Source organism: Canis lupus, chromosome 27 (genome assembly GCF_003254725.2).
Source record: "Canis lupus dingo isolate Sandy chromosome 27, ASM325472v2, whole genome shotgun sequence".
In the NCBI taxonomy this organism is placed as follows: Eukaryota; Metazoa; Chordata; class Mammalia; order Carnivora; family Canidae; genus Canis; species Canis lupus.
In genome coordinates, this window is record NC_064269.1 from 5,976,174 (window position 1) to 6,048,262 (window position 72,089).

The 72,089-nt window shown below is 40.2% G+C and overlaps 5 protein-coding genes and 2 pseudogenes across 5 annotated transcripts; 1 reads left to right on the forward strand and 6 right to left on the reverse strand.

The window, feature by feature from the left end:
• Window positions 1-4,076: 4,076 nt before the first annotated feature.
• Window positions 4,077-29,853, reverse strand: LOC112678175 (26S proteasome regulatory subunit 4-like; annotated as a pseudogene).
• On the reverse strand, window positions 19,018-19,941 carry LOC112678176 (olfactory receptor 8S1-like). Its single transcript, XM_025477268.1, has one exon. The coding sequence runs from the start codon at window positions 19,939-19,941 to the stop codon at window positions 19,018-19,020; it is 924 nt and encodes a 307-aa protein (XP_025333053.1).
• A 5,132-nt stretch (window positions 29,854-34,985) lies between the features above and the next one.
• On the reverse strand, window positions 34,986-35,909 carry LOC112678174 (olfactory receptor 8S1-like). The gene has a single exon (XM_025477267.1). It carries the CDS (start codon window positions 35,907-35,909, stop codon window positions 34,986-34,988), a length of 924 nt encoding a protein of 307 aa, XP_025333052.1.
• Window positions 35,910-44,454: 8,545 nt separating this feature from the next.
• LOC112678173 (olfactory receptor 8S1-like) lies at window positions 44,455-45,390 on the reverse strand. Its single transcript, XM_025477266.1, has one exon. It carries the CDS (start codon window positions 45,388-45,390, stop codon window positions 44,455-44,457), a length of 936 nt encoding a protein of 311 aa, XP_025333051.1.
• Window positions 45,391-57,156: 11,766 nt separating this feature from the next.
• Window positions 57,157-58,104, reverse strand: LOC112678149 (olfactory receptor 8S1-like). Its single transcript, XM_025477254.1, has one exon. It carries the CDS (start codon window positions 58,102-58,104, stop codon window positions 57,157-57,159), a length of 948 nt encoding a protein of 315 aa, XP_025333039.1.
• An 8,725-nt stretch (window positions 58,105-66,829) lies between these two features.
• On the forward strand, window positions 66,830-67,887 carry LOC112678172 (glyceraldehyde-3-phosphate dehydrogenase-like; annotated as a pseudogene).
• A 1,766-nt stretch (window positions 67,888-69,653) lies between these two features.
• LOC112678148 (olfactory receptor 8S1-like) lies at window positions 69,654-70,610 on the reverse strand. Its single transcript, XM_025477253.1, has one exon. The coding sequence runs from the start codon at window positions 70,608-70,610 to the stop codon at window positions 69,654-69,656; it is 957 nt and encodes a 318-aa protein (XP_025333038.1).
• Window positions 70,611-72,089: the final 1,479 nt, after the last annotated feature.

A 72,089-nucleotide genomic window follows, 5' to 3' on the forward strand; every position in this document is an offset into this window, starting at 1 on the left:
CTCATGGGGGACACCTATCTGGGTCCCCCCCCACCCCCGATGTGAGCTCCATGAGAACAAGGCCACAATTCAACAAGTAGTCACAAACCAGCATATCTCGGGCTCTGTCCCACCCATTAGCTTCTGATTACCTCTCCAATCTCTGTCCAATTGAGGCATCTCCTGTGTTCCTCAGAGACCTCTTGACCATGCTCAGCACAATCTCATCCCTTCCTCCATGGGCCCCACAGCACTGGCGCCTGGAGGCACACGGTAGACATGGCTGTCTTCCACTGTTGCCTGACACCCCACTCACAAAGATTGGAGGCCAAGCTGCTCAAATTCAAGGTTGTTATCATAAGCACAGAGCTCATCAGGTCATGCTGCTGCTATCCTCTCTCCCCTGCTCTCATACTGATAGAATCCAAGGGCTCTGTGGCCAGCATTGCAAGAGTATGCTTGTGTTCTTATTGTGGACATGTTATTCCTCTATGGCCCCCCTCTAGGGTCAGATGCAAATTTTCTTTTAAACAAAGTTTTTTGGATCCCTTTCTCTAGATTTCAGCTGTGTAACCAGGAGGAGCAGATGGTGAGCCATTTAGTAAAATGAGGATACTAAGATTCATTTTGACCCCTAACTTCTTGGACTATGTAGGGAGTCACTGTCCTATGAGAAGATTCCTTCCTCACTTGGACATTTAAAGCTAACTGATCAGTATTCTTTTTTGTCTGTCAATCCACAGTCTGATCCCACAGTAGGCTTCTGTCCTCATAGAACTATTTATCACACTGACCCAGCGAACCCTGCTTCTGACCCTTTGGGCTTTGATAGCAATGTATGACTAGGTGCTAAGTTATATTAAGGAAAGCCTAACTTCTGATTCAATTAACAAATACACTAGTCCCACCTCAGTCCATCTTAGCCCTGAGTCTAGGTTACCTGTGTGCCAGGACAGATAGTGAGATGTTCACTCTTATGTGCCTGCAGGATATTAGCTTTGTTCCAGTGATGGTGAAGCATAACTGGTTGGAGAAGTTACTTTTGAGGATCCTGCATGGATAAAATTGCAGATACTGCTGAGAGCAAACTCTGGGTGAATCTATGCAATCCACACAAAATGATATGATAAATGGAAGCCATTCTTTTCAAAGACTCATGTATTTCAAAATATTTATGGATATGTCTACCTTGAAAATCACTTCCTTTCTTCCACTGACACTCACAAAGGGTACCGGGCTACAGTACCCACAGGGGGTTCAAGTTGTCATCTGAAGAACACTGTAGTAGTTGTGTAGAATCCTTTTCTGTCCTGATGTAGGTTGTATTATGTATAAACAAAGACACCAGTTACTTCTCTCATGTGATTTTCAGGTTGCTCACAGAATGGAATCTTCCTCCCCATTACCAATTTTGAACAATACTTCATTTTGATGTCTGGGATTTCTTTAGTGAACAGGGACTATTCTTAGTATTTACATCCTGGGTCTATTAAGCTTTAAAATAAAACACTTGCAGTCACCCTTCTGAAGGGAAGATATTGGCTTCATTTAATCCTGAGCTATACCAGACCAATGCCAGATGCAGAACATAGATCATGAGCAAGAGAGGATTGAGGGAAAGTAGGGAGACTGGTGATGGAGGGTTGGGAGTTGTTAAAGGAGGGGATTTTAGCAGTGTCTTCGATGAACACCTGCGTCATTATTTTGCCACCTGGGACACTTCACATTCATCGGACACCTGGATATTTGATCAATTTCTCTTGCAAAGCTATATGGCAGGATATCGGGTATGTATATGATTTTGTGGCTTTCAGGAGGTTAACTAAGATCAGCATCTTCTCCAATGGAGCTGCTAATATAGCAAATCACAGATTTATTTTTCAGACTTAAGGATGAAGCCCAAAGTTGAGAACAACTCTGCTGGAGCTATGATCACAAAATCTTGCCCACAGAGGAAGCCTTTGACAGCCAGTTTCCGTTAAGAGAGAGTGTTTGGCGTGTGGAAAACTTACTTGCATACTGGCTGCTTAAAGCTGTCTTTGGAATGAAGAAATGCCTGAAGGTTGTGTGCAGAAGGTCAGGCTAGACAAGGTGGTTCTAGGAATCCTGTGAGCTGGTCTGTGGCATGCAGACCCTCGGTGCTAGGTGCATGGGATGAAATCTGTTTCTGGGAGAAGCGTATCAGCACTGGAAGCAGGTGGGAATTGAGACAAACTTGATCCACTTGAAGTGATTCTCAGAGCTGTTTTCTGCTCTCCTCTCTCACACTATTCACAGTGTCTCACGGTGACTAGTTCTCAGGTGACTTGAATATCAAGGAAAGGAAGTCTACTGTGCTTCTACTGTTGTACTGAGCAGGCAGGAAAACAGGTGGCTCCAACAGTGTGAGCCCTATCTCTGATACCCTCTTTTCATCCAGCTGTCAGCCTTTTTCAATGCTTTGGGATCCTGAAGCATGAGAGGATTGATGCCTAGACTTTAAGGTGTCACTGTCTTCAGGTGAGGTAGGGATGGAGAGAATGTGTCCAGGCAGCTGGTACAAAAGCACCGTTTGGACAGAGAGAGATATAGAGTCCCACCCGGGGAGATGGTCTGCCAAGGAGTGAGGTGTTCCCACCTGTAGCTTAGGGACAAGGAATGTGTGGAGCAGGAGCCTGAGGCTTTAGGACCAATGGAAGGGATCCTGAGGTGGAGATGGAGGAGAAAAACCCCCCAGCAGAATTGAAACATTCAGAGAGCATCCCAGGCAGAAAAATAGGAGGACCACCAGAGACACAGAGAAGATATTACCATCTCCTGGCTTTTCTTGGAGGAGGCAACTCCACGTGTTCCATCCTTGCCATCAGGACCAGACACTTGGTAGGTAATCCCAATAAGAGAAGCCCTGTCACAAGCACCTCTTTACAGAGCACATAGCCTGTTCCCTTGGCTGTCAGTGAGTGAAGGAAGTTAGAATAGGGGAAGCTCTGGAAGCACTGGATCTATCAGAGCATCAGGATTATTTTCCAGAACCCCTAAATAGAGGGGTGTCATTCTGCAATGGAGGCCACTCTATGGAAGGACAGGGACAACATTTCCAAACAGCTCATATTCTGAACAACAGACACACATTTCATGAATACCTTCTCTCCTGATCTCAGGGGCAGTAGTGTGCTAGGTCTTGCTTTATGCTCGCTGTGCTTCTGAATGCTCTTCTCAGAGTGTCACTTAAGGAAGGAAGAATTGACCCGAACCAATCAAAAGGCTGCCTGTACTTCAGAAGCCATGGGGTGGTGTGGGCCCCCTGGGGAAGCGGGGCTGCTGCCCTGTAATCCCTGAAGTCCCAGCCTGAAGCTGAGCTCTGGACTCAGTAACCACAGCTTGCACTTAACTAGAAAGGTACATGTAGTCTGAGGTACAGGAGTTGTCTCCAGGGTGATATTTCAATTTTCTGAATTAAGGCAATTATTTAAAGTCTAGGAGAGGACAGCGGGAGGCCAGAACACCTGTGCCTTCTTGCCTGTAGCCTTTTGTTTCTCTTGGGCCCTGTAAATGTCATTCCTTGAGTAAGGTTACATCAGACCTGAAATCCTGATTGCTTAATATGTGACAGCGCCTCAGCTAATGAAAATCTCACTTCTAGGAAGCTAGCAGGACTCCTTGTAATAAAGGCCATTTTAGTGTGATTTTTGGTATTTGGATGCTTTGATCCTTGGCTGGCACTGCATCTGTAAAATATGAGTGTAAGTAAGGTAAGAGGCAGTTTGGGACTTGACATGAATAGGTGAGCAGTGGAATAGCTGCTGGAGCCCTAGAGCACTTTGGCTCAGCCTGGAAGGGACAGGAAAAGGGTCTTATGTGGTGGAGGACATCTTTTGAGCCCCCAGAGAACATGGAGGAGGTCCTCTTTTATATATATATTTTATTGTGAATGATTATGCTTTATTGGAGAGACCTGCCCAACAAATGACGGCAGCCCAGTGGGCATCTTACACTTCCTACTTTGGCTAAGAAAGATCAACTGGAACCCAGGTTCCTCTGGGCAACTTTATATTCTCATCCCTCAAAAGGGTGGTGGGGGAAACTTCCAACCATTTCCTTCAGGCACTTCTAGTCTGTTAGAGATCAAGCCCCTCAGATGTAACTTTTTGTTTTCCATAAAGAACATTTCTTTACATTTTTTTGAGGTCTTCATTTGTTACTTGCATTCTAAGTTCTTTCAAGGCCATCAGACCAGCTTCTGTATGGATTGCCTGATGTCAGCCCCACAGAGGTCATCTTTAGCCATGATCAAGTCATCCAGGGTTACATCGTCAGCCAACATCACCCTGCTTGTGGAATCTGACAGATGTACTTCTAGTCCTTTTCGGGGCAAGGATAGTTCAATTATCCTGTCCATGAGACCTGGTCTGACAAGCACTGGATCCAAAGTTTCTGTTTGGTTTGTGACCGTGACATTTTCTTTCTCTCTCTCTCTCTTTTTTTTTTTTTTTGTAAAATAAATTTATTTTTTATTGGTGTTCAATTTGCCAACATATAGAATAATACCTAGTGCTCATCCCGTCAAGTGCCCACCTCAGTGCCTGTCAGTCACCCAGTCACCCCCACCCTCTGTCCACCTCCCCTTCCACCACCCCTAGTTCGTTTTCCAGAGTTAGGAGTCTCTCATGTTCTGTCTCCCTTTCTGATATTTCCCACTCATTTTTTCTCCTTTCCCCTTTATTCCCTTCCACCACTTTTTATATTCCCCAAATGAATGAGACCATATAATGTTTGTCCTTCTCCGATTGACTTATTTCACTCAGCATAATACCCTCCAGTTCCATCCCCGTCGAAGCAAATGGTGGGTATTTGTCGTTTCTAATGGCTGAGTAATATTCCATTGCATACACAAACCACATCTTCTTTATCCATTCATCTTTCGATGGACACCGAGGCTCCTTCCACAGTTTGGCTATTGTGGACATTGCTGCTAGAAACATCGGGGTGCAGGTGTCCTGGTATTTCATTGCATCTGTATCTTTGGGGTAAATCCCCAGCAGTGCAATTGCTGGGTCATAGGGCAGGTCTATTTTTAACTCTGAGGAACCTCCACACAGTTTTCCAGAGTGGCTGCAACAGTTCACATTCCCACCAACAGTGCAGGAGGGTTCCCCTTTCTCCACCTCCTCTCCAACATTTGTGGTTTCCTGCCTTGTTAATTTTCCCCATTCTCACTGGTGTGACGTGCTATCTCATTGTGGTTTTGTTTTGTATTTCCCTGATGGCAAGTGATGCAGAGCATTTTCTCATGTGCGTGTTGGCCATGTCTATGTCTTCCTCTGTGAGATTTCTGTTCATGTCTTTTGCCCATTTCATGATTGGATTGTTTGTTTCTTTGCTGTTGAGTTTAATAAGTTCTTTATAGATCTTGGAAACTAGCCCTTTATCTGATATGTCATTTGCAAATATCTTCTCCCATTCTGTAGGTTGTCTTTTAGTTTTGTGGACTGTATCCTTTGCTGTGCAAAAGCTTCGTATCTTGATGAAGTCCCAATAGTTCATTTTTGCTTTTGTTTCTCTTGCCTTCGTGGATGTATCTTGCAAGAAGTTACCTTGGCCGAGTTCAAAAAGGGTGTTGCCTGTGTTCTCCTCTAGGATTTTGATGGAATCTTGTCTCACATTTAGATCTTTCATCCATTTTGAGTTTATCCTTGTGTATGGTGAAAGAGAGTGGTCTAGTTTCATTCTTCTGCATGTGGATGTCCAATTTTCCCAGCACCATTTATTGAAGAGACTGTCTTTCTTCCAGTGGATAGTCTTTCCTCTTTTATTGAATATTAGTTGACCATAAATTTGAGGGTCCACTTCTGGGTTCTCTATTCTGTTCCATTGATCTATGTGTCTGTTTTTGTGCCAGTACCACACTGTCTTGATGACCACCGCCTTGTAGTACAACCTGAAATCTGGCATTGTGATGCCCACAGCTATAGTTTTCTTTTTTAAAATTCCCCTGGAAAAAAAATAAAATTCCCCTGGCTATTCAAGGTCTTTTCTGATTCCACACAAATCTTAAAATAATTTGTTCCAAATCTCTGAAGAGAGTCCATGGTATTTTGATAGGGATTGCATTAAATGTGTAAATTGCCCTAGGTAGCATAGATATTTTCACAATATTAATTCTTCCAATCCGTGAGCATGGAATATTTTTCCATTTCTTTGTGTCTTCCTCAATCTTTCAGAAGTGTTCTATAGTTTTTAGGGTATAGATCCTTTACCTCTTTGGCTAGGTTTATTCCTAGGTATCTTATGCTTTTGGGTGCAATTGTAAATGGGATTGACTCCTTAATTTCTCTTTCTTCAGTCTCATTGTTAGTGTATAGTAATGCCACTGACTTCTGGGCATTGATTTTGTATCCTGCCACCCTGCCGAATTGCTGTATGAGTTCTAGCATTCTTGGGGTTGAGTCTTTTGGGTTTTCTATGTAAAGTATAATGTCATTGGCGAAGAGGGAGAGTTTAACTTCTTCTTTGCCAATTTGAATGCATTTTATTTCTTTTTATTGTCTGATTGCTGAGGCTAGGACTGACAGTGACATTTTCATGTCACCTCTCAGATCAAATCTATCCAACTGGTTCAAGAGTTCCAACACTGTTCATTGAATTTCTCTCTTACCACTGGCTCCTGAGTCACATATTTTTGTTCCAATAGTGCCAATTTCATCAATAAAGATGATGGATGATGCATGTTCTTCCATATATGGAAAAAATTCCCGAATGAGATTGGGCTGCTCCTCTAGGTACTTCTTTATAACTCCAGAGCCAGCCACTCTCAGGAAAGTGTCTGAAGTTTTGGTTTGCTACTGCTTTAGTTAATAAGGTTTTGCCTGTGCCAGTTGGACTATAGAGAATGACCCTCTTTGGGGACTTTATACCTACCTCTTCATAATACTCAGAATGAGTAAGATGAAGCTCCACAGATGCCCTAATGTCCTCGATTTGGTTGTCCAACTCCCTAATATCAGCATAGGTTTCCTGGGAGTCTTTTTCTACCTTCATCACGGTGACCAAGTCCTTTTCTACCTTCTTCATTATGAGCTCCCATGTGAGAGCATGCACCTTGTGGTTGAGCAGGGTAGAGCATCCTGGTTCCAGCAGATCCTTATCTACATGGCAAAGAATGCTGTGTAGTATTCCAAAATGGAATATCTATAGGAATATGTTTTTACCTGTAAGTATTGTTTATGCCTAGAGAGCAGAAGAAGTTCAGAATGTAGAGTGAAATGGTAAACAATTATGACTGAGGGTCCAGGGAAAGGTGGTCAAAGATCACACAACCCAAACACACACATGTAAGTCCAGGTTCAGAAGTTATCCTTATAGAGTATTTCACGGGAACTAAGAAAAGCATTAAAGTCAAGTCATGTGCATAATTAGAAAGAGTTTTGGGCATGGAAGAAAGGATTAAGTGATTCTCTGTCAAGTGTAAAGGAAGTTCATGGACTACAATCTTCTTGTTAGGTTTAAGGAGAAAGGAGACTTTAGTTGTGAGGGGTCAAGCTATGTTTGAAGCATAAACTAAATTTCTTGGAGGTTAATGTCCTGGGTACAGAAATGGAGAGAGTAGGGAGGGCTTGTGAGTACAATGAAAGAACAAATGACAAGTCTCTGAGGGTGCAGACATGTGAGCTGCTAAAATCAATGCACAGAAATAAATCAAGTGAAGCTTCCGGGGGATTGATGGTGATGGACAGAAGGAAGGGATGGACTGAAGAATTTAGAATTTCTAGAAAGCCATAGCGCAGGTGAAAAATGAAGAGTTAGGAGGATAGAAGATTACCATCAGAGGTTAGAGACAATAGTGGTGGAATCATTCAGATAAGATGAATGTTTGGGTCTCAAGGGTCACCTTGTGAGTACAGGGCTGAAATCAAGTTGAGCAATGGGGGCTTAGGTTAGATCTTACAGGAATTTGAGATCAGGGTATTGGATGACTTACCAACATTAATGCTGAAGTTGGTGGTTAAGACATTGGGAGTGGGATTTACAAAACTCTGTGAACCCAACACCAAAGTGCAGTAGCAGTTGGAGGAGGCTGAGGACAGTGGGTACATCAAAACAATGGGGGCAAACAGAGGGTGTGTTTTAGAGCTGACCTCTCAACCTCTGGGCTTTGCTACACCTGGAGTGTGGTAGCCCAACCTCTGTTCTCTGATAGCCCTGTAACCTGCGTGTAGACCTTCATAATGCTCAAGTCTACCTTGGTCCTGGGTGATTAGTCTAGGAGGGGGGAATGGACTTCATCAGCCTAATACAAAGTGCTTCCTTGGCTCTCACCACCTTTAAGTACAGTCATGTCTTTTTCTCCTTGTTAAAAAACCTTCAAGGACCACATCCCTTCTCGTGACTTTTCTCTTTGATTCTCTAAATCGAAACACCTTAAGAGTGTGGTGTGAAGTAACTGCCTTCTTTTTGTGTTCTTTTACTCAACATATTGAAGTCTGGCTTCCACTGACAACCACTGCCACTGGTACCGATTTTACATGTTTAGGGAAGAGATTATTTCAGAGCACCAATTCTACATTGGGTGTAGAATGCCCAGGTTTAAATTGGTCCAAACCAGTTTTGGATGCTAATCACTAAAAAGCCCATGTATATAAATGTGCACTGGCCTGAAATCTCTACTAACATTTTTCCCTTTTAGCATTTTCAGAGTTTAAGACCCAACACGGCTTTACGTGTTAGATCAGCAAACACTGTAGATTCTTAAAAGCAGCAAGATCAGGGAAATAGACAATTGTCATGCAAAGAGACTCCTTAAGGACATGCTAATAGACAATTGTAAGTAGCAAAGCTAAAGGTGAATTCATCTAGAGAACATTGCTTTGTAAGGTGAGAGACAAAAATGACAGGTCATTTGTAAATATCTTCTCCCATTCTGTAGCTGTGCAGAAGCTTCTTATCTGATGAAGTCACAATAATTCATTTTTGCTTTTGTTTTCTTGCCTTCATGGATGTATCTTGCAAGAAGTTGCTGTGGCCAAGTTCAAAAAGGGTATTGCCTGTGTTCTCCTCTAGGATTTTGATGGAATCTTGTCTCACATTTAGATCTTTCATTCATTTTGAGTTTATCTTTGTGTATGGTCTAAGAGAATGGTCTAGTTTCATTCTTCTGCATGTGGATGTCCAATGTTCCCAGCACTCCTTACTTGTTCTTTTGCCTGAGATGATGAGAGTAAAAAGCAAACACAAGGTAAAGGAGATTGAAGGTTACCATCTCCTCATCAAGACTTGGGAGACTGAGTTTTTAGAGTTTTAGCATTTTCAAATGGTTTCATTTATGTAAAGCTCAAGAACAGGCTAAAGTACCGGTATTTCTTCTATTAGCTTTGGTTTGTGTTTTATAAGACTATGATCCCTAGGAGGAAGCCACCTGGAGAAGTGTTTTGTGCCAGTGTTAGCCTATGGATAGTTCAGCTGTGGGTTGGACATGCCTTGGCCCCATAAACTACCCAGTATTCCTTTCCAAACCAACTTTTTTCCTGGTTGTATGCTTATGGTTTCTTTTATATTTGGAGATGCCCTTCAGTGACAATCATCATGAACTGAAAAAAATAAAAATATTTTTAAAAAAGTTTTTAAAATTTATTCATGATAGACAGGAAGAGAGAGAGCGAGAGAGAGAGAGAGAGAGAGAGAAAGGGAGAGAGAGAGGCAAAGATATAGGCAGAGGGAGGAGTTGGCTCCCCACAAAGAGCCCTATGTGGGACTTGATCCTGGACCCTGGGACAACACCCTGAGCTGAAGGCAGACGTTCAACCACTGATAAACCCAGGCATCCCTGAAAAAACAAAGATTTATTACTTACAAGACCTGGAAATTTCATAGATCACTAGGCCCACCTGGTGAAGTCTTTGGGGGAAGGGAGAGAAGAAAAGAATGCCTCGTTTTCCTTTTATTTGGATCAAGGTTGGGGACCTGGGGTTTCCTGGGCTCCCTTTCTGTTGGTGAATTTTAACACAAGAGTGGGAATTTAAAGTTCGGGAAGACTCCCAGTGCTTCCCCATTGAGAATGATATTTGCTGTGGGCTTTTCATAGATGGCTTTTAAGATGATGAGGAATGTTCCCTCTATCCTTACACTCTGAAGAGTTTTGAGCAGGAATGGATGCTGTATTTTGTCAAATGCTTTCTCTGCATCTATTGAGAGGATCATATGGTTCTTGTTTTTTCTCTTGCTGATATGATGAATCACATTGATTGTTTTACGAGTGTTGAACCAGCCTTGTATCCTGGGGATAAATCCTACTTGGTCATGGTGAATAACCTTCTTAATGTACTGTTGTATCCTATTGGTTAGTATCTTCTTGAGAATTTTTGCATCCAAGTTCATCAGGGATATTGGTCCCTAATTTTCCTTTTTGGTGGGGTCTTTGTCTGGTTTTGGAATTAAGGTGATGCTGGCCTCATAGAACGAGTTTGGAAGTACTCCATCTCTTTCTATCTTTCCGAACAGCTTTAATAGAATCGGTATGGTTTCTTCTTTAAACGTTTGATAGAATTCTCCAGGGAAGCCATCTGGCCCTGGACTTTTGTGTCTTGGGAGACTTTTGTGTCTGTTCCTAAGAACAGGAACAAGACAGGGATGTCCACTCTCACCACTGCTATTCAACATAGTACTAGAAGTCCTAGCCTCAGCAATCAGACAACTAAAAGAAATAAAAGGCATTCAAATTGGCAAAGAAGAAGTTAAACTCTCCCTCTTCACCAATGACATGATACTTTACATAGAAAACCCAAAAGACTCAACCCCAAGATTGCTAGAACTCATACAGCAATTCGGCAGGGTGGCAGGATACAAAATCAATGCCCAGAAACCAGTGGCATTTCTATACACTAACAATGAGACTGAAGAAAGAGAAATTAAGGAGTCAATCCCATTTACAATTGCACCCAAAAGCATAAGATACCTAGGAATAAACCTAACCAAAGAGGTAAAGGATCTATACCCTAAAAACTACAGAACACTTCTGAAAGAAATTGAGGAAGACACAAAGAAATGGAAAAATATGCTATGCTCATGGATTGGAAGAATTAATATTGTGAAAATGTCAATGTTACCCAGGGCAATTTTCCCATTTAATGCAATCCCTATCAAAATACCATGGAATCTCTTCAGAGAGTTGGAACAAATTATTTTAAGATTTGTGTGGAATCAGAAAAGACTCTGAATAGCCAGGGGAATTTTAAAAAAGAAAACTATAGCTGTGGGCATCACAATGCCAGATTTCAGGTTGTACTACAAGGCGGTGGTCATCAAGACAGTGTGGTACTGGCACAAAAACAGACACATAGATCAATGGAACAGAATAGAGAACCCAGAAGTGGACCCTCAAATTTATGGTCAACTAATATTCAATAAAAGAGGAAAGACTATTCACTGGAAGAAAGACAGTCTCTTCAATAAATGGTGCTGGGAAAATTGGACATCCACATGCAGAAGAATGAAACTAGACCACTCTCTTGCACCATACACAAGGATAAACTCAAAATGGATGAAAGATCTAAATGTGAGACAAGATTCCATCAAAATCCTAGAGGAGAACACAGGCAACACCCTTTTTGAACTTGGCCACAGTAACTTCTTGCAAGATACATCCATGAAGGCAAGAGAAACAAAAGCAAAAATGAACTATTGGGACTTCATCAAGATACGAAGCTTTTGCACAGCAAAGGATACAGTCCACAAAACTAAAAGACAACCTACAGAATGGGAGAAGATATTTGCAAATGACGTATCAGATAAAGGGCTAGTTTCCAAGATCTATAAAGAACTTATTAAACTCAACAGCAAAGAAACAAACAATCCAATCATGAAATGGGCAAAAGACATGAAGAGAAATCTCACAGAGGAAGACATAGACATGGCCAACACGCACATGAGAAAATGCTCTGCATCACTTGCCATCAGGGAAATACAAATCAAACGTAATGAGATACCACCTCACACCAGTAAGAATGGGGAAAATTAACAAGGCAGGAAACCACAAATGTTGGAGAGGATATGGAGAAAAGGGAACCCTCTTACACTGTTGGTGGGAATGTGAACTGGTGCAGCCACTCTGGAAAACTGTGTGGAGGTTCCTCAAAGAGTAAAAATAGATCTGCCCTCTGACCCAGCAATTACACTGCTGGGGATTTACCCCAAAGATACAGATGCAATGAAATGCTGGGACACCTGCACCCCAATGTTTCTAGCAGCAATGTCCACAATAGCCAAACTGTGGAAGGAGCCTCGGTGTCCATCGAAAGATGAATGGATAAAGAAGATGTGGTTTGTGTATACAATGGAATATTCCTCAGCCATTAGAAATGACAAATACCCACCATTTGCTTTGACGTGAATGGAACTGGAGGGTATTATGCTGAGTGAAATAAGTCAATCGGAGAAGGACAAACATTATATGGTCTCATTCATTTGGGGAATATAAAAAGTGGTGGAGGGAATAGAGGGGAAAGGAGAAAAAATGAGCGGGAAATATCAGAAAGGGAGACAGAACATGAAAGACTCTTAACTCTGGGAAACGAACTAGGGGTGGTGGAAGGGGAGGTGGGCAGGTGGTGGGGGTGACTTGGTGGTGGGCATTTGACGGGATGAGCACTGGATGTATTCTGTATGCTGACAAATTGAACACCAATAAAAAATAAATTTATTAAAAATAGTAAAGTTCCAGAAGAGAAAAAAATAAAACAAAACAAAACAATATGTAGTTGAAATAGTCAGCTGTGGAAAACAACCAATATCTCTGTATCTGGTGGATTCCACTCCTGGCAGTGGGTTTATTCAAGATGCCTAAGCAACCAAAGCGTAAGTCAGGCCTTTGCATTACAAGAGAGAATACAGCTCTCAAGGCTTACCCTACAGCAAGGAGGAGGATGAAATCTAATGCATGAAGATGGCACAGGAGATGGATGGGAAAAAGCCACTTCATTGATGATTTGATTGAGTTACTCAACTAACTGGAGCTATGTATCTCCAGACCTATTGCTAGTTCAATGATAAATCTTAAGTTTCTGTTATTGTTAATCACATTTTGGTCACTTGAAGATGCCTAATGAATACATACTCTGCTGAGTCAAGCACGTCTTGTGTCATTTTTGTTCAGTTTTGTTGCTTTGGTCTGCTCGTTTGATCTCTGTGTGCTTATGAAGTTTACTCCTGATGTTTTTATATTGATCTTGCTATAGCAAATGGAGTTTTGTATGATATATCTTTTTGGTTCACAATTGCTATCGACTAATAGAAAAACTACTGATTGTAAGAATATTGAACAATTGTTTTCCCTTTCTGAATTCTCCTGGAATGCTAATAAATTCTCATTTCTGATCGAGATTTCTTAGATTTCTGGGTAGATAATCATGATGAACTCTGATATTTGTAGATCCCACTCTTGCAATTGTAAATGTCATCTTCTCATCTTGTCTCACTGCTTTGGAGGGAAATTGCATCATCTTCTCAAGTAATATGAGTAGCAGTGTTGTTTTATTACAGTGTAATTACTTCAGTCTGGTATTATCTGTTATCATGAAGCATGTGGTTGAATATTATTGAATGTTACATATTTTCTATTTGAAGAGTGAATCATCAGAATTTTTTTGTTAAATATTTGAGGTCACAATGTTGAATTTTATATTTATGCCTATTAAGATCCTATAGGGTGGTCATAGTATTCTCATTTAACCTATTGATTTGAGAATTCAAACCCTAATAAAGTTTGTTTGGTCATGGATTACTATTTAGGTAGGTGTTATTCTTCCAGTATACTTTCAGGTTCAGTGGATTAATATATCATTTAGAATTGTTGTCTATAATAACCACCATTTGCTTCAACGTGGATGGTACTGGAGGGTATTATGCTGAGTGAAGTAAGTCAATTGGAGAAGGACAAACATTATATGGTCTCATTCATTTGGGGAATATAAATAATAGTGAAAGGGAATATAAGGGAAGGGAGAAGAAATGTGTGGGAAATGTCAGAAAGGGAGACAGAACATAAAGACTCCTAACTCTGGGAACCGAACTAGGGGTGGTGGAAGGGGAGGAGGGCGGGGGGGGGGTGGGGGTGAATGGGTGACGGGCACTGTGGGGGGGCACTTGACAGGATGAGCACTGGGTGTTATTCTGAATGTTGGTAAATTGAACACCAATAAAAAATAAATTTATTTTTTAAAAAAAGAATTGTTGTCTATATATTCATTAGAGATAAATGGTTTTTTCAGGTTTTGAAACAGAAAAAGCTATGGTTTTACCATAGTTCTGAAAATGCATTGATAGTTTTCCCTATGATTCTGTACTCCAAACAATACATATAACATAGAAGTTTGAACTTACCTGAAAAACTGTCTGTGCTTGTTGCCCTTTTGAGCTACTTCTTTTTTAAGAAAAATTATTTTAGGGGCACCTAGGTGGCTCAGGGGTTGAGTGTCTGCCTTCTGCTTAGGGCATGATCCTGGTCCCAGAATCGAGTTCCACATTGGGCTTCTTGCATGGAGTCTGTTTCTCTCTCTGTCTGTGTCTCTGCCTCTGTCTGTGTCTTTCATGAATAAATAGATAAAATATTAAAAAAAGAAAAATTAACTTAATTTAATTTATTTTCAATTAATTAACACATAGTGTAGTATTAGTTTCAGAGGTAGATTTCACTGATTCGTCATTTGTATGTAACACCCAGTGCTCATTACATATCATGCCCTCCTTAATGTCTATCACCCAGTTACCCCATCCCCCTGCTTTCCTACCCTTAGCAACTGTCATTTGTTTCTTATAGTTAAAAGTCATTTATGGTTTGTCTCCCTTTATGATTTTGTCTTCTTTATTTTTTCCTCCCTTTCCTTATGATCCTCTGTTTTGCTTCTTAATTTCCAGCTCTGTTTTGTTCTTTATTTCCACATATGAGTGAAATCATATGATAATTGTCTTCCTCTGATTGACTTACCCTCCAGGTCCATCCATCTCATTGCCAATGGTAAGATTTCATTTTTTTTTGATGACTGAGTAATAGTCCTCTGTATATATGTACCACATCTTCTTTATCCATTCATTTGCCAATGGACATCTGGGCTCTTTCCATATTTGACCATGTGGACATTGGTGCTATAAACATTGGGGTGCAGTTGCCCCCTTGGATCATTATCTTTGTATCTTTTGGGTAAATACCTAGTAGTGTAATTGCTGGGTTGTGGGTAGCTCTATTTTTAACTTTTTGAGGAACTTCTGCTGCAAGAGAGCTTAGTTCTTGTCTCAGGGAGTGGGAAAATGAATCTCGTGGACAAAGGAGAGTGAGAAAAGATGATAGAAGCTTATTATGCAAGGATACAGAAAATGCTAATATATATATATATATATAATGTGGTATATATATACCACGTCTTCTTTGTCCATTCATCAGTCAATTTCCTCTGGTGCTCTTTCTATAATTTGGCTATTATTGATGCTGCTGCTATAAACATCAGGATGTGTGTGTCCCTTTAAATTGTTATTAAAGGAGTGAGGGGGTTCCCGACAGAGTTGCCATTGAGGGCTTTTTTGGCTGGCCTTTTATTGAGAGCCTAATCAGGCAACTTATGGCCTTGAGATTTCTTGCGCTGTCTTGAGTGAATGACATAAGGCTGTCTTTTAGTCTGGTGAGTCTTTGTGATTACTTTGTAGCTGTCAAGGAAAGATAACATTTTGGAGCCAGGGGGCCAGGGGTACTTCCTTTTCTCTGTTTTTGTTGCTTTATCTCTGTTTTCTTGGGATTTATAGGAGTGTCACTCTGGAGCTTCTCGGTATACTTTCTGTATGAGTGAAACCATATGATGATTGTCCTTCTCTGATTGACTTACTTCACTCAGCATAATACCCTCCAGTTCCATCCACGTCGAAGCTAATGGTGGGTATTCGTCATTTCTAATGGCTGAGTAATTGTTCAATTTTTTTTCTTGGGTTACATATTCCTCTAAATTAAACAAATATATTGAGATGAATCTTAGTATTTCCTTAAAATTTTTATTCTTTTTTTAAAGATTTTATTTATTCATTCATTCATGAGAGACACACAGAGAGAGGCAGAGACACCAGCAGAGGGAGAAGCAGGTTCCCTGCAGGGAGCCTGATGTGGGACTGGATCCTGGGTCTCTAGGATCATGTTGAGCCACCCAGGCTGCCCAATTTTTATTCTTTTATCAGAGTTGTATTATTGATTTCTTTTTCTTTTTTCTTAGATATATTTATGGAGTTATGTCAAATTTATAGATCTTTTTGAATATCTGAACTTACTTCTCAATTATATTTTTCTGTATCTGACTTAATTTGTGCTTTTGAGTTCCTTTATCCTCCTTTTCTTATGTTTGGTTTTGTTATCTTGGTAATGATTGTATTTGAGTTTTCAGAAGCATAAATTATTCTTGATTATTAGTGAATGCATATAAGATAGATAAAGATAATGGTTGCCCTCATACTTTTTTAAAACTATAGTACATAATATTTTCTTGTTCATTAAATTCTTAATATTATTTTTTTAGTTTTGACACTACTTACTACATTTACATATCACATTGTCATTTGTCAACTGGAGGCATATCCAACTTCATATAAAATATTATTACATTAAATATCAAGTAATAAATGATTAAAGAGGGGTCTTTCATAGTCATTGCTTATAGTCTGCCTTTCCTAATGTAATTTATACTCCTTGAAATTCTTTTAGATGGCTGAATAGTATTCTGTGTTTATATATATATATATATATATATATATATATATATATATATATATACCACATCTTCTTTATCCATTCATCAGTCAATTTCCTCTGGTGCTCTTTCTATAATTTGGCTATTATTGATGCTGCTACTATAAACATCAGGATGTGTGTGTCCCTTTAAATTGTTATTAAATTGTTATTTTTGTATCGTTTGGGTAAATACCTAGTAGTGCAATTGCTAAAATGTAGGGTAGTTTTATTTTTAATTTTGTTTCGGAAAATATTTATTTATTTGAGAAAGAGGGAGAGAGAGAGAGAGAGAGAGAAAGAGAGAGAGAGAGAGAGAGAGAGAGAGCATCCCAAGCAGACTACAGGTGAGTGGGGAATCTGAAGTGGATCCTTTTTTTTTAAGATTTTATTTATTTATTCATGAGAGAGAGAGACAGAGAGAGTGAGAGACAGAGAGAGATGCAGATAGAGAGAGAGAGAGAGAGGCAGAGACACAGGTAGAGGGAGAAGCAGGCTCTAGCAGGAAGCCCGATGTGGGACTCGATCCCAGGACTCCAGGATCACGCCCTGGGCTGAAGGCAGGTGCCAAACTGCTGAGCCATCCAGTGATCCCTGAAGTGGATCTTCATTGATCTCAAGACCCTGAGATCATGACCTGAGCACCTGGCTGTGCCACCCAGTGCCCATATTCTTAACTTTCAGAGGAACTACCATACTGTTTTCCAGATGGCTGTACCAGTTTATATCCCCACCAACAGTGCAAGAAGGTTCTCCTTTCTCCCCTCCTTGCCAACACCTGTTGTTTCCTGTGTTAATTTTAGCCATTCTGACAGATGTGAGGACGTATCTCACTGTGGTTTTTGACTTGTGTTGCCCTGATGATGAATGATGTTGAACAACTGTTCATGTGTCCTTTAGCTATCTGCATGTCTACTTTGGAAAAATGTCTATTCATGTCCTCTGCTCATTTCTTAACTGGATTATTCGTTTTTTTGGTATTGAGTTTGATAAGTTCATTATAGATTTTGGATACTAATTTATCAGATATAGGTCATTGCAAATATTTTCTCCCATTGTGAAGGTTGCCTTTTAGTTTGTTGATTGTTTCCCTTGCTGTGCTGAAGCTTTTTATCTTGATGACGTCCCAATAGTTCATTTTTGCTTTTGTTTCCCTTGCCTCTGGAGACATGTCTAGCAAGAAGTTGCTGTGGCCGAGGTCAGAGAGTTTGCTGCCTGTGTTTTCTTCTAGGATTTTGATGGTTTCCTGTCTCATGCTTAAGTCTTTCATAACTTTTGAATTTGTGTATGATGTAGTAAAGTGGCGCAGTTTCATTCTTCTGCATGTTACTGTCCAGTTTTCCCAACACCATTGGTTGAAGACACTGTCTTTTCCCCATAGGATATTCTTCCTGCTTTGTTGAAGATTAGTTGACCATATAGTTGTAGGTCCATTAATGGGTTTTATTCTGCTCCATTGGCCTATGTGTCTGTTTTTGTACCAGTACCAACTGTCTTATGACTACAGCTTTGAAATATAGCTTGATGTCTAGAATTGTGATGCTGCCAGCTTTGCTTTTCTTTTTCAAGATTGCTTTGGCTATGTGCGGTCTTATCTGGTTCCATACAAATTTTAGGATTGCTTGTTCTAGCTCTGTGAGAAATGCTAGGAGTGTTTGGAATGGGATTGCATTAAATGTGTAGATTGTTTTCAGTAGTATGGACATTTTGACAATATTTGTTCTTCCAATCCAAAAGTATGGGATGTTTTTCCATTTCTTTGTGTCCTCTTCAATTTCTTTCATAAGTGTTCCGTAGTTTTTAGAGTACAGATCTTTTACTTCTTTGGTTAGGTTTATTCCTAGGTATCCTATGGTATTTAGCACATCAATATAAAGTTTGGATTGTTTTGTTGACATAGGATTTTTTCTATTTACCAATTTTTTATTTAAAAACTTACAAGGAGTTGGGATTTGCAAATGTTAACTTCTGTTTAAAATGTCTCCCTCGTTTTTAGTTCTTTGTGCAACACCTCATCAGATGCTGAATCACCTGAAATGATCATCGAATCTTTTCAACCTAATTATTTTGGTGTATTATCCAAATGTTTTGTGGAAAATTGTCTCACATTCCCTTGCAAACAGTGGAGCACAGACTTTCCAAATAAGAGCCCTAGTCAAGAACTATCACCTTGGAATAATAGTCAAGCTCTATTTAGACAAGCTCAAGAATATTTCACCAAATAGTGTGTCATTGCGTGTGGGAGAAGGTGGGAACAAAAAAAGACATGCAAAGGAACCCAGGCTTTATAACTGTGTTTCTGCCACTATTTAGAAATATTTCCCCAGTGTCCTTCTCACAGCTGCCTTCACCTCTTTATTCTTTAGGCTGTAGATGAGGGGATTCAGCAAGGGTGTGACTGCACTGTACTGCAAGGACAGGAGCAAAACCAGGGAGGAATCAGTTGTGGGCATAAGGTAGCGAATCACACCAGAGCCAAAGAACAGGGTCACTGCAATGAGGTGGGAGGAGCAGGTGGAGAAAGTCTTGCTTCTGCCTGAGGTGGAGCTGATGCTCAGGATGGTGGAGACGATACGGGCATAGGAGAAGAAGATTGGGAGGAAGGTCCCAAGCCCATGTAGTAAGATGGAGCAGATCAAGATGTCAACACTGATGGAAATATCTGAGCAAGAGAGAGGGAAGAGGGAGGGCAGCTCACAGATGTAATGATGTATGGTTTGGGCCTCACAGAAGTCCAGGTTAATAGCCAAGAACACAATGACAAATGCATTGAGACAGGCCAGACCCCATGAGATCAACACCAGCTTCACACAGAACTGGGGGCTCATCACCTGGCCATAGAGCAGTGGGTGGCAGATGGCAGCATAGCGGTCATAGGCCATCACTGAGAGCAGAAAGGCTTCAGTCCCTGGTGTGATAAACACAAAGAACACCTGGGTGAGGCAGCCCTCCACTGAGATGGTTCTCTTCTCAGACAGAAGGTCCTTCAGGAGCTTGGGCACAGTGACAGAAGAGAAGCAGAGGTCTAGGAAGGACAGGTTACTCAGGAAGAAGTACATGGGAGTGTGGAGGCGGGAATCAGCCCTGATCACCAGCAGCATCATCAGGTTCCCCATCACAGTCAGGAGGTAGATCCCCAGGAAGAACACAAAGAGCAGAGCTTCGATATAGGGGTCGTCGGACAGCCCAATGAGAATGAACTCCGTGATGGTGCTGTGGTTCCTCCAGGCCATTTGTGGAGGGGGTTTCCCTGGAGTAATAGAGAAATAGTGATGAGATCCCTCTCCTTCACGTCATCACTCCTCTTACCATACATGCTTCCCTGCTTCCCTATACTCTGTGCGGACATCTCAAGGCTGCCCTCACTGTCTATCGGGAAGAATTTTTATCTTGTTTGGTTATAACTGATCTGGTTCACAGTGTTTGCATAGTTCAGAGAATATTCTTTTTCTTCCATAAGGGTTTACCTGGAAAAATGAGTCTTGCTGGTTCACCTCCATATCTCTGCATTATGATCCCCCTCCTTTTAAAAAATATTTTGTTTATTTATTCATGAGAGAAACACAGAGAGAGGCAGAGATACAGGAAGAGGGAGAAGCAGGCTCCACACAGGGAGCCCGATGTGGGACTCGATCCAGGGTTCCAGGATCCTGTCCTGTGTTGATGGCCCGGCTAGACCGCTGAGCCATCCAGGTATCCCCGTGCATTATGGTTCTATTGCATTCTTCCTAGCATTTAGAAACCTAAAATTTCTTGCATGTATCTGCAGGGATATTCTAAACTTCTCTTTAATTTCTAAATCATAATTTTTTGTTCAAAATCATCCAATGTCTCCTTACCAGAGTTGATAACCATTAGGGAAAGGAGGTGCGGATCTTAGAAGGCTAATGAAAGAAAATAAATTTTCTTTAAGATCTGAAGAAAAAATGAATACAATATAGGCTGGATTATATTTATAATGGGTGGGACAGAGCCAGAGAAATGCTTGCTTGTTATTGTGCCTCATAATTGCTTCAGTAATATAAATTTTAATAAAATTTTATTAAAAAGGGGCCTATGAAAGCAAAAGTGCCTGGGAGCCATGGAAGTCAAGTCCCTGCTCTTTACTTTGTAAACAAGTCCATACATATTAAGGCTTCATTAAAACGCTTTCTTAATGACTATCTCAATTGTTTCAAGGTAGTTCCATAAGATTGGAGAGGGAATTATTAGCCTCAGGGTAAGGAAGTTTATCCCTATTTTACCTGTGAGAAGTCTCATATTAAGGGATATTTGCAATGTCATATAACAACAAGTAGAAGAAAGAGGAAATACATGCCATTATTTTTCTAATTACAATCCAATGTCTAGGCTTAGTCCACATCATGAGAAACACTTTTCTTACCTGGACCTTAAAATTCTTCCTCATCTGCCCTCAACTTTTGGCCATTTTGGCTGCTTTTGATACCAGAAAGGTCCGTTTGTTTCTGTCTTTGCTCACCTTCTCCTCTATATGTCCTCCTCTTAATTCCAGAGATGCAGACTCTCATGGGCCTTCCAATGTCACCTATAGCCCTGCTCAATTCCTTATAGCCTGACCCCACTTCTCCCTCCTTGAACTCCCAGCTCTCTGTTCAAATCACGGGGCCACCTGCTCTCAGGTGTTTTATGTTATGGTCTGATTCTGTGTCTGGCTCATGGGGGACATCTAACTGGGTTTTCCCCTCCCGATTGTGAGCTCCATGAGAGCAGGGCCACAACTGGACAAGCACAGTCACAAACTGGCATATCTCGGGCTCTGTCCCACCCATTAGCTTCTGATGACCTCTCCAATCTCTGTCCAATTGAGGCATCTCCTGTGTTCCTCAGAGACCTCTTGACAGTGCTTAGCACCATCTCATCCCTTCCTCCATAGGCCCCACAGCACTGGCGCCTGGAGGGAGCACGATGGACATGGCTGTCTGCCCCTGTTGCCAGGCCCCCCACTTACGAAGATCGGAGGCCACAGCTGCTGAATTTAGAGGTTGTTATCATCTGCACAGAGCTCACCATCTCATGCTGCTGCCATCCTGTCTCTTCTGCTCTCATACTGGTAGACTCAAGGGCACTGTGGCCACCATTGCAAGAATCTGCTTGTGTTCTTGTTGTGGACATGTTATTCTTTTTTGCCCCCCTAGGTTCAGAGGCAAAGGGCTTATAATTTTCTTTTTTAAAAATTTTATTTATTTATTCATGAGAGACACACACACACACAGAGAGGCAGAGACACAGGCAGAGGGAGAAGCAGGCTCCCTGTAGGGAGCCTGACATGGGACTTGATCTCGTCTCCAGGATCGCGCTCTGGGCTGAAGGTGGTGCTAAACCGCTGAGCCACCCTATAGGCTGCCCTATAATTTTCTTTTAAACAACGTTCTTGGATCCTCTTTCTCCATATTTCAGCTGTGTAGTCAGGAGGAGCAGATGGTGAGCCATTTAGGTGAATGAGGATACTAAGATTCATTTTGACCCCTTACTTTTGGACTATATAGGGAGTCACTGTCCTACGAGAATATGTCTCTCTCAGTTGGACATTTAAAGCTAACTGATCAGTATTCTTTTTTGTCTGTCAGTCCACAGTCTAATCCCACAGTAGGCTTCTGTCCTCATAGAACTATTTAATCACACCAACGCAGAAAACCCTGCTTCTGACCCTTTGGGCTTTGCCAGCAATGTATGACCAGGTGCTAACTTACATTAAGGAAAGCCTAACTGCTGATCTAATAACAAATCCACTAGTCCCACCTCAGTCCATCTTAGCCCTGAGTCTAGGTTACCTGTGTGCCAGGACAGATAGTGAGATGTTCACTGTTACGTGCCTGCAGGACATTAGCTTTGGTCCAGTGATGGTGAAGCATAACTGGCTGGAGAAGTTACTTTTGAGGATCCTGCATGGATAAAATTGCAGATACTGCTGAGAGCAAACTCTGGGTGAATCTATGCAATCCACACAAAATGATATGATAAATGGAAGCTATTCTTTTCAAAGATTCATGCATTTCAAAATATTTATGGATATGTCTACCTTGAAAATGACTTCCTTTCTTCCACTGACACTCACAAGGGGTACCGGGCTACAGTGCCTACAGGGGGTTCAAGTTCTCATCTGAAGAACAGTGTAGTAGTTGTGCAGAATCCTTTTCTGTCCTGTTGGAGGTCATATTATGTACAAAGACACCAGTTACTTCTCTCATGTGAAATTCAGGTTGTCTCACAGAATGGAATCTTCCTCTCCATCACCATTTTTTTCTTTTTTATATTTTTAAATTATTTTTTTTATTGGAGTTCAATTTGCCAACATATAGCATATTACCCAGTGCTCATCCCGTTAAGTGCCCCCCTCAGTTCCCGTCACCCAGTCACCCCAACCCCCCGTCCACCTCCTCTTCCACTACCTCCTGTTCTTTTCCCAGAGTTAGGAGTCTCTCATGTTTTGTCACCCTCACTGATTTTTCCCACTCATATTCTCTCCTTTCCCCTTTATTCCCTTTCACTATTTTTTATATTCCCCAAATGAATGAGACCATATAATGTTTGTCCTTCTCCGATTGACTTACTTTACTCAGCATAATACCCTCCAGTTCCATTCACGTTGATGCAAATGGTGGGTATTTGTCATTTCTAATGGCTGAGGAATATTCCATTGTATACATAGACCACAGCTTCTTTACCCATGTCTCTTTCAATGGACACCGAGTCTCCTTCCACAGTTTGGCTATTGTCCCATCTCCATTCTTAAAGGATACTTCAAATTGATGCCTGAGATTTCTTTAGTGACCAGGAATGATTCTTTCCATTTACATCCTAGATCAATTAAGCATGAAAATAAAACACTTGCAGGCTTCATTTAATCCTGAGCTATACCAGACTGATGCCAGAGGCAGAACATGGATTGCGAGCAGGAGAGGATTGAGGAAAAGTTGGGAGACTGGTGTCGAGAAGTGGGAACTGTTAAAGGAGAGGATTTCAGTAGTATCTTAGATGAACGTTTGTGTCAGCATTTTACCAACATGGACATTTCACATCTATCAGACACCTGTACATTTGATGTATTTCTTTCTTTCTTTCTTTCTTTCTTTCTTTCTTTCTTTCTTTCTTTCTTTCTTTCTTTCTTTCTCTTTCTTTCTTTCTCTTTCTTTCTTTCTTTCTTCTTTCTTTCTTTCTTTCTTTCTTTCTTTCTTTCTTTTCTTTCTTTCTTTCTTTCTTTCTTTCTTTCTTTCTTTCTTTTTCTTTTTCTTTTTTCTTCTTTCTCTTGACTGCTACGTCAATGGTCAGCTTTATTTTCTTTCTTTTTAAAAATATTTTAGTTAAATTCAATTTGCCATCTTGATCAATTTCTCTTACAAAGAGATGTGGCAGGATAATGTGTATGTTTATGATTTGTGGCTCTCAGGAGGCTAACTAAGATCAGCATCTTTTCCAATTCAGCTGTTAACATAGCAAATCACACATTTATTTTTCGGACTTAAGGATCAAGCCCAAAGTTGAGAACAACTCTGATGGAGCTATGATCACCCAATCTTGCCCACAGAGGAAGCTATTTGACAGCAGGTATCTGTTAAATGAGAGAGTCATTAGTGTGTGTAAACTTACCTGCACACTGGCTGCCATAAAGCTGTCTTTAGAATGAAGAAACGCCTGAAGGTTGTGTGCAGAAGGTCAGACTAGACAAGGTGGCTCTAGGGATCCTGTGAGCTGGTCTGTGGCAAGCAGACCCTAGGTGCTAGGTGCATGGGGTGAAACCTGTGTGGAGGAGAAGCATATCAGCACTGGGAGCAGGTGGGACTTGAGACAAACTTGATCCACCTGAAGTGATTCTCAGAGCTGTCCTCTCCTCTCCTCTCTCACACTATTCACAGTGTCTCATGGTGACTAGTTCTCAGGTGACTTGAATCTCAAGTAATGGAAGTCTACTGTGCTTCTACTGTGTACTGGGCAAGCAGGAAAACAGGTGGCTCCAACAGTGTGAGCCCTATCTCTGATGCCCTCTTTTCATCCAGCTGTCAGCCTTTTTCAATGCTTTGGGATCCTGAAGCATGAGAGGATTGATGCCTAGACTTTAAGGTGTCACTGTCTTCAGGTGAGGCAGGGACGGAGAGAATGTGTCCAAGGCAGCTGGTACAAAAGCACCATTTGGACAGAGAGAGAGATACAGAGTCTCACCCGGGGAGATGGTCTGCCAAGGAGTGAGGTGTTCCCACCTCTAGCTTAGGGACAAGGAATGTGTGGAGCAGGAGCCTGAGGTTTTAGGACAAATGGAAGGGATCCTGAGGTGGAGATGGAGGAGGAAAAAACCCCACCAGAATTAAAACATACAGAGAACATTCCAGGCAGAAAAATAGGAGGACCACCGAAACACAGAGAAAATATTACCATTCTCCTGGCTTTTCTTGGAGGAGGCAACTGCACGTGTTCCGTCTTCACCTTCAGGACCAGACACTTGGTAGGTAATCCCAATAAGAGAAGTCCTGTCACAAGCATCTCTTTACAGAGCACATAGCCTGTTCCCTTGGCTGTCAGTGAGTGAAGGAAGTTAGAATAGGGGAAGCTCTGGAAGCACTGGATCTATCAGAGCATCAGGATTATTTTCCAGAATACCTAAAGAGAGGGGTGTCATTCTGCAATGGAGGCCACTCTATGGAAGGACAGGGACAACATTTCCAAACAGCTCATATTCTGAACAACAGACACACATTTCATGAATACCTTCTCTCCTGATCTCAGGGGCAATAGTGTGCTAGGTCTTCCTTTTTGCTCGCTGTGCTTCTGAATGCTCTTCTCAGAGTGTCACTTAAGGAAGGAAGAATTGACCCGAACCAATCAAAAGGCTGCCTGTACTTCAGCAGCCATGGGGTGGTGTGGACCCCCAGGGGAAGCTGGGCTGTTGCCCTGTAATCCCTGAAGTCCCAGCCTGAAGCTGAGCTCTGGACTCATTAACCTCAGCTTGCACTTAACTAGAAAGGTACATGTAGTAGGAGGCACAGGGGTTCTCTCCAGGGCAGTTTTTCAAGTTTATGAATTAAGGCCATTTTTTAATTTCTAGAAGAGACTATTATTTGGCTGGGGTGGAGATGGGGATGCTGAACAAGTAGAGAATAACATAGAGATTTAAGGGAAAACTTCTGGGAAATGGACATTTTCCTGATGGCATCACAGGTCTGAGAATGCCCTGAGAAATAGTGGATGGAGCACAGCTGGCATATACTATTGACCAATGTCCAAGTCATTTCGAGAAGACATTTGCGTTTTCCTTATTTCTCCAACAGGATCATCATTATACCAATGAGAGGACATGAGATAACTCATTCAGGGGAATATTACTAAGTTAGGTTTGTAGGCTTTCCATGTTAAGCATAGGAGGAATTGTAAGGAGAGTTTATTAAAGAGTAATATTTGAGGTATATAATTAATTGTTTTTAGTAAGTTGAAGAGAGGGTTTTTGAAATGAACAGTGAAAATTTTTTATTATATATATATATATATATATATATATATATATATGTAAAATTTTTGTTTATTTATTTGAGCAGGAGAGGGAGAGAGAATCTCAACCAAACTGGATGCCCAGTGTATTTTGTGAGGTGGGTTCCATCCCAGAACCCAGAGACCATGACCTGAGCTGCACCCCTACCACTCCAATATCCACGTGGCTCTCTGTCCCTCCATTCAGGTCCCTGCTCAAATGTTGCCTCCTCAGAAGGGCCTTTGTTTACCTCCTTTATCAAAGCAGGAACTCCCATCATTCCTTCCTTATCCTGTTTTTCTTCTGGTGCTTGCCATCATATCTCTTCCCGCTGTACTATGTATGTTGTGGTCACAACATATGAGGGCAGAACACAGCCCTGGGGACGAGCGACATTTTCCTCCCTCCCAGGTCAGTGAGGCATGAACAGGGGCCAGGACAGCTAGATGGTGCACATTTCCCAGGGACCCTGAAGAGGTGACCTGGGAGGCCATGTGGAGGCCTGGGGAGGGCATGGTGAAGGAGAACCCCACCCAACCTTACCTCCTGCCTCCCCACCAGAGCTCACTGGTGTAGTGAAGGCTGCCACGGAGTCCATGGTCCAAATGGAGCCGTACTCCACCTGCCAGACTATCTCTAAGGATCCCTTGCTCACCACAGTGTCCTGGGCCAGGGCAGGGCCAGGAGAGGGTTGATGGGTGATGAGGGGCCCTACTCACCCACCTGGTTTATGTCCACAGGACTCCCCTGATTGTCGGGTGGCATGACTGAATTGCTATGGAAGCATAAAGACAGGAGCAAATTAATTGGACACACTATTGCCTTGGCAAGGTTTGACTTTGAACACATTTTTCACTTCCTCATTCTTGAAGTGTCCCATTCCCTTTTCTTGTTTTCCTATAAAATCCTTGGTATTGATGTTGACATCCTGTTGATGTCCATGCAAAGTTACTAATGATCTGGCTGGCTGGTGGCAGGGCTAGTCATGAGGCTACTTTGAAGACATGATGAACATGGCTGGTCCCACCTAACCAGATTAATGTGGAAACTGCTCAGATCCTGCATTTTCCTAGAAACCCCTCAGCCTTTTACTTCAGTCAGGCTTTCAGACTTGGAGGCATTAGCCTGCTATAGCCTTCTTAGCCTGACTAAGTAATAAACTATCTTCCTTCTTTATCACCAGAGTCTGTCTTTGCATTACATATTTCTGCTCTGGAGCACAGAGGTTGGTTTTTGACTGTATGTCCTTACCATGTACAGCTCCCAGATCCCATACATGGCTTCTGCACACCTCTCTAATATAGTGGGTCCATGTGTGGGGGACAGGATAGATGGGCCATGTGGGTGGACCTAGATAGGACAGAGCAGTTGGACACTCATCTCCCTGACTCCAGGAGCTGTACTCCTGCCTAGAGTGATGCCTACAATCCTGCAATCCTAAAGCCATCACAATGAGGGCCAATTACTAGGAGGGCAGGGTTCCCTGACCACTGGGTATGTGTCCCCATATGTGTATGTGTAAGTGATTATGTTGGGTGTCTGGGGTTGGGGGGGACCTGTATATCCCTTCTGAATTCTCTGCTCCCAGCTCCAGGCTGGACAGGTGAAGCAGACATGGCTGGGGCTGGGGGCAAAATAATCTTCTCTCCCACTTGATCTGACCTCAGTAGTGCATTATTGTTAAGCCCTGGGTTTGGAGATAGATTTTTTGACCTTAGTCATGTGACTGGTTGTGTGACTTTGGGCAGGCAACCTTCCATCTCTGCCTTTCTATCCCCTACAGTGTAAATTGGGGCTTCTGGTTAGAGTGCTGTGATGACGAAGCTGCCTGGTCCACCTGGTGTTTATTGTTGTTCTGGACCATTTGCTGCATTGCAGTGATCTTCACAGTCGCTCTCCAGAGGAATGGATATGTAAGTGATGGTGCACACAGGCCTCATCTATAGTGAGGTGATAAGTATGCCTGGGCTGGTGAGTGGCAGGAATGCTCTCCCTTGGGGCCTCCATTTTTGTGATCTCCCACCCCCTTTTTAAAAACTGTCTAACCACATCTTCCAGTACCCGTTTATAGCCAACTTTGGAGGGGATCAGGGAAGGCTTCCTGGAGAAGGAGACACCTGTGCGAGGGCCTCTGAGTAGTGTCCTGGCCGTCTTGTTGCAGGGGTGGTGGAGAGCCATAAGGCTGGAGTGGGCCGAGGCATGAATGACTATTCCAATTAGTGTGCCTGGGTGGCTAGGAGGACATCCTGAGGACAGCACCCCTTAGACCATCTGCCTGTAAATGTTTATCTCTTTTAGCTCCTATAAAGCTTAATATCTGATAGTGCATCAGGAAATAATATCTCAATTCTAGGAAGCAAATGGTACTCTCTGTAATAAAGACCATCTTATTGTGATTTTTGTGGTTTTGGAAAACTTTGATCCTTGATGGTGTTGGAAAGCTTTGATCCATCTATAAAATATGAGTGTAAATAAGGCAAGAGGCAGTTTAGGACTTGACATGACTGGGTGAGCAGTGGAAAGCTGGTGGATTGGTAGTGATTTGGCTCATCCTTGTTGGGAAGTAAGGAAAAGGAGGGCATTGGTGAGTGGGGCTATATCTTCTCGAGTCCCCAGTTAATCCAGAGAAGATCTACTTTGATCCAAGGGGTGACACGAAAGTTGTCATGGCCACAAACCAAAGAGAAACTTTGGATCCAGTGCTTGTCAGACAAAGCCTCACTGATAGAGAAACTGAGCTCCCCTTGCCCCACAAAAAGACTGAGTAGCACATCTTTCAGATCCACACAAGTAGGACACCAACACTTGAGTCACAATTTTTGTCCAACAGTATCAATTTCATCAATAAAATGATGGATGGTGCATGTTCTTCCACATATGGAAACAATTCCCGAATGAGTTTGGGCTGATCCTCTAGGTACTTCTGAATAAGTTCTCAGGAAAGTGGCTGAGGTTTGGTTTGCTACTGCTTTGGTTAATAAGGTTTTCCCTGTGCCAGGTGGACCATAGAGAATGACCCTCTTTGGGGGCTTTATACCCATCTCTTCATAATACTCAGGATGAGTGAGAGGAAGCTCCACAGATACCTTAGTGTCCTGAATTTAGTTGTCCAACTCCCCAGTATCAGCATAGGTTTCCTGGGAATCCTTTTCTACCTTCATCACTGTGGCCAAGGGATCTGTGTCACTCATGAGCACCTGTGCGAGAGCATGCACCTTGTGGTTGAGCAGGGTGGAGCAGCCTGGTTTCAGCAGATCCTTGTCTACATAGGAAAGAATGCTGTGTAGTGTTCTGAACCCACTGATATAGGCGTGATGGTGTGATTTTCATCAATGATCTTTTCCATGTTTCGCACTGACATTGGGGTCCCCTCAGATCATCCACCTTTGTTCTTTCCTCCTTTTGCTTTTCTTCTAAAGGCTTTTTTTGTTCCTGATTTCTAATGAATTCTTCCTCCATGAGAAGATAGTCTTTAATTCTAACTTCAGTAATTTTAAGGGGCACTAAATGTGAGGTGTCACTATTGGTGGCTTAACGGACACCATCTGGTCCCTTTGTTTTCTTCTTTTTCCCCAGTCTAGTTGGTACAGGAGGTTCATATTTCTTTTTCTTGTCCTTGTCATTCTTCATGTCCAGAAACATGACCACCACTCTGTCTTTGACCCATCCTGCTTTGGCCACTGGAACTGCTGCTGTGGGACTAATCACTTTTATTTGTTACTGTTTCTGTGTAGGACTTAAACAATAATATAATCAAAGTAAAGGGGCAGCTGGGTCGTGCAGTCATTGAGCATCTGACTCTTGGTGTCAGCTCAGGTTGTGATCTCAGGGTCATGAGACTGAGCCCTGAGTTGGGCTCCACTGTCAGCATGGAATCTGCTTCAGATTCTTTCTCTCTCTCCCTCTGACCTGCCTGCTTGTGTGCACTCTCTCACAAATAAATAAATAAATAAATCTTTAAAAAATAATAGTATAATCAGAGTTAAAATTGAATTGAAAATGTTTGATCTGGTTTAGCTCTTTATCTAATTTTATTTTTTAAGTTTTTATTTAAATTTCAGCTAGTTAACATATAATGTAATATTAATTTCTGGTACGTAAGAGTGATTTAACACTTACATCACCCAGTGCTCTTCAGGCCAAGTGCTCTCCTTAATCCCTGTCCTCTAGTTATCCCCTCAACCATCTCCCCTCTGGTAACCATCAGTTTGTTCTCTACAGTTAAGAATCTATTTTTTTCCTTTCTCTCTCTCCCCCCACCCATGATTGTTCTGTTTCTTAAATTCAACATATGAATGAAATCATATGGTATTTATTGTTCTCTGATTTATTTCACTTAACATTCTCTCCAGCTCAATCCATGTCCTTGAAAGTGGCAAGATTTCGTCCTTTTTTATGGTACAGTAGTATTCCACTGTACTTATATACCACATCTTCCTTATCCACCCACCAGTCAATGGGCACTTGGGCTATTTCCCTATTTTGGCTATTGTAGATAATGCTGTTATAAATATTTGGGTGCATGGATCCCTTTGAATTAATATATTGGCAGTCTTTATAGCTCTTTATTTTAAATGTCTTTGTAGCTCTTTATTTTAAATGAGAAAATATACAGGTGCCTATGTGGCTCAGTTGATTAAGCATCTGACTTTTGATTTGGGCTAAGGCCATGATCTTGGAGTGATGAGATAAAGCCCCATACTGGGTGCCATTTTCAGTAGGGAGTCTGCTTGTTCATCTCCCTCTGCCCTTCCCCCTGCTTTCTCTCTCTTCTCTCTCTCTAAAAAAAAATAAGTTAAAAAATAAATCTTTTAAAAAAGTCCTCAACCTCTGCACTCCTTTTTACTTTCTTCTTTCTTATTCTAAATCTGAACACCTTGAGAGTGTTGTATGAACTTACTGCCTTCCTTTGTGTATCCTATTTACTCAACATTTTGCAGTCTGGCTTCCAACCACTACCACTGCTACTGTTACTGATTTTATACATTTATGGAAGAGAATATTTCAGGGTGTGAGAAGCCAATCAGTAGGTATATACTGCCCAGGTTTAAATCGGCCCAAACCAGTTCTCAAGTCTAATCACTGAAAAACTCATTTATATAAATGTGCATTTGCCTAAAATTTCTACTAGCAAATTAGATTTCACATATGAAGGGTAGGTTCAATTGCTCTGGGGACTGGACCCATTCTTAACACTGTTTTTATTTTTCATTTTTTTTCCTTTTAGCATTTTCAGGATTTTAAAATCTGATACCTCTAATGCAATAGACCAACAAATATTGTAGATTCTTTAAGCAGCAAGGTCATGCAAATAGATTCCTTAAGAACATGCGAATAGACAACTCTAAGTAGCAAAGCTGAAGATGAATTCATCTGGAGAACATTCTCTTCTAAGTTGGGAGACAAAAATTATAGTTTATCTTGTTTTTTTGGCTGACATAATGGGTGTAAAAAGCAAAACACAGGTGAAAGGAGATTGAAGTTTACCATCTCCTCATCAAGACTTGAAGACTACTGCCTCTAGCTTTGGTTTTCTTTTTCAACATTACTTTGGCTATTCAAGGTCTTTTCTGGTTCCATACACATTTTAGGATTATTTGTTTCAACTCTGTGAGAAATATTGATGGCATTTTGATAGGGATTGCACTGAATGTGTAAATTGCTTTGGGTAGCATAGACATTTTAGCAACATTTGTTCTTCTAATCCATGGGCATGGACTGTTTTTCCATTTCTTTGTGTCTTCCTCAATTTCTTTCATAAGTGTTCTATAGCTTTCAGACAATTACAGATTTCAAGCTGTATTACAGAGCTGTAATCAAAACAGTAGATTGCTGGCACAAAAATAGATACACAGATCAATGGAAAAGAATAGAGAACCCAGAAATGGACCCTCAACTTTATGGTCAAATGATCTTCAACAAAGCAGGAAATAATATCCAGTGAAAAATAGACAGTCTCTTCAACAAATGGTGTTGGGAAAACTGGACAGCCACATGCAGAAGAATGAAACTGAGCCACTCTCTTAAGCCGTACACAAAAAGTAAATTCAAAATGGGTGAAAGACCTAAATGCAACACAGGAATCCATCAAAATCCTAGAAGAAAAACAGGCAGCAAACTCTTTGACCTCAGCCACAGAAATTTCTTGCTAGACATGTCTCAGAGGTGAAGGAAACAAAACCAAAAATGAACTATTGGGAGTTCATCAAGAAAGCAAAGGAAATAATAACAAAACTAAAAGGCAACCTATGGAATGGGAAAGGATATTCCCAAGTGACATATCATAAAGGGCTAGTATCCAACATGTATGAAGAGTTTATCAAGCTCAACACTCAAAAAACAAAAAAAATCCAGTTAAGAAATGGGAAGAAGACATAAACAGACATTTCTCCAAAGAAAACATATAAATGGCCAACAAACACATGAAAAATGCTCAACATCACTCAGCATTAGGGAAATACAAATCAAAACCAAATGAGATACCACCTCATGCTGGTCAAAACACCCAAAATTAACAACTCAGGAAACAGCAGATGCTGGCAAGGACATGGAGAAAGGGGAACCCTTTTACCTTGTTGGTGGGAATGCAAACTGGTGTAGGCCCTTTGAAAAACAGTATGGAGGTTCTCAAAAAGTTAAAAATAGAACTATAATGTAACTCAGCAATTGCATTACTAGGTATGTAAAGAGCAATTCAAAGTGGTACATGTACACCAATGTTTATTGCAGCAATGTCCATGATAGCCAAAATATGGAAAAGAGCCCAGATGTCCACCAACAGATGAATGGATAAAGAACATCTGGTACTCTCTCTCTCTCACACACACACACACACACCCCATACGAATATAACTCAGCCATCAAAAAGAAAGAAATCTTGCCACTTGTAGTGACATGGATGGAACTAGAGGGTATTACAATAAGCAAAATAAGTCAGTCAGAGAAAGACAAATACCATATAATTTCACTCATATGTGGAGTTTAAGAAACAAAACAGATGAACATAGGGGAAGGGAAGGAAAAATAAATGAAGATAAAAACAGAAAGGGAGGCAAACCATAAAAGACTCTTAACTTTAGGACACAAACTGAGGGTTGCCAGAGGGGAGGTGGGTGGGGAGATAGGTAATTGAGTGATGGTATTAAGGAGGGCACTTGATGTAATGAGCATGGGGTATTATATGCAACTGATGAATTGCTAAATTCTATACTTGGAACTAATAATACACTATATGTTAACTAAATTGAATTAAAAAAATTAAAAGACTTGAAGATGGAATATTTTAAGTTTTTGGCATTTTGAATAACTTCATTTATGTAAAGTTCAAGAACAGGCTAAGGTAATAGTTTTCCTTCTTCTAGCTTTGTTTTTTGTTATATAAGACCATGATCCCTAGATCTGAAGGTGCTCGGACAAGTGTTTTGTGCCAGTCTCAGCCTATGGATAGTTTAAACTGTTGGCTAGAAATGTCTAGGCCCCATGAGCTTCCCACAGTCTTCCCTTTCCAAACCAATTTTATGACTGGGTGGCTCCTTGTGGTTCTTATTATGACTGGAGATGCCCTTCAGCAACAGTCATCAGGAAACTTGGGAAAAATAAAGATTTATTACTTACAGGATCTAGAAATTACATAGATCCCTGGGCCCGCATGGTGAGGTGTTAGGGGTATGGAGAGGGAGAGATTGCCTGGTTTCTCTTTTATTTTAGGGTGAAGGGTGGCAGCCTGAAGTTTCTTGGGTTCTCTCTGTGATGGTGAATTTTAACACAAGAGTGGGAATTCATAAGAGATGAATCTTTGTATTTCCTTAAAATATTTATTTATTAAAATATTTTATTTATTTATTTATTCATAAAAGACACAGAGAGAGGCAGAGACACAGGTGTAAGGAGAAGCAGGCTCCCTGTGGGGAGCCTGATGAGGGTCTTGATCCCAGGAAGGGAGGATCATGACCTGAGCCAAAGGCAGATGCTCAACCACTGAGCCACCCGGGTGCCCAAATTTTTTATTTTTTATATCAGTGTTGCATTATTGGTTTTCTTTCTTTTGAATATATTCTACAGAATTATATCATTTTTTCTAGATGTTTTTGAGTGACTACATCTTTCATTTATTTCTCAATTCTGTTTTTTTTTTTTTTTGTTTTTTTGACTTCTTAATTTGTGGTATTAGTTCCTTTATCCCTCTTTTCGTATGTTACCTTTTGTTGTCTTTCTAATGCTTGGATTTGAGCTTTTAGAAACTTAAATTTGTTTCTTGTTTACTAATGAGTAAGGAGAGATCGATTAAGATAATGGTTATACTGGCAATGTTTTGTAACTTTAGTATATAATGTTCTCATGTTTGTAATACTCTATATAGAGTTTTGAATATTTTGTTGACATGGGATTTTTTCTATTTACCAATGTTTTATTTAAAAACTTACCAGAAGTTGGGATTTGCAAAAGTTACCTTCAATTTAATAAATGCCTTTGTTTTTAGTTCTTTCCACAACTCCTCCTAGTCAGATGCTGAATCGCCTGAAATGATCATCGTATCTTTTCAACCTAATTATTTTGTTGTCTTATCCATTTGTCTTGTGGAAAATTGTCTTCACATTCCCTTCCAACCAATGGAGCACAGACTTTCCAAATAAGGAGCCCTAGTCAAGAACTAATGCCTTAGAATAATAGTCAAGCTCTATTTAGACAAGCTCTGGAATCTTTCTTCCAAATGATGTGACACGGTGTGTAGGAGAAGGTGGGAACAAAAAAAGAAATGCAAAGGAACACAGTCTTTGTAACTGTGTCTTTGTTCACTACTTAGAGATATTTCCCCAGTGTCCTTCTCACAGCCGCCTTCACCTCTTTATTCTTTAAGCTGTAGATGAGGGGATTCAGCAGGGGTGTGACTGCACTGTACTGCAAGGAGATGAGAAAATCCAGGGAGGAACCTGAGGGAGGCATGAGATAACAAAGAAAACCTGAGCCAAAGAACAAGGTCACTGCAATGAGGTGGGAGGAGCAGGTGGAGAAGGTCTTGCTTCTGCCTGAGGTGGAGCTGATGCTCAGGATGGTGGAGATGATGCGAGCATAGGAGAAGAAGATTGGGAGGAAGGTCCCAAGCCCATGCAATAAACTGGAGGACAGCAGGATATCGGTAGTGATGGAGATATCCGAACAAGACAGAGGGAAAAGGGCAGGCAGCTCACAGGTGTAGTGGTGTATGGTTTGGGCCTCACAGAAGTCCAGGTTAATAGCCAAGAGCACAATGACAAATGCATTGAGACAGGCCAGACCCCATGAGATCAACACCAGCTTCACACAGAACTGGCCGCTCATCACCTGGCCATAGAGCAGTGGGTGGCAGATGGCAGCATAGCGGTCATAGGCCATCACCGAGAGCAGACAAGCTTCAGTCCCTGAAGAGAAAAACACAAAGAACACCTGGGTGAGGCAGCCCTCCACTGAGATGGTTTTCTTCTCAGACAGAAGGTCCTTCAGGAGCTTGGGCACTGTGACAGAAGAGAAGCAGAGGTCCATGAAGGACAGGTTACTCAGGAAGAAGTACATGGGAGTGTGGAGGCGAGAATCAGCCCTGATCACTAGCAGCAGCATCAGGTTCCCCATCACAGTCAGGAGGTAGATCCCCAGGAAGAACACAAAGAGCAGAGCTTCGATGTAGGGGTCGTCGGACAGCCCAATGAGAATGAACTCCGTGATGGTGCTGTGGTTCCTCCAGGCCATTTGTGGAGGGGGTTTCCTTGGAATAAGATAGAAAAAGGAGTGATATCACTCATGATTGTTCCCACTTTTTAGGGGATAATCATGTCATCTTATATATCCCTCCCCCACTGCTTAGTCTGACCTTGTGCTCAGACCTCTCAAGGCTGCCCTCGCTGTATATCAGGAAGAGTTTTTATCCTTCCTCATTCAGTATTCATGTTCTTTAGAGAATTCTATTCCTGTTTCATAGGAATTTACCTGATAAATAACATTGCTGGCTCACTTACACATTAGTCTTATTGACTTTTCACTTCATGCTCCAAAATTCAGAAATCCTTACAATCATGTGTCCAAAACCATTATATGACATATCCACAGTGAATGTACTAAACCTTTTCTCTTCTTGTCATTCTTCTTATTCAAAATATCAAGTTACTTACTTCCTAAACAGCACTTTAAACTTTAATAGTTTTTATTAGTATATAGAGTGTTTCCAAAAATTTTATTTGTTCTTACAACAATTTTTGGTGTATTTTATGAACAGAAATTTATCCCATTTTACCCCTGAGGAATATGCTACTGAGCTCCATTGAGAACCAGTAGAAAGCCAGGAAATAAACTTTTCCAAATTCTCATCCCAGTGGCTAGGCCTGGTTCCAGGAATAAAGACCACTTTTCTTGCTTTGACATTCAGATTTTTCTCATTTGTCCTTAACCTATTTTTTAGCTTTTTTGGCCCCTTTTGATACTAGAAGGGCCTATTTATTTGTATGTCTTTGATTACATTTTTTTCTCCTTTCAGATGTTCTCCTTCTTTAATCCACTGACCCAAATTTTCATATGCTTTCTAGCTTCCTCTCAAATCCGAGTATTTCCTTGTCAAGTATAGTTAAAAGCCTGATTCTATTAATAACTCTATCATCCCGGGCTCAAGCTCATCTTAGACCCAAGTCTAGGTTACCTGTGTCCCTGTGCAAACAGTGCACTCTGTTCCTTCGGGTGACGTCAGCTAGATCCAGTGGTGGTGAAGTATAAACAGTTGGAGAATTTACTTTTGAGAATCCTGCATGGATAAAAATGTAAACATGGTTGAAAGCACACATTTTACTTGGAATCTACTCAAGTGAAGTGGAATGAAAAGTTTGTTCTGTGCTCTTCAAAGATTAGAGAACACCAAGTATTTGTAGGTAGGACTATATTGAAAATGGTTTCTACTTTTCTACTTTTACTCGTAAGGGGTTATTTGACCACGGGATCTTTGGAGAGTTCAGGGTCTCATCTAAGAAGCCTGTAGCATTTTTGAAAAACTATTTTTCGGTGATGTGCTAACATCTGCATTTTGTGTAGATGAAGGCAGCAGCTGTTTGTATCATATGATCTTGGGATATCATCCTCCTCCTCATCCTAAAGAGAAACTCAAACTGAGTCCAGGCATTTCTTTAATGACCAAGGACAAAGTCTTCCATTTAATTTTACATTACATTACAAGCATGAAAATAAATCAGTTTCAACCAGGAAAATGAACATCAGCTTTCATTTACTATTTAGAATGAAAGACATTGGCTTTATTTCATACTGACATGAGAGAGACTGATGCCAGATTTACATGTAGACAAGAACAAAGGACTAAAATTAAACAAGGGGTAGCTTATTATGTAAATAAGAGGATATCAGAAGTGTTCTAGACACATCCAAAAACCACACTGGTTTTTGGATATATTTGGAAAGAAGTGAATGAAGGGTGGTTTGGAAGGTCAGTTTCCAAGCGACTTGAGGCTTGCTGGGGCTGCATGCCATGTCCTGACCTTATATTCATGAGGAAGAATTTGAAAGGGGAGAAGGATATCAGTGCTGGAAGCGGGAGGAAACCAAATGTCAATTTAATCCACTTGAAACTATTCTCATTGCTGTCCTCTCCAGTATCTCTCACACTATTCACATTGTCATAGTGGTGACTAGATGGAAAGGTTGTTCTAATAATAGAAAAAATACAACTAGAAGTCTGTGCAAGCAAGGAAATAAGTAGCTTCAACAAGTCAACATCTATTTCTGATATTTCATTCCAGGTGTCAGCTTTCTGCAGTCTTTGGGGATCCTGACAAATAAGAGGATTTATGTCTATGCTTGAGATGTCCATGTCACCAATGTTATAAGGGAGTGAAGACAGATCTTTCTAAGATCTTTCCAAAGCATCTGAGACAAATGAACATTAACAGAGACATCAGGGGCCAATCCAGAGAAGGAGGTGGCCTATGAAGGGGTGAGAAGTTTCCATCATAAGCTGGGAAAGAAGAATGGGTTGAACAGGAGTCTCAGGATCTAGTACTAGTAGGATGTATCCGGAAGTTCTGCAGATGGAGTAAAGATGGAGCATGGTGAGCAAAATTAAAACACATATAGAACTTGTTAGGAAAAAATGGGGGATATCCAATACGTTGGAGGGTATTACCATGCTCTTGGCTTTTCCTGGAGGAGGCAGCTCTTGTGTATTCTGGCTTTCCCATTCAAATAGACACATCATAGGTAAAGTCTCCCCATAAGAGAACCTATGTCTGACCCTTGACAGAACAGATAGCGATTTCTTCTTGCTGTCAGTGGATAATAGGCATCAGAATAGTTCAAACTTTAGAAACATTGAGGATGCCAGGATATCAAGATTATTTACTGAATACCTTAGCCTAGAGTAGTGTCATTCTGCAATGCAGGCCACTATATGGAAGGACAAGAATATCTTTAAAGAAGTTCCTATTTCCAACTGGCATATACTTCATTAAAACTTCCTCACATCATCAGATCTAGTAACCTGCCATCTCTTCATTTATTTCCTCTGAAATTCTAAATACTGTCTTAAGAATAATACATAAAGAAAGAACAATCTAACAGAACCAATCAGAGGCCATCTGTGCTTATGCAGCCGTAGGCTGGGTTTGGCACCCAGGGGAAGCTGGGCCAATGCTTTGTATTCTCTGAAGTCTAGTCTGAAACCAAGTTCTGGACTCACTAATTAACACAGTTTTCAGTTAACTAGAAAGGTAAACAGTAAGAGGCACAGGGGACTATTTGAAATTTCTGAATTAAAGTAATTATTTAAAGACTAAAAGAGAATTTTATTAGGCTAGTAGAAACTGGAGAATAAGAAAAGCATTTTTAAATCTCTCTCTCTCTCTGTAGTGTGTGTGTGTGTGTGTATATATATATGTGTGTGTGTGTAGATGAATATATGTACTATTTTTTGGGTAAGATTTGTTGAGGATTTTTGCATCTATATAATTTTATTATAGTGTCTTTATCTGGTTTTAGAATCAGATAATGCTGGCTTTGTAAAATGAATGTGGAAGTATCCCCTCCTTTTCTATTTTTTGGGAAGAGTTTGAAAAGAATTGTCATTAGTTCCTTAAATGTTTGGTAGAATTCACCAGTGAAGCCATCTGGTATTGTATTTTTTTGTTGTTGTTGACTCGTGTTTTTTGTGGCTAGCTTAAACATTTGGAATTTAAACAACATGCCCTTTTTACTTGATATATAATTGACATGAAACATTTTTTTCAGGTGTACAACATAATGATTCAATATTCATATATATTATAACATGATCACCACAATAAGTGTAGTTGACGTCCCACTATATATAGTTACAAAAAATGTTTTTCCTTGAGAACTTACTTTTAAAATCTAGTCTCGATAACTTTTGAATGTATAATACAGTATTCTTTTTTTTTTTTAAGATTTTACTTATTTATTTGAGACAGAGAGAGAATGAGCACTGAGGAGGGGCAGAAGGAGAGAAAGACAGAGAAGCAGACTCCCTACTGAGCAGGAAGCCTGATGCGAGCTGATCCCAGGACCCGGGGATCATGACCTGAGCCAAAGGAAGACGCTTAACTCACTGAGCCACCAAGGCTCCCTTACAATATAGTATTCTTATAGTCACCAGGCTGTACATTACATCCCAAAGACTTATTTATTTTATAACTGGAAATTTGTACCTTTTGACCACCTATACCCATTTTGCCCACCCTCTACCCTCTGGCTTCCAGCAATCACCAATCTGCTCTTTAGGAGTTATTTTTTAATTTTATTTATTTATTTATTTATTTATTTATTTTTTTAGGAGTTATTTTTTAAATTGAAATATATTTGACATATAACATTGTATAAATTTAAAGTGTACAACATATTACTTTGATACATTTATGTAATATTATTGCCATTGTAGTGGTAATTTGCACCTCTGTCATGTTACATTATAGTACCATACTGTTGATTATATTCACTGTACTGTGTATAGATCTCTAGGATTTACTTACTACTTGTTGCAAGGTTGTATCTTTATTTATTTAAAAATATTTTATTTATTCATTTGACAGGAGAGAAAAAAAAAGAAAGAACACAGCAGTGGGGAGGGGCAGAGGGACAAGGAGGGGGAGAAGCAGGCTCTCTGCTGAGCAGGAAGCCTGATGTGGGGCTCAATCCCAGGACCCCAGGACCATGACCTGAGGTGAAGGTAGACTCTTAACCGACTGAAACACTCAGGCGCCCCAAGGTTGTATCTTTAATTTTTTTTTTTTTTTAAGTAGGCTCCGTACTCAACCTGGGGCTTGAACTCATGACCCTGAGATCAAGAGTCACATGTTCTATCAACTGAGCCAGCCAGGTACCCCAGAGGGTTGTATCTTTAAATAACATCTGTCCTATTTCCCAAGCTCCCATCTTCTAGGAACCATCATTTATTCTGTTTTTATGACTTTGGCTTTTTTAGATCCCATATATAAGTGATATACAGTATTTGTCTTTCTCTGTCTGACTTATCTCACTTAACACAAAGTAGTCAAGATTCATTTATGTTGTTACAAATGGCAGGATGCCCCTTTCTTACGGCTGAATAACATTCAATTGTATACATATACCACATCTTCCTTATCAATTTATTTCTTGATGGACACTTAGATTGCCTCCATATCTTAGCTATTATGAATAATGTTGAAGTAAACACAGAATTGCATATATCTCTTTGATATCCTATTTTCATTTCCTTTGGGTATCTATCAAGGAGTGGGATTGCTGGATTATATGGTAGATCTCTTCTTACTTTTTTTTTTCTTTTTTTTTAATTTATTTTTTATTGGTGTTCAATTTACTAACATACAGAATAACCCCCAGTGCCCATCACCCATTCACTCCCACCCCCCGCCCTCCTCCCCTTCTACCACCCCTAGTTCGTTTCCCAGAGTTAGCAGTCTTCTTACTTTTTTTGAGGAACCTCTGTGATGTTTTCCATAGTGTCTGAACAAGTTTATATTCCCACAGCATAAATACCCTACATTTGGTAATATCTACCAATAATGGCATCAGACACCTTTTACAAGGCTTAGTAAGAGATAGCAGAACCTATATTGTTACTACTAGTTATAATAAACCCTCTCCTTCCCTGCTTATATACAAAGTTTGGGATTGGAACAAATTGGAGAGGGTGTTCATTTCATTGGCCTTTCCAGGAAGTTTAGTGTTTTTGTGAGAAGCCATTTCCTTCTTTTCTCATGAGGGAAGGAAGGATTGCTTTTCTTTTGTAGAATCCAAATGAATGGGGTCCTAAGAGAAATGCTCACAAAAACAGATAATGCCTGCAAAGCGGAAGAGACTGAGATCTCAGTCCTGTTAGACATGTTTCAGAAGTAGACTTGCTGATCTTTCCGCTATGCCTCTCTGAGCCAGAGAGAGAAGAATTGGAAAAGCTGACAGATGGGGGTGGGAGTGGGATGGGTGTGAGAGGTGTGAGTGTGTGTGTAGATATACAGCAGCCAGCCTATCCACTGTTTAGCATGGCAAGGATACATGAATTTCCTTGGCAGGGGGAGTCAATTGGTCATCTTGGTAGAAAGCTGATTTTGGACCCTAATTGTCACATCTAGGATGGTTGTTAGGGAGTTTCCCTTGGCAACAAGGAGCTGTGGGGTGCTGCAGGTATAGGAGAAGAGGCAGGAGAGAGGAGAGTGAACAGGAGTCAAATCTTCTGAGTCAGGGAACTTGCAGAGGCGGATCACACTTGATTTTAGCCAAAAGGCCAAGAAGTGAGGCACTGAGAAGGATTAGCAGGATCTTACAAAGAATTCCCATGTGCCTCCACCAAAGCCAGTTTGTATAAAGTCTGTCCTGAGGTTGTTTTTATTTTTTATTTTTTTTTTGGGGGGCGGTCAGCCATTGATAACTAGAAAATAAGTGACAATCAACAGTGAGAAAATAACAATAGGGCAAATTACAGGAATTTTTTTTTTTGTTCCCTCTGCCTTTTTTGTCCTCCAGATTGGGAGAACTGACCTTGAGGAGGTGGTAGAGGGGATGTGTATGGGCCAGATTAAGCCTCTTCAGAATTGTGAGATCCCAGCTCAAACCTGCATTTGGAGAAGGAGAGGAGTGAGACTTTAATGAGATATATGTCTTATATTAGAATGTGCATATATTAAACAAAGTGATCAGAACATTAAGGATCTGCTGATATATCTTTAAATGTAAGGAAATGGAGATTATAGATCCCAGTTGAATTAAGTAACTAGAAAAAAATCAGTTTCATGTGTATTTGCCATGGAGTTGGGACTACTTGGTAAATGGATTACATTAAAATCTTCATGTGCAAAGGACAGTAGAAGAAAGTATACCCAAATATGGGTGATGGAATTATTTTTGATAACTACCATCTTTTCTTTAACCTATCTGCTTCTTTAATATAACTTAAAAAATTGGGGCAGCCCAGGTGGCTCAGCGGTTTAGCGCTGCCTTCAGCCCAGTGTGTGATCCTGGAGACCCGGAATCGAGTCCCACGTCAGGCTCCTTGCATGGCGCCTCTGTCTCTGCCTCTCTCTGTGTCTCTCATGAATAAATAAATTAAATTTTTAAAAAAATTGGAAATGCAGTTGTGTTCTTAATTAGTGCATGATTCAGTACCTGATATGCTTTATGATAACATATGTTTATGAAAAAATGAAGTAAAATAGAACTACTGTATTTTAACCTATTAATCAAAATGATGTGGGGTCATCTAATGCGAGTCAAGGAAGAATTCTTGAGACATCGTATGGTGTAACTTAGTGAGTTTATTTAAGTAGCACTGCGACAGGACCCATGGACAGAAAGAATTGTACTTTTGGTGTGTGAGGCTGGTGGTTATCTATTTAGTAACCAAAGGGAAGAGGGCCTGCAGGGAGTATCAGGTTACAAAAGTTTTTTCAAATTTGTTTAAATTCCTACTCATAAAACTACTTTTGTGACATTCTTCTGATGCTTATCATCAGTTCAATATTAACTATCTGTGAGATATATAAGCAGTAGTGAGACCCTAAAAGAGTGTAGTAACCAGAACATGCCTGATACTTATTGAAACTATGCAGGCTGTAAATCAGCCTTCCTGGCTAAGGGTAAACATTTTCCTGCTCCTGTCCCTCATCAATAACATGTATTATTGGGGGTTTCATTAATTATGTTAATAAATAACATTGAACGAGTATAAGCTACCACATTTTAAAACAATCTATTTTGAGGAAAGTCATAAATGGTATAGAAAATTTTCTCAGAAGATACAGATTTGGTTATATATATATATATATATATATATATATATATATATATATATTGCATATTTCATAAACCCATGCTAGAATATACGAAAAGGAAATTACTTCAAAACAATTGACTCAAAACCCTTGCTTTCCCCAAATGGACTAAATGAACAAAAAAAGCTTGAAGGAGGTGAATTGTTGCAGAAGGCTACATTTTCCTGTATTACCTAGAATGAGCGACGTCTTCCCTCATGTTCCAACTTCCAAGTAACAGAACAATAGAGTTCTTGGTATCACCCAAATCAATGACCTGCTAATTGTGCTGTCCAGAATTTTAGCACTTTTGTCTAACTGCAAAGCTTCCTCTTCAGTTGCCTCCACAGACCTCAAGTCAACTTTCTTTCCTGACATTCAACACTTTTTGGTAAATCTTACAATGTTCAGTGCCTTTCAGTACATTTAATCCTAAAAAATAATCCAATACACACACATTGTTTTACTCAGTATCAATGAAACAACAGAAGAATGAATTATGATTAAAACTTTTAATCAACATGAGTATATATTCCATGATCTGCCTTTGAGCAGGATTTAATCTGAACCACATTCCCCTACCCTGACCCCACGCTCAAGGTACCTATGTGCCTCTTTTCTCTCTTTTTTTAAAGATTTTATTTATTTGACAGAAAGACAGAGAAAGAGGGAGAGAGAGAGAGAGAGAGAGAGAGAACAAGCAGGTGAAGCAGCAGGCAGAGGGGAGGGAGAAGTAGACTCATCACAGAGCAGGAAGCTGGAAGGGGGGCTCAATCTCAGGACCCTGAGATCATGACCTGAGCTGAAGGTAGATGCTTAACTGACTGAGCCACCCGGGTGCCCCTCTGTGCCTCTTTCATAAGCTCTTCTCTGGTATCTTTTAGCATCTAAAACAGTAAACCATCAGGAAGATTGTAGTATCAATTCAACAGATATCCTGAAGCCTGTAGTTGTTTCCTAATTGGTCATCTCTTTGTAGTTTGCTACCTGTGCCATTGCAAACACTTTCCCAAGGTTCTTCTTAGAGCTGCCTTTACTTCTTTGTTTTTCAGGCTGTAAATGAGGGGATTCACTAGGGGAGTGATCACACCATACTGTATGGAGAAGATCAGCTCCAGAGGTGAGCCTGAGGTTGGTATGAGATGACGGAGGAAAGCTGAGCCATAGAAGAAGCTCACTGCAGTGAGGTGGGAGGAGCAGGTGGAGAAGGCCTTGCTTCTGCCCAAGGAGGAGCTGATGCTCAGGATGGTGGAGACAATGCGTGCATAAGAGAAGAATATCAGGAAGAATGTACCAAAGCCATGCAAGAGTGTGGAACAGAGCAGGACAGTGAGGTTGGTAGAGACATCAGAGCAGGACAAAGGGAAGAGGGAGGGCAGCTCACAGCTGTAGTGGGGGATGGTATGGGCCTCACAGAAGTTCAAGTTCATAGCCAGGGGGATGTTGATAACTGCATCCAGGAAACCTAGGCTCCATGAAGCCCATACCAGCCTCACACACAGCTGGTTGCTCATCATGCGGCTGTAGAGCAGAGGGTGGCAGATGGCTGCATAGCGGTCATAGGCCATGGCAGAGAGCAGGAAAATTTCTGTTCCTCCAACGTCAAACACAAAGAAGGCTTGAGTCAGGCATCCTTCTATTGAAATGATTTTCCTTTTAGATAGGAGGTTCTCCAGCATCTTGGGCACAGTGACCGAGGAAAAGCAGAGGTCTAGGAAGGACAGGTTACTCAGGAAGAAGTACATGGGTGTGTGGAGGTGGAAATCAGCACTGATCACCAGCAGCATTGCCAGGTTCCCCATCACAGTCAGGAGATAAATCCCCAGGAAGAGCACAAAGAGCAGAGCCTGGACTTTGGGGTCAGCAGACAGCCCGAGGAGGATGAACTCAGTGCTGGTGCTGTGGTTTCTCAAGGCCATTTAGAGAGCACGTTTCCTAGAAATAAATATAGGATGGACTCAAAACTTGTCTTGATTACACCCAATTACAGAATTAGGGACCTCCTTTTATGTTCCCACTCTTAATTATTTAGGTTTCACATATGCCCTTATCAACTATCTAGAATCCCCTCTTCCCTGTCTAGTATTTGGTTTCAAAGTCTCTATGATATTGCCATATAGTTGTTAATTTTACTTTAAAGACTGCTGAGGAAATTTGTGAATTTGTACAGACCTAGTCCATGACTAATTTATTCTATGTTCTTCAGCTGAGCACTGCTTTGTCGGCAGTGTTCTGGACACGTTTTACACATTGTAGTAGAATTTTTAGGGGGCTCTTTCAGCATTTGTCTTCTCTTCTCCATTTTCCCAACCTATTCTTACCCCATTTCAAAACCCTCCTAAGATTCGTAATTGCTTTAAATAGTATCATTTTGTCTTTCTATAGTTTTTTGTCATTGATACCACACATTAACATATATTATTGACCCTTTGGGACAAGATTGAAAGATGATTGTGTGTGTGTGTGTGTGTGTGTGTGTGTGTGTGAATGTTGAGTGTGGGACAAAAGAATAAGGGAATTATTGCAACTATTTTTTTTTTGCAAATTAAAAAAAGTATTATAAATGATGTAACTCATTCAATGCCATCATTTGTCTACATAGACTATTACAGGATCCTGAGACACCAGGTCTTTCTTACATACAGTGACTTTCATTCAAGGCCTGCCTTAAAATTCTCCATCATACGGCATTTAGATAATGTTATGGTTGTTCTCAGCTCTTTTGGTCTCGTTGCTGTGGGCAGAAAGGTGTACTTGCTCCTGAGCACCCCTTGGGAATAACTTTCTCTCTGCTTTTACTTTAGCATCTGCTCTATTTGAAATGCCCTGCCTTTAGGGTAATTAATTGAAATCTTATTTATTATCTTACCCCATCTTAATTTTGATCTCTTATTGAGATCCTTTTTGATCATTTGCTTCTCTGACTCCCATAGTACATAATGATAATAACAACTAGCTTTTTTTCTTTTTTTTTAAACTGAGGGCCTAATATGTCTTTGGCACTCTTAAAAATTTGACATTTTCTCATTTAATTTCACAAGCCACTCTGGGGAAATCATTCTATCCTAATTTTTCAAATCTAGAATTTTGCCTTGCCAGAGTTAATCCGTGGCTATATCAGGATTTCACCTGCATTTAACTTTTCTTTTTTTTAATTTTAATTTTTTTTATTTTCACCTGCATTTTCACTATTGCTTCTCATCTGGTACTTCTGCCTCCCCTTTTCTTATGTATTTTTCAAGGGTGTTAGCTCTCCTCCTGTCATGTTAGCTCTCCTCCTGTCATCTCCTCCTGTCATGCCCGTCTCCTCCTGTGGCAGCCATGGAGGTGCTTCACTTGGGTCTACCTTAAAGAAAGAACCTAACATTCATCAGTGATGGATCCAGTTAGTGGACAGAATCCAGTTGCAGTACCTTTGAGATTAACCGCAGCTTTAGCAGAGGCCAAACTGTTCCCAGGGAGTCAGTGAACTGAGCACGCCTTCTCTAAGGGGCAGTCTTTGCTCCAGACCTCCCACTGGCTTGTATGAATGTTTCTCATATCTGTATTGCAGTCTGAAGCTCTTAGAGACAATTCTGCTTTCCTTCTGTCTTTCTTGTTGCCAAGGTCACGTCTGGATCATTGTCTGAAGGCTTTTCTGACCCAATACTGATTCCTCCTCTTTATCTCTCACAGGCCCCTCCTCACCAAATTTCATGTAATCCTACATCAACACTCTTCCGGAAGGACCTTACCTGATATACTTCCGCTCTGTGCTAATTCATTAACTCACCATTGGCGACTCTTCATTTTATGCCATTGCTGAATCACCATCTTGTTTTGACAGTTAGTGGTTAGAATATTTATGCCATGTTTCTTTATTTTTCTTTTCTTCCCTCAAGCAATGATATTATAGTTCTTTGATGAAGGTGATTATGCTCTAAATTACTTGGTATCTCTATACCATAACACTTCACCCAATGAGAAGCACATATGGTGGGTCCTTTATCGCTTTTTGTTGGATGAAAAAAGAAAGCAAAGAAGTGAATTGAACAGACTGTTTAGCTAACCTTCTTTAGAAAAGTCTTCAGACTCATAAGCCTGGTAAAGGTTCAGCACTAAGAAGACAACAAAGTAGGAAGCAAAGAAATGGTATGTGTGTTTGCATGTGTGTGTACAGTTTTAAGCAACCAGTGGTGTACTTAACATATATTCCATGCCTACTATCCCATTTCAACCTAGAAAGGCTAAAAACCATGAAATTCCCTGTTCATTCACCCATGTTTCTGAACATTAATTAATTAATTAATCATATTTTATTTTTTGTATATTTTTTTATTGCAGTTCGATTTGCCAGCATACAGAATAACACCCAGTGCTTGGTGTTACACCAATAAAAGATAAATTTATTATTAAAAAAAATAACACCCAGTGCTCATCCGGTTAAGTGCCCCTCAGTGCCCGTCACCCAGTCACATCAACCCCCCGCCCACCTCCCCTTCCACTACCCCTTGTTTGTTTCCCAGAGTTAGGAGTCTCTCATGTTTTGTCTCCCTCTCTGATATTTCCCACTCATTTTCTCTCCTTTCCCATTTAATCCCTTTCACTATTTTTTATATTCCTCGAATGAATGAGACCATATAATGTTTGTCATTCTCTGATTGGTTTACTTCACTCCAGTGAAGTAATACCCTACATAATAATAATACCCTCCGGTTTTATCCGCGTTGAAGCAGATGGTGGGTATTCATCATTTCTGATGGCTGAGTAATATTCCATTGTATATATAGACCACATCTTTTTATCCATTCATTAATTTATTTAGTTTACCTGTTGGTTCTTTAATATATCCTTTCCATGAACTTAGTCTTCTATATATTTATTCTTTGATCATTCTTCCATCTATCCTTCCATAACTCAATCATTCATTCATAAGATGCCAGCTATATGTTGGGGTATGCTGGGCTTAGAGAAGACCACATCACAAATATGTTGAACTCTTATATGCATGCACATTTGTCTCCTAAATTTTTTTAGTTTTTTTATTGGAGTTCAATTTGCCAACATATAGTATAACACCCAGTGCTCATCCCGTCAAGTGCCCCCCTCAGTGCCTGTCACCCAGTCACCCATTTCCCTGCCCACTTCCCCTTCCACTACCCTTTGTTTATTTCCCAGAGTTAGGTGTCTCTCATGTTTAGTCACCCTCACTGATATTTTCACTCCTTTCCCTTTATTCCCTTTCACTAATTTTTATATTCCCCAAATGAATGTGTCTTCTAAATTTTAAGTCAGTCTTGTCCAGGATCCAGGAATGACTTATCTTTCTAGACTAGTTCCTTATGCTTAATTTGAAACTTGATATGGCACTATACATGCAAGTCATGCTTCTTTATGAAACACCCCTTGGTTGGTGACTTCATACAGTCTTCTGACCAGTCCCTTGAACTCTTAGCCTACCTTTTATTCTTTAGCTTTGTTCTGATACCAGAGTCTGATGTTCGTATTGCCCAAAGGACTCACAACAAAAAGTTAAATTCATGAAAAACTAGGCCAACTTTCCAGTCTTTGTCATTTTCTTTACTTGGACAAAAAAGCGGAGAAGTCTTTTCTCCACTATTAATATTAAATATTCACAGAGATCCCCAGACTATTCACAGAGATCTTACTTAGAACTTAGATCTAGATTATGTCTCAGTCTGTCCTGTAGGGGAATCTGTAGTTTAGGATGGCCCAAATTAACTCTGATTCAGTAAACAATGAGAGAAACTTGCAGGAAAAAAAGTCTATTTTAAGGAGCCTGTCTCATCTCTGAGTTTGTCAAGTTCTTTCAAAATGAATATTTTCTCTGCTTATCTTCAATAGCAAAATAACAATCACAACAAACAATCATAATTAATTTCGATCATTCTTTTCTAGAATTTGTAAATTTCTCCAAGTATTTGGAATTTTCTGAATGAATTAGACAGATAATTGCTTCAATTATTCTACACATACTTTTTTTTTTAAGTAGGCTTTACGCCCAGTGTTGGACTTGAACTCACAACCCTGAGAGTAAGAGTTACATGCTCTAATGACCGCTACATGTATTTTTTAAAGTATACCTGACCACCTTGTTTTTATGTGTTTCTGACCATGCACTTAAGAACATACCAGCATCTGCAGAGGATATTGGGAAGTGTCATTTAAGGATCCAAAATCTGAACTTTGGTCCTACAATGAGGGCCCATGTGACTCCACAGTGGGACAGGAAGCAGTCTGTTTATTGTGATTCTATTTGTTAATAAAACATTACTGACACATACCTTTTTTATATATGAGAAACTAGGACACAGAAAAGTTAGGTAAATTTGTCAGGATCATGGAGATAGTATGAGTTAGCCGAAATTTGGGCTCAGGAACTTTGCATATGACATTGTCATATCCTGTCCAAGGGAACAGGTATCTGAGGTCATTCCTTGGAGAAAGGGCCAAAAAACATATAATACAAAGTGCTTAAAGTCTTGGTAGCCTCACTCACATTTAATTTTGTACGTGTTTGTTAATTGAACAAATGATGTGATTGATGAATCTTCTTGAGAATAAGATGAGAGAGAAGTGCAGTGTTTCCTCTATAGACAGAACATGGAGATGTTCTGTATGACCAAATGCAGGGTAGGAATTTGGATACTCAGTGGTAAGTGGTATAAAGACCCTGGATATCTAGACAGGCACCTGGACTGGGGAAGACAGATGAAAATAGGAGAGAACTGAAAAGAAATTTTTGAATCCAGATAGTTTTCCTCAGACCTGTTCAGATCCTGCCCCTCTTTCTGTGTGCTTCACATCATCAGTATTTACTGGGGCCAAGGGGAATTATTATGCAGAAAAATGAACTTTTTAATAGTATATGTGGTTTGGCATTCTAGAAGAAGAGCATTTCCTCAGAATTGCCATTATCTGCTGTCTAGTCCAGTGTACTATCCACTATCCCCATCCACCTTGACATTTATGCTTCCACCTACTGGTCCCAGGTTTCACTGGCTATAACGTAAGCCAGGGCAGAATTTGAGACTAGGATGAAAGATATGCCAGATCCCAGAGCTCAGCATAACTCATTGAGGATAGAGAGTTCTTTCCATGTAGCTTCTTAGGACCAAGGCCCCATTTTATGGAAAATGTGATTCCTAGGTCAGGGACCTCAGTCTCCAGCAGGCAGAAAGTTAATGAGAAGACAGGAAAAGAAGGTTGGATCAGGAGAGAGAGAGAGGTAGGGGCCAGGAAAAAAGAGACAAGAACTTCAGAGCAATCATAGCAGACATTACCAAGTTCCAGGCTTTTTCTGATTCAGAAGATTTCCTGTCGCTTTGGTCTTTTCATGGTGGGATCTCATCTGGACTGGTATGGTCTCGATGCCCATAGGAATCAATACTTCTGTAGCCTAGTTAAAGGAAAAGCAACCAATCCATTTATCTATTTATATCTATCTATCTATCTATCTATCTATCTATCTATCTATCTAATTGGAAGTCATAGTAACAACAGAAAACTGATTACCCCAGACCTAGATACTCTTAAAGGTAGAAGCTTCAAGACAAGCATTTTCTGAGCTCTAGCTTGGTCCTGCCTTTCTCTCCTACTCATTACATGGTAAGACTACGTGTAAGGAACTTCCTTCCAATGGTCATAGGCCCAGCTACACAGGCACCTCTTTATTTAATTTCCTCTCTGATTCTAAATACTGTCATAAAAGAGTCTGGGAATTGAGTGATTCTTACATAAAACTCTTGAGAACTGGGTATATATAGATTAAGCAGTCAGTAATTGGCTGACTGAACATGGCAACTTAGAAGATGAAGGAGCCAATGTTCTTTATTCCCTGAAGTCATAGCTTGAAGCCCAGTTTGAGACTCATTAACTAGATAAGTTGAAATTTGTGAGGGCCTCTGATGATTCTGTTCAGTATGGTCGTATGGAACTTCTGTGTTGAGGTTTTAGCCTAGGATGAGGTCACTCTCTCAAAATAGAGCCCCTTGGAATATTGAATATTTCATGCTAAGGAATTTGAGAAATGGCCGGTGTAGGGAAGCACTTTCTGACCTCCCTCTGAAGCAAATCATAAAACCCTCATGTGAGAGGTGACTTCCCTATACTTGGAGGAAAGGGGCAACCTTATTTCCAAAGATGAAGGGACACAGAGAGGAATCTGAATAGGCCTTGCTAATTACCAGCCCCCATCTCCCCATTTCCATTTACCATATGTATCTCACCTTTGTTTTATTATATATTTCCATGACTTTCCTGTCTTTCCATAAAAATGCTTAGGTTTGTACCCTTTGGTCAACATGTTCTCGTTATGAGGTGTCAGCTAAGTTATGGTGGTAAACAAACTGCAGTATATAAGTGTATCAAATCAATATGTCATACACTTTAAACTTACACAATGTTGTATGTCTATTATATCTCAATAAACCTGGGAAAATATCCCATTCAAGTTTAACTGTTTCTTCTGGCCTTCATTTTCTTTTTTTTTTTGTATATCTTTTTATTGCAGTTTGATTTGCCAGCATATGGTATAACACCTAGTGCTTGCTATTCAACATAGTACTAGAAATCCTAGCCTCAGCAATCAGGCAACAAAAAGAAATAAAAGGCATTCAAATTGGCAAAGAAGAAGTCAAACTCTCCCTCTTCGCAGATGACATGATACTATACATAGAAAACCCAAAAGACTCCACGCCAAGATTGCTAGAACTCATACAGCAGTTCGGCAGGGTGGCAGGACACAAAATCAATGCACAGAAGTCAGTGGCATTTCTATACACTAACAATGAGACTGAAGAAAGAGAAATTAAGGAGTCAATCCCATTTACAATTGCACCCAAAAGCATAAGATACCTAGGAATAAACCTAACCAAAGAGGTAAAGGATCTATACCCTAAAAACTACAGAACACTTCTGAAAGAAATTGAGGAAGACACAAAGAGATGGAAAAATATGCCATGCTCATGGATTGGAAGAATTAATATTGTGAAAATGTCAATGTTACCCAGGGCAATTTACCCGTTTAATGCAATCCCTATCAAAATACCATGGACTTTCTTCAGAGAGTTGGAACAAATCATCTTAAGATTTGTGTGGAATCAGAAAAGACCCCGAATAGCCAGGGGAATATTATAAAAGAAAACCATAGCTGTGGGCATCACAATGCCAGATTTCAGGTTGTACTACAAAGCTGTGGTCATCAAGACAGTGTGGTACTGGCACAAAAGCAGACACATAGATCAATGGAACAGAATAGAGAATCCAGAAGTGGACTCTCAACTTTATGGTGAACTAATATTCGACAAAGCAGGAAAGACGATCCACTGGAAAAAAGACAGTCTCTTCAATAAATGGTGCTGGGAAAATTGGACATTCACATGCAGAAGAATGAAACTAGACCATTCTCTTACACCATACACAAAGATAAACTCAAAATGGATGCAAGATTTTCATGTAAGAGAAGAATACCTAAAAATCCTAGAGGATTTTGGGAACACCTTTTTTGAATTTGGCCACAGCAACTTCTTGCAAGATGCATCTAAGAAGGCAAGGGCAACAAGAGAAAAATGAATTATTGGGACTTCATCAAGATAAAAAGCTTCTGCACAGCCAAAGAAACAGTCAACAAAACTAAAAGACAACCTACAGAATGGGAGAAGATATTTGCCAATGACATATCAGAGAAAGGGCTAGTATCCAAGATCTAGAAAAAACTTATTAAACTCAACAGCAAAGAAACAAAAAAATCCAATCATGAAATTGGCAAAGGACATGAACAGGAATTTCACAGAGGAAGGCATAGACATGGCCAACAAGCACATGAGAAAATGCTCCACATCACTGGCCATCAGGGAAATACAAATCAAAACCACAATGAGATACCACCTCATACCAGTCAGAATGGCTAAAATTAACAAGATAGGAAACAACAAATGTTGGAGAGGATGTGGAGGAGGGGAACCCTCTTGCACTGTTGGTGGGAATGTGAACTGGTGCAGCCACTCTGGAAAACTGTGTGGAGGTTCCTCAAAGAGTTAAAAATAGATCTCCTATGACTCAGCAATTGCAGTGCTGAGGATTTATCCCAAAGATACTGATGTAGTGTAATGCCGGCACCCCTGCACCCCGATGTTTCTAGCAGCAATGTTCACAATAGCCAAACTGTGGAAGGAGCCTCAGTGTCCATCGAAAGATGAATGGATAAAGAAGATGTGGCATATATATACAATGGAATATTACTCAGCTATTAGAAATGAGGAATACCCACCATTTGCTTCAACGTGGATGGTACTGGAGGGTATTATGCTGAGTGAAGTAAGTCAATCAGAGAAGGACAATCATTATATGGTTTCACTCATATGGGGAATATAAAAAATAGTGAAAGGGATTATAGGGGAAAGGAGAGAAAATGAGTGAAAATATCAGTGAGGGTAACAAAACATGAGAGACTCCCTAACTCTGGGAAATGAACAAGGAGTAGTGGAAGGGGAGGTGTGCGGGGAAATGGGTGACTGGGTGATGGACACTGCAGGTGATAGTTGGTGGGATGAGCACTGGGTGTTATAGTATATGTTGGCAAATAGAACTCCAATAAAAAATACATAAAAAAGGGGAAAACAAAAAAATACATGTATATATATTACACAGATATCAAGCATACATTATACATAATACATACCAAAGCACATTAAAGTTATTGAATAAAAACAAATATGGTATCCTGGAGGAGTGTGGCATGGTAGGTTAGAGAAAATGCTTTTGAGTATGCTGATTAGAAAGAGGTAATAAAAAACACTTTCTTTACATTGTATGCATGAGGTAATGAGGTATTTCCTTTTTTTTAGGTTTTTAAAAAAATTTATTTTTTAAAAAGTTAATATGTGCATAAAAGGAAACTGAAAAACACAAGAAGCAAAGAACAAAGTCATCCATAATCACAAGCAGTTTACAGTTTGACTTCTAGGTCCTGTGTGTGTGTCTATCTACACAAGTAAGCATTTTAATGTAAGATCATACAGTTGTGTATCATGCTTTTACACACCATGAATATTTATCATGTCAAAGTCCCCAAACTATGAGTATTTTGATAGCCAAGAATACACTACACCAACTCCATCTGAAAAAAAAATGTAATCCTGCCTTTCTTGGCGACAAAAATATAAAAGACAAAAATGGCAACAGGCCTCTAGATAAAGATATTGGCAGAGTTACAATTAAAATACTGCATTCCCTTAATGTTCAATTAAAACTGAGACATAAAGTAACAGAGTACACACATATAATGCTTCTAAAAGAATTCATCATCCAATCTATAATATTCAATTAGCAAGGAGGTATGTTTCCATTGAATCACTTAATGTATTCCTATAGCACAAAGAGACTAATATACGTTAACAGTTATTAAAATGTAAGTATGAAAACATCCTCATACAACTCTCCCTCTATACTTCCTTCTGCCCCTCTGTTGCCAACCTAGTAAGTTCTGACATTTCTCAGAGACAGCTTAACAATCTCATGTCCAAGATGCTTCTTCCCTATCAATGATAACAAAGAGAAACTTATAAATTGGTTAAATCACTAGCTGTACATTTTAATGAGGTATTTCATGCAAGTGCGTACTCTTCAAAATTTTAACATATTAACTCTTGCTGTGCTTTTGTGAACTGCAAGACAAGAGATAGTCATGAACACCTAAAGTTTCTTAGTTCTATGTTACCTCTGCTGAGGTTGTTATAAAATATTGTTATTTTGGATAATAGTGCAGTCAAAAGTGACTATTTCTAATACTCAAGCAAGAAGCTAAACAGGAAAATAGGTCTAAAATGAAACAGAATGTTTAAATGGGCTGAAACATGTTCACTTTATATGAAAACCTAACATTTGATAATTATAGATCCAAAGAGAACGTTTTGTAGGAAGAATTGATAATTGGCAAAAATGGCTTAGACAAATGTCCTTTAAGTGGAAAATCAGTGGAGTTCTGCAGAAGGGCATTTGAGGGCACCAAGTGAACAAAGGGACATAAGGAAGAGGGAGGCATACAGGCAGAGAAGAAGGACCACAGGGCTTACAGTCCTCCAAAGTGGAAGGAGGTCATCATGGGCCTTTTGTAAGAACATATTTGTGTATTTTGGTTTCATTTAAATCCAGAGCAAAAGTCTTTCTTCATTATCAATCCCAGGGATGGATGCAGCGAATTCCCTGCATCCATCCATATTCTGGGACAAACAGATGTTCTCAGTGATCTTCCTCTCCAGACTGATTTCTTCCCCATCTCTCTGTATCACTATTTGCTGGTACCGAGTCCTCTCCCTTTCCACACTGCTCCTCCCCTCTCCTCCTCATTCTAGCTTTACTGCCCGCTGTACTCTGTTCCTGTAGGAGGAGTGTTATATGTTTACTTGGTTGAAAGGCAGAATTCTAAAGATGGCCTTTCGAGATTTCTGATCCATGGTTCTTCAAACATGAATCTAGAGACTGCTATGAAGGGATTTTGTAGATATAATTACAGTCCCAAATCAATTGGTTTTATTTATTTATTTTTAATTAATTTTTTTTTTTTATGATAGTCACAGAGAGAGAGAGAGAGGCAGAGACACAGGCAGAGGGAGAAGCAGGCTCCATGCACCAGGAGCCCGATGTGGGATTCGATCCCGGGTCTCCAGGATCGCGCCCTGGGCCAAAGGCAGGCGCCAAACCGCTGCACCATCCAGGGAACCCCTCAATTGGCTTTAAAATATGAGATTATGCTGGTGGGCCTAATCTAATCACACCCCTTTAGGAGCAGAGAGTTTTCTCCAGATGTTAGCAGAATGGGACATGAGAGGGATTTGGAATGTGAGAAGTAGGTGATGCACTGTTTTGAAAATGGAGAGGGCCAGGTGAGAAGTGAAGGGGCCCTAACAAGGAGAGAATGGTCCTCAGTTGACAGCCAGCAAGGAAATGGGGATCTAGACCTAGTTTCAAGAGACCGAATTCTGCCAATAATCTGAATCTCTAGAGCCTGTGGAGAAGGGCCCAACCCAGCCAGAACCTTGATTTCAGTGTTGTGAGACCCTAAACAGAGAACCCAGGGAGTCTGCTCAAATTTCTGACCTAGAGACCTATAAGGTAATAACTAGATGTTATTTTAATTTGTTGAATTTTTGATAACTGATTATGGCAATAACGGAAAGCAACAGAGAACTAATATGCCTGGTAAATTGTGACTTCCCTCTGTTGACCACACTTTCTATTTCTGCCTATTTCCAGAGATCTTACCACTACCCATGACCCTTTCCTTCACCCTGTAAAGCCCAAGTCTTTGTTATCCATTTCTCAGAGACCCAGGATCTTTTATTTCTATAAAATCTTTCCCCAGACACAGTAATTCAAATTAAACATTCAGAACATAAAACATTTTAGGATCCACTCTAATTTGAATGCTTTTTTTAAAAATGTGGACCTTGAATTGACACATTATTAACTAAATCCATGAAGCTGAGAAGATTTTCCGACTTATGTGCTCTATGTCTGAATAGGATTGATTCTGAGCCATGCAAGCAAAATACCTTCTAGCACTTTCCTTGATAATTTTTAAAAAGGGAGCATCAGCAATATGCATTACAACATGTGACAAAACAGGAAATCAGGAATTTAATGTCAATCATGAGATTTCTTGCTGCAGTTCTGTTTCTTTCATGTTATATCTCTTCTGTGCTGAGACATCGTAAGTATTTTATCATCATTCTTCTCAGAGCTGCTTTCACCTCCTTGTTCTTCCAGCTGTAGATGAGTGGATTCACCAAGGGAGTGATTACACTGTATTGTATGGAGAGGATCAACTCTAGAGGTGACCCTGAGGTTGGCATGAGATAGCGAAGAAGGGCTGAGCCATAGAACAGGATCACTGCAGTGAGGTGGGAGGAGCAGGTGGAGAAGGCCTTGCTTCTGCCTGTGGTGGAGCTGATGCTCAGGATGGTAGAGACAATGCGCACATAAGAGAAGAAGATCAGGAGGCATGTCCCAATGGCATGCAGGAGGGCAGAGCAGAGTAGCATTGCAGAGTTGGTGGAGACATCAGAGCAGGAGAGAGGGAAGAGGGAAGGCAGCTCACAGGAGTAGTGGTGGATGGTTTGAGCCTCACAGAAGTCCATATTCAAAGCCAGGAGGATGTTCATGAGTGCATCCAGAAAGGCCACGACCCAAGAGCCCCACACCAACCTCTCACATAGCTGTTTACTCATCACCTGGCCATAAAGCAGAGGGTGGCAGATGGCAGCATAGCGGTCATAGGCCATCACCGAAAGCAGGCAGGCTTCAATCCCTGTAGTGGCAAACACAAAGAACACCTGAGCCAGGCAGGCCTCCACTGAGATGGTTTTCCTCTGAGACAGGAGGTTCTCCAGCAGCTTGGGCACAGTGACTGTAGAGTAGAAGAGGTCTTGGAAGGAGAGATGGCCCAGAAAGAAGTACATGGGCATGTGGAGGTTAGCATCTGTATGGATCACAAGTATTATCAGCAGATTCCCCAGTAGAGTCAGAAGGTAAATCATCAGGAACAGAACAAAGAGTAGAGCCTGGACATAGGGGTCAGCAGACAGCCCAAGAAGGATGAACTCCGTGATTCTGCTGTGATTCGCTGAGGCCATTTACGGTCACTGTTCTTTAGAGAAAAATTAGGAAGAAGATATAAATCTCTTCTTTCCATAATAGTTTCCAGAAGGCATCACTCTTTACTATTTATTCCTTATGTCTTTCCCTATATATTCCTTCCTGCCTGGTCTGGTCTCCATTTTCATAGCCCCTTTAATGGTTCCATGGAGTCCCTTCTCCTCCCTGGCTCTCTGCTGTGCTGTCTCTGAGCTCTGGATCAGCCCTACTGGGAACTGGGCTAATAGAGAAGTTTGCCTTGTACAAATAAATTCCTTGCATGTTTTCCACTGTGTGTGTGTGTGTGTGTGTGTGTGTTTGTACAGGGGATGGTGAGATAAGAGACTGAACTCATTTTACAGGTGAAAACATTTAAACCCAGTGATCCTAGAACTTGTCTAGATCTCTACACTGATCAGTTTTTTTTTTTTTAAAGAGCAAGGAAATAAATCTGTTGCATTTGGATGTAGAACAAGAGCTTATCTACTATATGACCTGCTTAGAGAAAAGCCAAACTCCCTAGTTTGGATTTCAAAGCATTAATCACCCAGGATTCTCTAGATGTCCCACTGCTGAGGCCAGATAGCATTGCTTTGTTTGTTCTCCGTCACTCCTGTTTTCTCTGATTTGATTCAGGCTGATATATTTTGTGTACCTATTAATTGATCTACATCTAATAAACCTTGGAATTCCCACCTTATTTACCACCTATTCTATGAGTCCTTTGATCACGCCCTTCTTTGTCCTCACGTAAATTTCTGGGATAATCATCATGAACCACATTTTTTCAGATGATGAAAATAAAGCTAAGTAATCTAATTCAAGATTCTAATTAATCTCTAATCTAAGATCCCAAAACCTTGCCTGCTTCCCTTTTCCATGTAACAATTCATCAACACACTGTAAGTTTTGCCATTTTTGGTATTACTAGTTTGCTTTATCACCTAGCGATATGTGTGAGTATCACTTCTTGTGTCTACAATGACAGTGCAGTTTCATGGAGGGCAGGAATTATTTTCTTATTCACACCGCCCATCAATATTTAATGGATCTTAAATAAATCATTGTTAAGTAAGTAAATACAAAAATTAAGAAAACTGAACAGATCATGTAGTAAAAACTCTTGGAGATTATCTCCAGGTCTAGAAGGTCAACTTCAAGTTGTAGTCAAGGGCAAAGCATCAAGGAGGCCTGGAATTGGAAGAGAAAGGGAAGAAGTGGACTACATATCTCCATTTTGCTGTGGAGGGCTTATTCCTTCTAAAATCACTAATACCTATAGATCTTTGCTTAAGAGAGATCACTTCACACTTTGCTTAAGTGTTCAATATCCATCTATCCACCCACTCATCCATCCATCCATAATGTTACTGAATAAACATTTTTGAGTCTCTGTTCACTAAGGTAAGTGTGTTGTACATACAGCTGAAGACAATTCTCTATTGTTTTTTTGTTGACTCTTGCGTGAATGCACCTACCTGAGCATTTCTAGGTGTGACCACTCCTCCTAACCTGTTTCCTCCTCATCAAAAGCAACCTGTGGTTATACAGTCAGATTCAGCCTTTCCTGGGATCCTCATGAGTGCTTTCCTATCTATCAGAGTGTTCTAATCTGCCCCTTGAACTCCGAATCTTTCCTGAGATCTCCACCTTTTGTGTCTACCACACAAATGTAATCTTGATGTCTCTCATAGGACTTGCAATAAAAGGTATAATATTGCTCAGAAGGTAAATTTCCCAGTCCTTGAACTTCCTCTCTACCCTATTCTACTCCTGCTACTAAGCTTATCAAATACATACTGCTAAACTTTAAGCCTTTATTTAGAATATGTGTCTGAATTACCTATGAGTTCTGTCCAGTGTGTAATCTGTAGTCCAGTGGGTTGGCTCAAACTAATGAAGACTCAGCAGTGAAGAAGGACTACCTGCAAAAGTCAGTTTTATCTTTGAGTGCATAAAACTCTTAAAATATTTTTGATACATTGCTTTTTAAAAATCTCTTATCTAAGTTAATCCTATTCAGCAAAAATGACAATAAATTTTATAAATTGTAGTTTAAGTCTTTTAAAAACCAGGAACCTAATATGCTTTATGATAATCAAAGAACAATACTAAATCTGAGTTGTATGAGCTGTTAACTTGTAATATGTTTTAATGTTTAGCTTAAAAATAAATAAAAACCAACCACATGCTAATATACTGTCACAAAAGTTTCTCAGAGATGTCCTCTTACTGTGTGTCAGTATTTTTCTGTTTCTTCACTGAGGTACAGAATGCAGCCATATCAGGTGTCAAGGTACTCATTCTAAACTGCCTTATCCTACTCATTTTAGGGGTTGTATTGGATAGAAGGCTGATATTTATTATCCCTCAGCTAGTCCATAAAATACTTTTGAAAGTAAACTACTTCTCTGGATTTTTAAAAAAGATTTTATTTATTTATTTGAGAATGAGAGTGAGCACAAGCAGGGGTAGCAGCAAGAAGGAGAGGAGAAGCAGGCTCTCTGCTGAGTGGGGCTTGATCCCAGGACCCTGAGTTCATGACCTGAGCTGAAGGCAGATGCTTAACCAACTGAGCCACCTTGGTGCCCCAATTTCTTTGGATTTTATACTAACAAAATAACACTGTGAACAACATTCATTCTTGTCAAGACTATGAACATTTTTAAGAATTTGGAATTTAATTAATTTCTCATTTAATTAATCCAAATGAGAGAAATCGGTCCAGTTCTTCTATGCTTACTCTCTATTAACCTGGTTATAAGAACTAATTAGCATGAAAATACTCTAGCATCTTCAGAAGATATTAGAGAAGCTGCTTATCATGGATCCAAAGCCTGAAAACTTTTATCCTGGAATGGAAGCACCACAGTCTATCAGGGAGACAGCTACATCATGTGATGCTATGTTCCATCTCACTCCAGGCTCAAAGCATAGATCTTCTGACAAATGATACGTTCTTTCAAAGTAGGACAATGTCTTTATCTTAATATTTAGGAAATGATAAAATGTTAATACAAAATCTTCTCACTTACCTCCAAGAAGGAACACAGTGAATTCAATTCAGGCCGAAGTTTGAGTGGTTCCAGACTTAAAAATGGTGTGAATATAGGGAGTCATGGAGTAGTTCCTGAGAAAGTAGAGGCAGGAAGGGCAGCTTGAGGGATTCTCCCAAGACTGTTTACCAATTTTCCTTGAATTGCACACAGAAGAAAAGCAAACTCAGCTTTCCACATTTTTTTCAAAGACCATCTTAACAACTTTAGAATATAAAGTTGAAATTAAGTAGCATCATAAATAATCACCATCTTCCCTTCTACTGAAATTTCAACATTGGAGATTGTTTATGCCAGAGTGAGTCTGTGTCTAAAGTAAAATTAGACAATTTTGATAAGAGTTGCACATTGAAACAGTCGTCAAGTCGTTAGGTCTAATGAGACCACCAGCGTTTTCCAAGGTGACAAGTAGTTAAGGACTAATAATCAAAATATGAGACTTATTTCAATAAGTGTCTGATACTTGTCCTGGTATAGTTCAACTCAGAGGATGTTGAGGTCCTTAATTAAATAATTGATAAGTGAGGTTAGGAGAAGAGAAAGCTAAAATACTTCAGTACTTATAGAAGGGGCCTGGTGACCAGAATGAATTGTTATAAATAAGTCTCCTATTGTTCTTTACATTAATTCTTCAGCAGGGATCAGAGTGGGAATGGGTAATAATAGCAGAAAAATGAATTCTCTGCACGTATATGTCTGAGGACCTGATAAAGGAGAGTGTACCTTAGGGCATCAATATTTTCTGCCAATATTCAAGGACTCCCCTTCCCTAATGATTAGCATTATTCACTGACCGCCTTATTACCCAATAAGAGAACTGGAGGACAAAACTGAATAAACTGAGAAATACAGACACAGTTTAGGGAGCACTGAGAGGCAAGGTCTCTCTGTTGTGTGGAAGTTGAGGTGAGAAAGTGAAAAGAAGTGTCTCAGAGATCCAGAGAGAGAAGGTCCAGTGAGAGATGTTAATAAAACTATAAAGCAACTGGAAAACATTTGGAAAAAACTTTAAGAAAAATCATAGGAAATATTACCATGCTCCTATATTTTCTGATACAGAAGACATTTTGTAGCTGTTTTCCTACTCGACCTTATCTGAGGTCCTAAGAAGTAATACTTCAATGAAGTAACTTTAGGAAAAACAGCAACTTTTATTTTTCCAGTTGGGAGTCACAAGGAGGGCAGGAAGACAGAATGTCCTAGATTTAGATTGTTCTGAAGTGTTGGTCTTCCATGTCTCAATTGGCCACAGTGAAAAGATGTTCCAATCCTCAGTAAGTGCAGTTTGGTGAGAGATTTCGGGTGGTTTTAGGACTAGTTACTTAGTTTCTCTTAATTGAACATTCTCTGTGACTAAATATGATGTTCAAGAGAGTAAAGCTCAGTTCTAACCTCTCAGAAAAGCAATTATAGTTCCTGCAGTTAGTTTATTGGCTGGTTGAAACTGGGAGATCAAGAGAAAGATGGAGAAATAGCCTTTATTCCCTGGAGTTAGATCCTGAACTACATGAGTTAATTAGGGAAGTTGCAGTTTGTAAGAATTGTAGATTATCTCAGATGTTGACTTCAGAACTTGACTTAGAAATCTTACTGGAAACTCTTGGGTGAGAACTCCTGAGTATCTGGTGTTTTTTCTTTACTTTCCTCCCTCTCTGCCTCACTCTCTTCCTTCCTTCTTGATGTTGAGTTACAATTAAAATATAAAATTTTATATGTTTAAAATGTACGATGTGGTGATCTGACATATGTATGCTTTGTGAAATGATTTCCACCATCAGATTTTTAAAGATATTTTATTTATTTATTTGAAAGAGAGTGTGTGCACGTGTGAGCAGTCAGCTGGTGAACCAGGTAGAGCTAATATTGCAGATGAAGCTTAGATGAAGTCCACTGGAAGAATTCCCTCCTGTTTGTGGGAGGTCAGCCTTTCGTTCTAGTCAGTCCTTCAACTGATTGGACATGGCCCACCCACATTATGGAGGGCAATCTTCTTTGCTCTAAATCTGCCATATCAAACTTATGTTTTTGGTAGTATTCCATTTTGGAAAAGAATTATTTTTTAAATAGATGCCTTACTCTAAATATTTTAAAGGATTTAAAACATCCTCCCAAGCTTTAGAGTAATAATATCTTGCCATCCACCAGAGTAGCCTGGAGAAATATTCAGAATGCCTCAGACTATGTGGTATTTGTCATCAATGAACTGATCCATGCCAGTCACATTGATTACCATGGATGATGAGATTGGAGATGGGAAGGAGAAGATTTTTTTAAAATAAAAATTTAATTTTAGAGTAGTTTTAGATTTACATAAAAGGTGCAGGGGATCCCTGGGTAGCGCAGCAGTTTGGTGCCTGCCTTTTGCCCAGGGCACGATCCTGGAGACCCAGGATCGAATCCCACATCGGGCTCCCGGTGCATGGAGCCTGCTTCTCCCTCTGCCTATGTCTCTGCCTCTCTCTCTCTCTCTCTCTCTCTCTGTGACTATCATAAATAAATAAAAAAAATAAAATAAATAAAAATAAAAGGTGCAAAAATAGTACGGAACATTCCCATATACACCTCCTAGTCTCCATTATTATTAACATTTTACATCAGTGTGGTACATTTATCACAATTAATGAACCATATTGAAAAATTATCACTAAAGTTCATAACGTATCCATATTTCCTTAGTTGTTACCTAACATCCAATTTCTATTCCAAGATTCTATCCAGGACAGCACATTACATTTAATTCATGTATCCTTAGGCTCCCTTGATTGTGACAGTTCTCAGCCTTTGTTTTTGATGACATTGGCAGTTCTAAGGGGTACTGATCAGATATTTTTTACAATGCCCCTCAACTTGGTTTTATTTGATGTTTTTCTCATGATTAGGGCTGTGGGTTTTGGTGATGAGGCCCACACAGGTGAAGTGTCATTCTCATCACATCATATCAGGAGTGTATACTATCAACATGAGTTAACCACTGCTGACATTAATCTTGGTCATCTGTCACAGGTAGTATTTGTCAGGTTTCTCAACTTTTCCCCCATTTTCATACTGTATTCTTTAGAAGAGAATCATTACGTGCAGCTCACCTTTAAGGAGTGGCTAGTTATACTCTACTTCATTGAGAGTGCAGTTTCTATACAAGTTATTTGGGAATTCTTCTGAAAGGGAGATTGTCAACTCTCTTCCATTTATTTAATTATTCAATTATTTTTTTATATAAGTATCATATTATTTTATACTTTGGTTATGATCTAATACTATGCTACTTATTTTGTTGCTCAAATCGGTCCATCCTTAGTCACTGGGGGCTCTTTCATTTGGCTCCCGTGTCCCTTTAACATACCCATATCATTTTGGGGTGGGTTTTTTTGAGTACTTTCTGTTGCTATGAGATGCTTCAGGTTCATATTGTATCTTCTTTGTTTCAGCCTTAGAATCATCCAATTCTCCATGTGGCCTTGGTCTTTTTTGTTGGAGAATGGTGTTAGATATCAAGCTCTGAGTACTCAGTGTGCTCCTTGTTACTGGGATGTTGTTACTTTTAGGTCTTCTCAGCTGATAGAGTAAAGAAATAATGTGCATACCTAGCTGTCTATATGCACATATCTGTAAATATTTCTATATGCATCCAAAGAGGAGAATATTTTTATTTTTACCTTCTTGGAGGCTGAAGAAAGAGCCACAGACAACACTTTGGGATTATGGGTGATACTGGCTTTTTATCCTTTTCAAAAATTTTCGTATTTTCTAAAATAAAAGTGGATTGTTTTGTAATTGGAGAAATGATAGTGTTAAATACTTTTAAAGAATTGACTGATTGCAAGAAAATGGAATTATTTGTCAAAATTGTAGAGGAGTAATTATCATGTAGACATGAAATGTAAAAAATTCCATATATCATGCCTGGCTAATAGTAAAAGCTCAGTAAATATTGATTTCCTTATCTATTTTGCTAATGGCTGAGAAGAAGGCAATGATAAGATGTATGAATAAGAGGTATAAATTTAAAAACCTATCATCTCTTTTCCTCATTGATACCCAAGGAAAGAGAACAACCACTTGTTTCTAATGACTTTATCTTTCCTTACATTCTCATTCTCTTTCCTCACCCTCCACTGATCTTGGAGGTACAGATATGTGGGAACTTCTCTGTTTTTAGGTTGGTCCTGGGTTATCAAGGTGAATCACCCAACAATGGGAGAGAATGGAGTCTACTTACTGAGTGGGGATTGTGTAGGTATGTGAGGTATGCTTTGAGCCTTTTTAAGGTAAGAACATGAACATAGTTTTTATGGAAATTACAGGAAGTGGAGGCCTGACCCTTGTGTGCATCCTGTATTTTTGAAGGAAGTTTCCTTATAATGCCAGTAGATTGTTTATAATGCATTGATATCTGAAGGGGAATATGAAAGATCTCTGTGAGAAATTCTGTTATGAGGGGAATATTCCATTCTGAGAGTCATCTGTACCTACTTAGCACAGAGTATACTAGAGGAGGAAGGAAGATAATCCCCCAAAGGTATTTAAGTTGCAAGAAGAAATCATTGAGACATCAATGGTTAAATGTAGGCAAACTGAAATTACACTAATATAATAAAATTGGTGTCTATTTTGTGGAATTAAAAAAAGACATGTGAAATATTTGGCAATGATACTGTTTAGGAAGGAGAGAAGCCTGTTCATAAATGCATGTTATTAGTAACATTTTAGGTGTTAGGTTAAGTTGTGAGACCATGGAGGGTTTATGTTATCATTAAAAAAAAAAAAGCAAACAAATATGCAACAAAAAGTAAACTAAAAAAAAAAGATGTACATGTTTGGACTAATTATCACACGTTGCAAAGGATTATGATTTTTTTTATTGGAATTCAATTTGCCAACATATAGCATAACACCCAGTGCTCATCCTGCCAAGTGTCCCCCTCAGGGCCCATCACCCAGTCACCCCAACCCCCTGCCCACCTCCCCTTCCACTACCCCTTGTTCATTTCCCAGAGTTAGGTGTCTCTCATGTTTTGTCACCCTCACTGATATTTTCACTCATTTTCTATCCTTTCCCTTTATTCCCTTTCACTAATTTTTATATTCCCTAAATGAATGAGACCATATAATGTTTGTCCTTCTACGATTGACTTATTTTACTCAGCATAATACCCTCCAGTTCCATCCACGTCGAAGCAAATGGTGGGTATTTGTCATTTCTAATGGCTGAGTAATATTCCATTGTATACATATACCACATCTTCTTTAAAGGATTATGATTAATTAAATTCTGCAATATGAATTTTTAAGGCATATAACAAGAAAGAAAGGAGGAAAACCTGGCTTCAAATATTTTTGGAAATATTGCATGACAAAAAAATAGGTTAATATTAGAAACACTAAAAATGTTTTGCCATATCTATTTCATATTTTTCTTACAGTGAGAAATGGGAACAAAACTAAGCACGTGCTAACTTGTTTCATAAATCCTTGCAGTATAAAAGTGAATGGAAAAGAGAAATAATAAAAATAAAACAAGAATCTTCAAAATGTATAAATGATGAATCATATATTAAGGGTTGAATATTTATTAAAGATTAAAAAAAATTACACCATTGCTCTCTGCTCCTCCCCATTCGACAGACAGCCGCATCTTCTGGTGCAGTGCCAGCCATGTCCCCGAGACAAAATGGTGAAGGTCAGAGTGGACGGATTTGGCCATACTGGGCGCCTGGTCACCAGGGCTGCTTTTAACTCTGGCAAAGTGAATATTGTTGCCATCAATGACCCCTTCATCGACCTCAACTACATGGTGTACATGTTCTAGTATGATTCTACCCATGGCAAATTCCATGGCATGGTCAAGACTGAGAATGGGAAACTTGTCATCAATGGGAAGTCCATCTCCATCTTCCAGGAGTGAGAACCTGCCAACATCAAATGGGGTGATGCTAGTGCTGAGTAGGTTGTGAAGTCCACTGGGGTCTTCACCCCATGGAGGAGGCTGGGGCTCACTTGAAGGGCGGGGCCAAGAGGGTCATCATCTCTGCTCCTTCCACTGATGCCCCCATGTTTGTGATGGGCATGAACCACGAGAAGAATGACAACTCCCTCAAGATTGTCAGCAATGCCTCCTGCACCACCACCTGTTTGGCTCCTCTGGCCAAAGTCATCCATGACAACTTTGGCATTGTGGAAGGCCTCATGACCACCGTCCATGCCATCACTGCCACCCAGAAGACCATGGACGGCCCCCCTGGGAAGCTGTGGCATGATGGCCCAGGGGCTGCTCAGAACATCATCCCTGCTTCCACTGGTGCTGCCAAGGCTGTGGGCAAGGTCATCCCTGAGCTGAACAGGAATCTCACTGGTATGACTTTCTGTGTCCCCACCTCCAATGTGTCAGTTGTGGATCTGACCTGCCACGTGGAGAAAGCTGCCATATATGACCACATCAAGAAGGTGGTGAAGCAAGCATCAGAGGGCCCCCTCAAGGGCATCCTGGGCTATACTGAGGACCAGGTTGTCTCCTGCGACTTCAACAGTGACACCCACTCTTCCACCTTCGACGCTGGGACTGGCATTGCCCTCAATGACCACTTTGTCAAGCTCATTTCCTGGTATGACAATGAATTCAGCTACAGCAACCAGGTGGTTGACCTCATTGTCCACATGGCTTCCAAGCAGTAAGAGCCTCCTGGACCACCAGCCCCAGCGAGAATAAGAGGAAGAGAGAGGCTCTCAGCTGCTGGGGAGTCCCTGCCCTGGCTTAATCCCCCAACACACTGAGAATCTCCTGACCTCCAATTTTCATCCCAGACCCCCTGAGGAAGGGGAGCGGCTTGGGAAAATCTACCTTCTCATGCATATCAATAAAGTATAACGTATCCATACTCCCCCAAATTACACCATTAATGGAGAAAGGGAAATTGAAAAGTAAAACTGAAAACTCCTTGAATTATCAAGGAAGATAAAATAGGAAAATAGACATACCAATATGGCAAAATTGTAGGAAAGGCCCGAAATAGGTCTATCATGTATGGCATTTTGAAATTAGGTAAATGCAGGTTTTTCAATTATTGTATCACTAGATTATAGATAATTTTTTTTCAAGCCAAATCATTTGAAAAAAGGACTTAGGTAGACTTCGAGCATCCTCTAACTCTGGGGGATATCTGTCAAGTACTGTGCCTGGGTGGGAACAGAAATCCTGTGAGATGGAAAGGTTACCAACAGGGAAGAAAAATCCCCCAGAGCAAGACAGTCCCTTGAGTTTGAAATTTCAGGGATTCCAGAGTTTGAAAACAGAACTGTTGACTATCTTCAGGCCATGTTTTGCCTGAGCATAGAGTTAGAGGATTCCTTCCTTCTTTCAACTGCTGTGTACATTGGCGCAGTGAATTCCTCACACCACCTGAGGGCGCCAGTGCATCTATAGCCTTGGGTTTCGAATTCCTTTTCTCCCAAGGGTGTCCTCCTGGGGGTACCCTTACTTGTCTGACCCTTACTGAAGTCTTCTTTGTAAATTTCCCCTCATTCCTCCCATTCTCCCTTCTACCATCTGGTCTTCTCTTGTCTAATTTTCTTTTCTTTTTCTTTTCTTTCCCTTTCTCTACCTTGCCTTGCCTTGCCTTGCCTTCCCTTCCTTTCCCTGCCTGAGGAGGCTCATGTTTACCATTATGTGATACACCAGTTTTCTGTTGGCCCTCAGTCCTATGCTTATCCAGTGTACTTGGCTTTATATTACCTGGACTAGATGCCCACAGAGGATATCTCCCAGATTCCCAGGCTGGTGGCTTTTTCTTAGGGTCAACCAATGGAAAGTGTGGGTGAAAACTAAGAGAAGCAGCTAATCTGGTTCTGGGGGAGGCAAGGCAGTATCCCTTCAGCAGCCTCAGCATCCTCATTGATGACTGCCCCCTGGCCTTAGTACCTCCTCAGCATCCCAACAGTGGTGCCCCAATGACAAACTAGGGCTGATGGCTACCCCAGAAAGAGTGGATTCTCTCCCTGTTGCCACCAGGTGAAGGTAACAGGAGAGGCACAAAGTATGGAAAGCGTTTGTGAATCTTCCTTTGGCTCTGCCAGCCATTTTTAGATCCTTCTATCTTTTCTACAAGTCCCTATCTAGTCCAAGCTTATCCCCAACCTCCCTTCCAGCTCCTGAGTCTGGAATTTATGAGTCTTTATTATCAATGGCCTTCTTGGTGCTTTTACTTCTAGCAAAGCTTCCCCTCTAAATATTAGACCCAACAAGAATTCAGTTTCTTGTCAATTTTCTTAGTGCTAATCTCAATGGGAATGTTTCATAATTAAAAGGGAGAATAAATCCATTGTTTTGTCTCTGAATAAATTAAATATGAGCCAACATAAGCAAGTAGCTCTTGGATCTTCCCAGGCATTCCAAAGGAAACTAGCCCTTATAAGATATTTTGTCATTCTGTTATGAACCAAGAAAATTTTCCCTACATCTGTTTTTCAACCATCTGATAAGATTCTTCCCCATCTCCCAGTCATCCACTGCCTGTTCTCTGCTCTCTGAGCTGTTTTAAACCTTTTTGCAGCATTCTTTTCAGAGCTGATTTTACTTCCTTGTTCTTCAAGCTGTAAATAAGGGGATTTATTAGAGGAGTGACCACACTGTACTGTATGGAGAAAATCAGCTCCAGAGGTGAGCCTGAGGTTGGCATGAAATAGCGAAGAAAAGCAGATCCATAGAAAAAGCTCACTGCAGTGAGGTGGGAGGAGCAGGTGGAGAAGGCTTTACTTCTGCCTGAGGTGGAGCTGATGCTCAGGATGGTGGAGACAATGCGAGTATATGAGAAGAAGACCAGAAGCAAGGTTCCAGAGGCATGAATGATGGCAGAGCACACCAGGACTGTAAAGTTGGTGGAGATGTCAGAGCAAGATAGAGAAAATAGAGATGGCAGTTCACAGCTGAAGTGAGGGATGACCTGAACCTCACAGAAGTCCAAATTCCAAGCCATGAGGGTGTTAATGAGAGCATCCAGAAAGCCCAGTGCCCATGAGACCCATACCAGACCCCCACACAACTGTTTACTCATCAGCTGGCCATAGAGCAGGGGGTAGCAGATGGCAGTATAGCGGTCATAGGCCATGGCAGAGAGCACAAAAAGTTCAGTTCCGGCGATGGAAAACACGAAAAATGCCTGAGTGAGGCAGCCTTCTACTGATACTGATTTCTTGTGAGATACGAGATTCTCCAGCATCTTGGGCACAATTACTGAAGTTAAACAAAGATCCAGGAAGGAGAGGTGGCTCAAGAAGAAGTACATGGGGGTGTGGAGATGGGTATCAGTCATAGTCACTATCATTATCATCAGGTTCCCCATGATGGTCAGGAGGTAAATTGCTAGGAAAAGCACAAAGAGCAGAACCTGGATGTGGGGGTCAGCAGACAGTCCAAGGAAGATGAATTCTGTGATGGTGCTGTGGTTTCCTAAGACCATGGTAGAAGATGTTCCACTGGAATGAGGACAAAAAGACACATGAAATATTCACCTTCTTTTTGTGCCACCTTAGGATTACTACTTCCTTCTATGTATGCATGTATCTCTTTTCAGTGTGTTCACCTTTTGCATGGATTTTTAAAAAATCTACTCTTCCTCCCTCTCCAGAATTCTTCCCTCACTTGGTTGCCAGTTGCTTGGCTCCTGAACCAGCCGATTTGTGCTCTTTTCCCTTGTGACTACTCTCCCACAAATAAGCTCTGGTGACCTTTACATAATTTTTCAGTTTAGTTTATGACTGATTGGTTTCATCTCCTTGAACTGTGCTTTGATTTTATCTTGCAACACTACCAGTTAAATTATATCCAATATACCTCTTAGAGAAGTGATTCTAGTCATCTCTGGTTTCTTGAGTTACACAGTCTTTCACTCTCCATTTAAAAGCTCACAATAGACCACTATTACTTAATAATAATAATACTTAATAATAATTACTTATATTTATTATACTTCTAGTTTTCATGTGTCTCTCTCTAGTATATTTGTTTATTTGATTCAAGGGAAAAATTTGAAATGTATTTGTGTGTGAGTATGTATGTGGTGGGGAATGGGGTTAAGCAAGAATAGTGCTAATGTGTATTTTTAACGGTTAACCCTTCCCCCACCTCCAAAACTCAGATCTAGAAGACTCATTTAGTTCCTCAATCTGAACAGATAGGATTTGCATCTACTCTATATGAGCCTATGACCAGAATGTGAATTCTACAATGCTCCTGAATAATGATAAACTTCTCTGGTTGGCATTTAAAGATTAACCACTATTTGAAGTAATTTCTCTACCTGCAGAGAACTTGTTTTACTTGGTCTTTTCTGGATCCTGGTGATCAGTATTTTAAACATTCCCCATGTGGTTCTGGGTGGCTCTGTGCTGCAGAATCTGGTACCAGTTGGTCAGACAAAACTTGCTCTGGTACCCTAATTATTTTCCTATTCTCCACATTGACTTCAGCTGATACTTTTGGATTTTTTTCCTTTAAATCTTGGCCTAAATGCCACCATTTTTTTTTTCCATCTCACTGTAATTTCTATTTCTTCCATCAGACTTCTGTCTTGATTACTTCTTTCTCTGCCTGCACAGATTATGGAAAATAATGACACCCAATATTTAATTGATACCAATTATATGTAGGTATTATCAAACATTCAGCTTTTTCTCTATTTGAAGATCTCAACAAAACTATGGGGGCTACATTATTTCAAATTTTAGAATAAGGGAATTGAATCTGAAAATGTGGTAACTTGTTGGTATCTAGAGGATTAGTGGATAAGCTTTACATGTCTCCCAGGTGTATAAAGCTTCCATATCTGTGATTTTTACACTCTGACTAGCTGACATTTATTTGCTTAAGCACATCTACCTCACTCCATGTTCCCTTTTACCCCTTACCCTCTAACTGTTTTTGGCCTTCACTTGTATAT

What these genes read in the sequence shown, in the direction of transcription:
- LOC112678176 (XM_025477268.1), bottom strand. Translation starts at nt 19,941, where the DNA reads ATGGCCTGGAGGAACCACAGCACCATCACGGAGTTCATTCTCATTGGG.
- LOC112678174 (XM_025477267.1), bottom strand. Translation starts at nt 35,909, where the DNA reads ATGGCCTGGAGGAACCACAGCACCATCACGGAGTTCATTCTCATTGGG.
- LOC112678173 (XM_025477266.1), bottom strand. Translation starts at nt 45,390, where the DNA reads ATGGCCTTGAGAAACCACAGCACCAGCACTGAGTTCATCCTCCTCGGG.
- LOC112678149 (XM_025477254.1), bottom strand. Translation starts at nt 58,104, where the DNA reads ATGGCCTCAGCGAATCACAGCAGAATCACGGAGTTCATCCTTCTTGGG.
- LOC112678148 (XM_025477253.1), bottom strand. Translation starts at nt 70,610, where the DNA reads ATGGTCTTAGGAAACCACAGCACCATCACAGAATTCATCTTCCTTGGA.